The sequence below is a fragment of the Ochotona curzoniae genome, unplaced genomic scaffold (assembly GCF_017591425.1).
Source record: "Ochotona curzoniae isolate NIBS_2020 unplaced genomic scaffold, NIBS_Ocur_1.0 scaffold_3890, whole genome shotgun sequence".
Lineage (NCBI taxonomy): Eukaryota > Metazoa > Chordata > Mammalia > Lagomorpha > Ochotonidae > Ochotona > Ochotona curzoniae.
The window spans coordinates 18072453-18144541 of record NW_024467115.1 but is presented as its reverse complement, the minus strand read 5'-3'; the positions used below and the strand labels follow the sequence as shown (position 1 = coordinate 18144541).

Sequence of the window (72089 nt, the reverse complement as noted above, 5' to 3'; positions counted from 1 at the left end):
TGTCCCAGGTAAATTGGCAGAACTCTAGATCAGATGTAGAGGTGGGACTTGATCCCTGGCCCTCTGACATGGAACGTGACCTCCCAAAGTCACAACTTAACCCCTTCCCCAAGGGGAGCTGCCAGCATGTCAGTTGACCTCAGTCAATGCTGCTGGTGAGACAAGTCAAATGCAGTGGGGTGGTGGCAGTTTGCCTGACCACTGAATCTATCAAGAAGTGGCATTAATGTGTTGCTTTGCTGTAGTAGTGAGATCTTCCTTGCTGTTGAAATGTGAACTTTTGTCTATATTCTCCTCGTTTTTCTCCATGCAAGTAGTCAGCTATTAACTTATTATGTCCATCCTCGTTTAATTCTACCTTGTTAATGCCAGCTTTCCCCAGCACTACAACTTGGATCAGGTCCCAGTTGCCTCAGAACAAGATGGCCAAGTACTCTTCTAAGCTGTCCTTTGGTTTGCTCCAACAGCAACCCATCTGAATTAATTATCCTGGCAAAAAGCTTTGCTCAGCCTTCTCCCAGACCCTGGGGCTTTTATCAAAGAAATACTAACAGGGGTTTCTAGTGCATGGACACATTCTCCTGATGTACAACCCACCTCTTATGGGCTCATGATCAGCCGTGTTCTGCCTAGTCTTAACACAGCAGAATGACACCAAGAAGTCCCTCTAGTGATCATGATTTGATGAACTGAGTCTCTCCTTATCTAAAAAGAAGTGTGGTGTATTGTAAATGGCCAACACTGACTAAACTGGGCGAAGAACTGACATGTTTCCATAAAATTCCAACTAACACACCTACCAGATGTTTGCTTTAAAAGCAAAAAAGAAAAATCTGATTGTCCCAATTACTGCCGAGGATCCCAAACAACTTGAATGCTCTTTTACCACTGGTAAGGAAGCACACAGCCCAGCTACATTGAAAAGTAACTGAATCACTTCTTGCTGTGTTCAACAAATACTTAACACATTATCTAGAATCTCCCTCATAGGTGTTTATCCCAGAGAAATTAAACCTGTGTCCACACAGAGAAGTCTATATAAGCAAATGTTTATATAGCAGGCTTATTCACAATCACCCAAAGCCAGAAACAGTCCAAATAATCATCACAAATGGCAAACAGATAAAGAAGCAGATTGTTGTATGTCCAAATGCAGAATCCTACTCTGAAATAGGCCCAACGCAGTGGCCTAGCAGCTAAAGTCCTCACCTCGAATGTCCCATATGGGCGCCGGTTCTAATCCCAGCAGCTCCACTTCCCATCCAGCTCCCTGCTTGTGGCCTGGGAAAGCAATCGAGGATGGCCCAAAGCCTTGGGACTCTGCACCCATGTGGGAGACCTGGAAGAAGTTCCTGGATCCTGGCTTCGGATCGGCACAGCACCGGCCATTGCGGTCACTTGGGGAGTGAATCATCAGATGGAAGATCTTCCTCTCTGTCTCTTCTCTTCTCTGTATATCTGACTTTGCAATAAAAATAAATAAATCTTTAAAAAAATACACCATACTCTAGACACATGCATACAACCCCAGAAGAGAATTGAAAGCAGCCAAATATAGAAAGCAACCGACTGCGTGGCTCCATTTTTATGGCATTCAGGAAAACATCAGACTGTACAGACAGGAAGCAAATCAGAATTTTTCAGGGCTGGTAGTGAATGGATGATGTGAATAAAAGGCAACTAAAGGAATTTTGGACAATGATGGAAGCTTTATTACAACCTGATTGTGGCAGTAGTTATATGGCTGGGCATGTCAACATCATATACTGGTGTACCTCAAAGTGACACATTCTATTGTCTATATATTATACCTCAATAAATCTGATTTTAAAAGAAAATTCAAGAAGACAAGTGCTTTATTACTATATTCTACTACCAGCATCTAGGACACTAACTGTGCTTAACAGTTATTTACAGAAAGGAAGAAAGAGAAAAAAGGTAAAAAGGCAGGAAAGACAGGAGGAGAGGGTAAAGGAGAGAGAAGAGCGAAAAAAGCATAGAAGTATGGGAAGGAAAATGGAATCATGATTTTGGTCTGAGCATTCCTTACATTAATTACTATATAAACTTGGAAATGATATGTAACCCATCCTACTTAGTATTCCCCAAATGTATTCTTTAATAGAAGTTGGCTTATACTCTATTTTATAGTCTGGGGCAAAGAGTAAAGGTTTAAGTCATATTTTGTGAACCATATAGCCCTATTTCCAATGTCTACAACACAAAGATTATTAAGACCACACGTGTACACATATATTCCTGGTTATGATAATACACATGTGAAACAGAAGGAAAAACACACCACAAAACAGTTATTAGTAGTAGTAGCAGTAGTAATCATAGTAGTACACAAGAATATTGCGTAAATATTCCCTTCCCCAATGGATTTCTATCCAAACTGCTTAAACTGAAAATTTGTGGGATCAGTTTTGTAGTACATAGGATAAGGTTTCCACCTATAATGCCTGTGCCCAGATGGGCATGGACTCAAGTTCTAGCTGTTCCACTTCTGATTCAGCTCCCTGCTAATGGTCCGGAAAAGGCAGCAGAAACTGTCTCAAGCCCTTGGTGCCTGTCACCTACGCAGTAAATCCAGAAGAAGTTCCCAGCTCCTGGTTTACCTGGTCCAGCCCCAGCCATTTTGACTAGCTGGAGAGCGAATCAGCAGAATAACAATTTCCCTCTCTTTCCTTCTCTCTCCCTTTCTTTCTGTAGCTCTGACTTTCAAATAAAGCAACCTTTTAAAAAATAAAGTAATTCTTAAATCTGTAAAAAGCTCAAGACCAGTCATTCAATGGTAGATTTTTTTTCAACACAAAATCACAAAAGCAAACATCAGACAGTAACAAAAAACAAAAAACAAAATTGCTTTTAATTAGTATGCCATAAGCCACAGTTCTGCTATATTAAGTTAAAATGCAAAAGCAGGTTCTGGACAATACTGTGGAGAGATGCAGCCAAGACACATCAATCAGCTGCAAGCTCAAGGGACGACAGCAGCCAAGCACAACTGAGATGATGAGAAAGAGTGCACCAGTGGACACCAGTAGCTGAATACTCTACCAATAAAAAAAGGTCAGAACTGGAGTCTTCCCACATCTGAGAGATATGATGTTATAATTAAATCTCTGGAATCCCCTTTCTTGATTCACTTGTCTTCCAATTGCTTGGGCTCTTGAAATACTCAGTCTTAGAATCCCCTGTGTGTGTCTTATTGTCACTAGGAAGTCTAGCCACACTCCCTCCCCTGACAATTACTCAAGTGTCTCCTAGCCAGACTTTTCCCCTCCATCTCTGGGCAGAAACAACAACCCCACACTTCTGAAAAGAGGGTATATGAACCAATATAAATACATAATGGCTAAGGAATTTTGCAGTGGGACAAAGGCAATCAATTGATTTTCATGACAGGAAAAAATACAAGAGAGCAAATAAATGTGTGGAAGTACTGCACCTCTGTGGAAGGTGAAATAGTTTAAATAGAATGCCTTTAGGGACATAAGAATCAGTACTAGGAAGGATGCCACAAAAAAGAACACTTTCAAATATTGTTGTTAGGTGTACAATCTGGCATGATATTTTCAACAAAATCATCTTAAATGGTTACTTATTCTACTTGAAAGGCAGAATGTTGGCAAGAGAGAGAGAGAGAGAGAGACATCTTGCACACACTAGCTTACTTTTCAAAGGCTCACAACAATCAAGAATGGGCCAGGGTGAAGCCAGGAGTCTAGAATTCCAAGCAGGTCTTCCACATGGGTGAGGGCTACCCTGTGCTGGTTCCCAGGATGCATAAGCAGGAACCTGATCAGAAGCAGCGTAGCCAGAACTCAAACCAGTGTTCCAATAGGGGACGTGCACATCCCAAGCATCAACTTAACCAGCTGAACCACAACACTCACCCCTGAAAATATTCTTGCAAATATTTTTCAAGCACACCTATCGTATACATATACTTGGAAAAGTAATCTTAACTCTAAAGTGCTACCTCATAAACAATCAGAAGAGTAGGAACATGCTAACTACGCATATTAAAATGTCAACCTCTGCATTATTCATCTAACAAGGAGTTGGTAGTATTCTAAATATTCCCTCTAATGGGGATGGTTAAGTTCATGACAACCCATTTGTAGAGTTATATAGATAACTTTACAATGATGTTTATGAAGTCCTCAGTGAAAAGAAAAATGCTGAAGTATCCTATCATTTTTTTTTTAGATTTATTTACTTCTATTGGAATGGCAAATCAAGCTTACACAGAGAAGGAGATACAGGGAGAAAAATCTCCAACCCACTGGTTCACTGCTCAAATGGCTGCAAAGGCCAGTACTGAGCCAATCTGAAGCCAGGAGTTAGGAGTTTCCTCCAGGTCTCCTACACAGATAGATGCAGGGTCCCAAGACATTGGGACATCCTCTAATGTTTTCCCAGGCCATGAGCAGGGAGCAGGATGGGAAGTGGAGCAACCAGGACACAAACTGACACTCATATGAGATTCTCATGCTTGCAAGGTGAGGATTTAGCCATTGAGCCATGACATTGGGCCCTGAAGTACACTATTAAGACAAACAGAAGATATTCAGTGTTGAATACCAAGCATATCTTAGCTGCATAGATGCTTTGAACATTTCATACAAAAAAGATTGAAAACATAAAGCAAAAACAACAGAAAAAAACTGTTCTGCACAGATAAAGAAATAACGCTTGATTTCTGTTTTTTTATACTTCTTTATTCATTCTAGGATTTTGTTCTTGCATGTTTGGTGCTGGTGTAAAAATAACTGTGGTTAGTTGTTGGTAAAAAAAAAAAAAAAGGAGGTCTGATGAGGTCTGTGTTGTAGCATAGATGCAAAGCCACTGCCTGTAACACCAGGATTTCCATATAGATGCAGACTCAAGTTCCAGTTGCTCCACTTCCAATCCAGCTCCTACTAATGGCCTGGGAAAAGCAGCAAAAGAAGACTCAAGTGTATGAGTCCATGCCACCCACTAGAGAGACCAGGAAGAAACCTCTGGCTCCTGGCTTTGACCTGAAGTAGGCCTGGCCATGGCAACCATCTTGAAGAGTGAACCGGCAGATGGATGGTCTTCCTCTCTCACATTCGTTTTTCTCTGTAACTCTGACTTCAATATAAACAAATAAATAAATCTAGAAAAGAAAATTAAAAATGAGAGGAAAGGAAAGAGATCTGTTTACATCAGTATTCTGGAAGTTCGTGAGCCTACTGCCAGCATCTGCTGGTTCTGGGGCACCATGATGGCTGAAGTGGGCAGCTATGAAGTAGAGGAAGTCAGTAGTCTTGCCAGTGTTACTTAGAACAATCACTATTTTTGGGAACCAGTCCAGTCCTGTGAGACTTGATCCACTCCCACAGGACAGCATTAACCCATTCATGACTGTGGAGGCCCCCATGCCTCATTCCCTCCCACTCACGCCTGCCACCTCCACACCACCTCACTGGGGCCCATACTTCCAGCCCATGAGCCTGTGGGAAACGAATTATACTCTAGTCTTAGCAGCTTTCTACCTGACAATGAATTGGAAACAACATCAAAAAACATTTTTAATAATTACCTATTAAAGAGAAAATCTGGAAAAAGAAGAGTATATGTCATTTGATTCTGTTTCAATAAGGTCCCCAACAGGCCAAATCAAGTCTCTGTTACTAGAAGCAAGGATGAGGCTCTGCTTGAGTTACAGGGTAGTGAATGACAGGGTACAAGAGGGAGTTTGGGGGTAGGGCTACTTACTGAAGTGCTTTCAACTTTTGGCAATGACTACATTCACTTAGCATATGTGCACTTTTCTGTGAATCTGTTATAAATCATTAAAAATTAAGAAGTATTATAGTTCTCTTCCCAGAAAGAGATGAAATTGGATGTTTTAAACTGGGCCCAAAGCAATATCCAATGAACCTGTTGTCTTGGTAGGCAACTTAATTTCACTAGACCAAGTAACTGAATGTTTTAAAAGAATTAATAAATAAAATAAAATAAAATAAGGGCCCAATGTGGTAGCCTATTGGCTAAAGTCCTCTCTTTGCATGCACCAGGATCCCATATGGGCACTGGTTCTAATCCCAATGCCCCCACTTCCCATCCAGCTCCCTGCATGTGGCCTGGGAAAGCAACTGTGGATGGCCTAAAGCCTTCGGACCCTGCATTAGCATGGCAGATAAAGAAGAGGCTCCTGGCTCCTGGGTCCTGGTTCCTGGTTCCTGGCTCCTGGCTCCTGGTTCCTGGCTCCTGGCTTTGGATTGGCTCAGCTCTGGCCATTGCAACCGGTTGGGGAGTGAATTAATGGATGGAAGATCTTCTTCTCTGTATATCTGACTTTCCGATAAAATTTTAAAAAAGAAAGAAAGAAGATACGATACTAACGAGTTTTCCAGATGTTCTCAGGTAATACTAAATATTTGTAAAAGCATTGAAGGCTATAACAAAATGTTTGCTCAACTTGCAGAAGTTAATTAGGCTCTAGATATGATTCAAGACTCAAGTATTCATCCTCCCCCCCCCCTTTTTTTTTTACTTGAAAGACAGAGTTAGAGGAGAGAAAGAGATTTGCATCTGCTGGTTCAATCCCCAAATACCCATAAAAGCTGGAGCAGGGCTGGTCTAAATCTAGGTGCCAGAAATTTCTTCTGAGTCTCCTACATTGGTGTGGGGAGCCAAGTTTGGTTCATCCTCCACTGCTTTTCCAAGAGCATCAGCAGGAACTGGATCTGAAGTGGATCAATTGGGAGTTAGCCACATTGGATGCCAGTGTTGCAGGCATTAGCTTTGCCTGCTATGCCACAACAGTGGTCCCATATAGGTAATTGTTTTAAGATCAATTTACTTCCTTGAAAGGCAGAGTTACATGGAGAAGGAGAGGCAAAGAGAAAGATCTTTCATCTGCTTGTTCACTCCCCAAATGGCCACAACATCTGGGGTTGAGCCTGTCTGAAACCAGAAGCAGAAGTTCCTTCCAGGTCTCCCATGTGGATGCTAGAGGCCCAAGCAGTTGGGCCATCTTCCACTGCTTTCTCTAGCTGCATTAGCAGGGAGCTGAATTGGAAGTGAAACAGCCAGGACTTGAATCAGTGCCCATATGGGATGCCAGGAACACAAGTGGCAGCTTTACCTGGTACACCAAAGTGCAGACCATACACCTACATATTTCTAATGATGAGAAAGCACAGTGTCATTTTCTTTGTGGAAGAATGTAAGGATACCATCTATATTTCTTTCTTCTAAATAGACAGAAAGCAAGAGAATATAAGACCAGTCAGACAAAAAAAAGGAAGAGTGATCAACTTCAGTAGGATTTGTCCAGTGGTATCCACTCATAAATGCAAGTAGGAAAGGATTCTGGAAAATTCTGAAGCACTGCTATCAGCTACTTATACAGAGGCAATCGACACAGCAACACGGAAAAATGAAAATAATTCACACCAACAGGTATTTTTCACAAAAGGTTATTAAAATGTATAAGAAGCATGGCAAATGGAAAATGAAATGGAAGAACTCACATTAAAAGGGAGAACGCCAACAACATTGTTCTGATCCTTTCATAGATGTAGTAACAGAGAGGCAGGTCAACCGGCCAACTACTTGATATCCCAAGTCATCATATGATTTGGTTGACTCATCCTGTAGCTAGATACAAACTGGGAATCTCCTTTATTTCTTTTCCCCAGACACCTGTTTGCACCATCAAGAAAAACTGCTTCTCCTCGAAAGTCTCCCAAATAGAAATCTCTGTTTCCTTGCTGTTACGGCGATGACTCATCTACTTGGCCACTTCCCTCTTTCCACAGCTCAATGACTTTGATGAACAACTTAAAAGGTAAATGTTCCTTCAGGAGTCAAAGCTAAGGGGTTTTTCTTCAACAAACACACTGGCAGGAAGTGTGCAAGGGTGAAGAATGTTGGATACACCTGGTCCAGGACCAACTGAGTCACATGACTTGAGAGATGAAGTGGAAAAGCAACAGAGAACAGTCCAAAGCCTTGGGACACTGCATTCATGTGGGAGACCTAGAAAAAGCTCCTGGCTCTCAGCTTCAGACCAGCCCAACTCTGGCCATTGCGATCATTTGGGAAGTGAAGTAGCAAATAGAAGATCTTTATCTCCATCTCTCCTAACCTCTTTCCTGTAACTCTTTTCACTAACACAAATAAATCTTTTTAAACTAATGTAAATGGAGGGGAGGACATTTATCCCAGAGGTGAAGACACCACTTAGGATGCCTGCGTCCCATTTCTGAATGTCTGAGATCAAGTCCCCATTCTGTTCCTGACTCCAGCTTCCTGCTAAAAATAAACCCTGGGAGGCAGCAGCTCATCAGCTGCTGCCAAATACTTGGGTTCCTGTTACCCTAGTGGAAGATCTGGATTAAAATCCTGGCTCCTGTCTTTGGCCTGGCTCAGCTCTAGCTTTTGCTGGAATGTAAGAAGTGAGTCAGAAAGTGGGACTGTCCTGTCTTTTTCTTTCTCTATCCCTCTGTTTATGGAAAATGCTATTACAAATTTCCATTTCTTTTCACCAAAATAGCTGTGCTTTCATTCATTTTCCATGAACATGTTGAAGGCCTGTTGTATGAAACACAGTTCCTAGACTAGCGCTCCAGGTTGCACACCTCCAATTTGGGACCAATCTGTAACAGATGGCAATCCCTGTGTGTAGCTAAAACTGATTGGCAGGAGTGAGTGGAAGCTATACAGCAGGGTCTTAATATCCCAAGAGGCACCCCAATCTATTTCCAACAAATTCCATGTTTCTAAACTAAAATAATCTATTCTTTCAAAATCTCACAGTGATGCAAAGGAAGGCTAGGAGAAGATTCTGAAATCCAGCAAGATCATCTCCAGCACAGCAGGAGTGTTCTGCTTGAGGAAGATTCCACCAGTGAGAACCACAGCAGGTGAGAGTGTCCAGGTGTGGTGTCAGACAGCAAGCAGGTGTGAAGACCAAGCAAAAGAGCCATGGTGACCACAGGGAGAGAAATGGGTGGATGTGAAAGATGTCATTTTCTAGTCCAGCATATTTCAATGCCAGTTCCATGCATTACTTTAAATAGTCTCTTATCCATATTAACTATGTATATAAAAACTGAGAGCCAAAATTAATTTTGCTTATGTATTTCATTTATTTAGCTCAGTATGTCCAGAATACAATTTTTCAACTTGTGAACAATATTTTAAAATGTTTGTGGATGTTTTATGCTATTCCGTAGCAGGTCTTTCAGGTCCAGGATATATTTCACACTTGAAGACCATGTCTATTAAGACTGAAACATTACGGGTGCTCAGAGACCACATACAACCAGTAGCTGCCATCTTAAACAGTGTGAAATTTCTACTGTTAAAGCATTTTTACGGATGAATATTTGGCTTATTGATAAAGCTGCAGTCCATATTGGAGTTTCCAAGTCCTGATTCTGACTTCCTGTTAGTGCATACCCTGGGAGCTAACAGGTGACAGCTCAAACAGTTATGTCTCAACAGTTCACTTGGGAGACCTGCACTGAGTCACTAGCTCCTGGATTCAGCATGGCCCAGTCCTGGCCATTGTGGATTTTTCAGGACTGAATCATGGGAAAGAAATACTCACTCTCACTCTTTAATATCTCTGAAATAACTAAATTTAAAAACCAAAAATGTGGGCCCAGAGCAGTAGCATGCAGCTTCAGTTCTCCCCTTGCACACACCAGAATCCAATATGAGCACCGATTCTAATCTCGGCATCCCTGCTTCCCATCCAACTCCCTACTTGTCATCTGGAAAAGCAGTTGAGGATGACCTAAAACCTTGGGACCCTGCACCCACATGGGAGACCCAGAAGAGACTCCTGGCTCCTGGTTTCAGAACAGCACAGCTCCTGCTGTTATGGTCACTTGGAGAGTGAATCAATGGACAGAAGATCTTCTTCTCTGTCTCCCCTCCTCTCTGTGTATCTGACTTTTCAATAAAAATAAATAAATCTTTTTAAAAAAAGATGTCTTTAAATCTTTTACTCTTCTAATGCCCTAATCTTTATACTAGATTGCCGGAGACCAGCTCCAGCTGACTTGAAAGCTTGCAAAGGATGCGTGGATTGGCGAGACGATAGGAAGAAGAGATAAGACATGGACCACTAAGGCATGATGCTCATAATGGACAACTCAAAGAAGTTGCCTTCTTTATTTATACACAAATCATCACAAGCTTTTGCACAATATCCAATTGTTTCATTTTTACTTCATAGTTAAGAGAATACAAAAAACAATCCTAAGGAAAACATTTTCAACTAACCATTACTCATTGAAACCTGTAGTCACCCAGCTGAAGCCAGGAACTCCACGGTTGGCAATACATGCAGTTATATAGTGACAAGTGGTTTACTTATACACAAAATCAGTTTTTTACTAAACACAAACAAACTAATATTGCTTAAAATATTAAAAGTACAGAATTAAAAGATCATAAATGAAAAGATTTTATAAAAGCATATAACATAGATTCTTTGCTAAATCTCATAATCAAATCATGCATTAATTACCGTCACCTTCACCTAGTGCTGATTCAATTGTTTTTTGTTCTTTTGTGAAAGGGATCAAGGCAACTCAGCCAATCTACAGAGAGGACCTTTACAAAAAAACTTTCTTTTATCTTTATAAACTGTTTTCTTCCCCTAAATGTAAATGTCAGTATAAGATTGAGATTTTAAGCCATTTTGAGGGGGTTCACATTTGTTTCCCTTTAGAAGTTGCCCCATATACTTTTGCTTGCTGTGGTGAGAAACTAAAATGCGTCATATCATGTGTTGTAACAGTTCGAGGCACATGGTAAACAAACTCCTTGTGCCTCCATGATTGCCATCTGTTCCAAGATACTATCAAGCCATTTCTTAAGGAAATCATTACTTATACTAGGGCAAACTTCAGGACAAAAGTGGGCACATAACAGGATGTTTGGAAACATTGTGGGCTTGATTATACTATTGTATACTTTTAGCTGTGTGTCATAGCCTTACATCATTAAAGATGTTTTTATCATAACATGATTGATCAATTTGAGGTGTCATACCAGTTACAGGAATCACTTCACATTAGCAGAAAAACAACAATACCCTCAGGAGAATCCTATGAAGCATTGGAGAGGTGATTGAGTGTCCATCCAATGGGGTGAGGCAGCAATGAGGTGATCAGAGACATTCTGCCTGGCCTTGCCTCACAGCCAAAAACTCCTCGTAGCCTTGCTAACCCAGGAGTGGTGCTCATCACACACCCATGCCATCAGACCCAACTGCATGGCTCCCCACACTAGATTAGATGTATTGATTCTTTTAATCCAAATCTTATCCATTCAAAGACAGATTCACCCTTAAATTTTTATGGTTCATTTTTTAACCCTAAATCTTTAGCTTAATGAAAAAAAAATCGTCTATTGAATATGAACTATAGTAATGACAATGACAATTTTTTCTACCAAAAATTACAATTATATCCAAACTCCCTAACTCATTAACTCTCACATCTCAGACTGCAGCTAATAAAAACACATTTTTTAGACTAACAGTGAAATAATGATCTGCCAAAGGGGAAACTCATGACTAGTGTTAGCTCAACTCTTTTGACAAGAAAATGATGCTGATCTCTACTATCAAAAGATTAGTATTTCTATAGTCTCACCCTCTTTTCTAGAAGAACATGATAAAGTAAGATGACACAGAACATTCCTCATGAGTTTGAGAAGCCAACAACAGGCTTCAGCTTTAGGGACTGTGTCTTCAGCCTCACCCAAGCAGGAATGATGCTCACATCCAAACAAGGCAAGATTAGAGCTCAATTCACCTGCCTTCTCCAATTTCTTCATGATCCCATTTCTCTTCTGTCTCCAACTTCCAAACTTCCTAAAGTGTCTTGCCCAGAATACATATGAGAACTGAGTTGCACATCAGGGCTCTTTCCTGAAGCAGGTCCTCATTCATTGACTCCCTTCTGGATGCTTTGCCTTCTGGAGGCGGTTGGGAACAAGTTCAATGGTTTGACTAAATAGTTCAGAGAAGTCTTATGAGAATAAGAGAAGTCTTATGCCACCAGCTTTACTCCTAGGAGCTTGGTCCTGTGCCACTCCTGTTTACTTCCTCAGTTCACTCAGAGACAAATGCCCTAAGACTGCAAGAAGAAGATAGAGCAGAAGCAATTCATCCAACAGAAAACTTGAGACTTGAGCTGCAGCATCTGTGGGTCTCCAGCATGCAAGCCACTTTCCACAGCTGGAACTTACCAGACTCCATAAACACATGGACCAACAGCTTAAAATAAGTCTCTTCATATATACTCCCTCTTGGTTCTGTTTCTCGAAATAAGCCTGACTTACTACTTTTACCATCTCACTGATTGTGTTGGTGATTTACTGGTCTTTGCTGCCAGTATTTCTGACCATGCCTAGGTGAGTTTTGGATCCCCTCTGAACATTCTGGTTGGCTCTTGCACTGATCATCCCAGACCCACCCCTTACCCTCTGCTGTATAGCTTTCATGGGGTTTGAGGAGATTGGATCCCCACCCTTCACTCTAGGCAAGACCACACTGGTCATTCAGAACTAAAACACTATACTGCTCACTACTCCCTGTCAACAGAAGCTGGTCATCAAGACTAGATTTAAAATTAGTGGAAAACTTGCTCTCTCTCCATCTAAGTGAGAAGAGGGTGTCACAAGTCTTCGTTACTTCTGCAATCACTTGTGACAAGGAGGAAGTCATTGTTAAGAAAAGGAAGAGACAAAAGAAGCACAGGAAAAGTAGGACAATGTGAATTGGGACTAAAGTTGTCCCACTTTAAGTATGTTTATCCGTGTGAGCCACTTAATCCTCACTACTTACATGAGATTGCATGGTGGTCCCGTCTACTAGTTCTAAGCCCCATTCCTCCTGGCCAGTGTGTCTAAATAGAAACTCACCTATGTGTTTCCCTTTTTGTACTATCCTAGAATTGCCATGCTTGTAGAGTTCCAGTCTTCCAGAAGGTTCCAGAGTGAACACATTCTCCTGTCTATTGGAGTTCATTTGCAGTGTTGTTTCTCATCAGAACAGGAGTGTTACACCAACTGTTCGGGAGAGGTTTTGTAAGTCTACCTTTTTCTCTTCTTGTCTCTCTCTCTCTCTCTCTCCCTCTCTCTCTCTCTCTCTCTCACACACACACACACACACACAACCATAGTAAGCAAAAATAATGAATCCCTCCACTCACCATCACCACTACTCCATACTATAGTGTCACCTTTTACCTGACACTATGTCACATGACAATTTCTAAAATACTCATGGTGCTACTTGATTGGAAATTATTTTCACACATTCTGAAAATTTTCTTATCTCTCAAATTCTTTACAACCCATTTTCCTAGTCTTACCCTTAACATTTGAGCTTTTCTAATGGAAGATTCAGTTTCTTCTATTAACTCCATTAAGTCTGGAAGTTGCTTGACCCTAAGAAACCACATGTAGCTGTTTCCCTTGAGAAGAGGATAAGGGTGGCCTAAAGGGGAAGGACAGATACAAATGGTCAAGGTCCTACACCAGCAAGAAAGCATCTCCACCAGCTCCATTCCCTGAAACCTGGCAAGGGTGTGTTTCCACAAATCAAATCACTTGGGAGTCTGAAAAATAGTGTTCATTTGTTGCAGTGTTACCTTAAATTGGTTTTTTTTTTTTTTCGTTTTTTTTTTCAAGGAAATGTTTCACTGTTTTAATATAATGACCTTTTTCCCCACATCGCCTTTTTAATTTTTTTTCACATTTTATTATTATTATCATTTTATGTTACAGTTCCATATTCCCTTATCCCCTCCCCAATTCCCTGCCCCCTCCCCCACCCAGTTCCTCTATATCATTACTAAAGTATAGTTCTTCATACAGTCGTATGTCCATCATTGTGGGCATGGACAATGACAGAGAGTCCAGCATCCTATTGTCAAGATATAGTAAACAGTTTCATTGTAAGTCCATCTTTGTCTGGAAACAGAAATGCATACTACACAGCATCCTCACATCTGGATGTTAGTCTCCATTTCACAGCTATTGTACATCCCCTTCAATGAAAAGTCATAATACAAAATCAACAATAGAAAGAAAAATAGAAATTTACAATGCCTTGAAGTTAAATAACATGCTGCTAGATATGACAGCCTCCATTACACAGCTATTATACATCCCCTTAAATGAAAAGCCACAAAACAAAATCAACATCAGGGAGAAAAAAGAAGTTAACAACACCATGAAGTTAAATAGCATGCTATTAAATGACTACCATGTAGCTGAAGAAATGAAAATCAAGAACCTTCTTGAGGAAAATGATGCCACTGCATGATCTATGAGTCATTGAATGATTTAATCAGAAGAAAGTGTTTTGAAGAGATGAAACCAACAGAAAACAACAGAACCCATGCAATATAGTTTATGCTAATCTTTGTTGGTGAAGTGTGTCTCCTCCCGACAATAAACATATGGGTTTTGTTTTTTAATCCAGTCTACTAATCTATGATGTTTGATTGAGCTTAAGCCATTTAGAACAGCCCAGTAAAATGACAACAGAAGACTAAACCAATGAGTAACCCATTCCTAAAATGACAGGACCAAAGTACCACCCATACATATTAGACTCTGAATGTAAATGGCTTAAGCAATGTTACTTAAATCACAATGTTACTATGCTGTGAAGAAACACTAAAATATATATAGAGAAAGGAGGTTATGAGTCTATGAGTGATGCAAGCCTTCACAAATGTTCCAAGGCACTGACACTTGGGATGGGAATGAAGGCAGGGCCAGTGAGTAGTCAAGCTCAGCTGCACATTTTACCAAAACCACTGGCCCTCACTAACGATCCATTGCTGCTGCAGAGCCTGGCTCTCCTTACTGGACTTCAAGCACATGGCATCTTTCTCTCAGGTGCCAACTTCTGCTCCCTAGACTTCCTCATATCAGTTTCTACATGGCTATCTCGATAACAAACAGGATTCAGGCTCATTTCAATAGACACCATGTGCCATTTAAATCAGAGGGTGTCATTCAGCATCTGCTGAAGACTCCTGTCCATTTCATGACAGGAAATTCCCTGATTATCTGTAACTGTCACTGGGGTTTCTGTGTTCCAGCAGTTGATTGTGCTAAATGCCACCAGTCAATCTCAACCTCGGTCCCATGAAATAACCAAAGGTCAAGTCAGATGTGTGCATGCAGTGGGCTTATGTATAGAGTGCCACGACTGGCAGCCAGAGGAAAGAAGATGAAACTATGACCAGATTATGACCAAACTATGTAAAGAGAAATGCCAGCTGTAATTATTCATTATTTTCTCTGTCCCAATATAGCATACCTGTTACGAGTAGTCACGGGATTCCTGCAGCTACGCTATTGAGGTGTGTACTGCTACAACCTCCGTAGAGAGGAGACCCATGAGGCAGAAAAGGATATAATCACTATCCAAGAGTCACCAAATTAAGATGATGTAGTTGGGATCTGAAACCATCACTGAAATCTAAAGCAGTAAGCATGTTTTTAAAAAAATATAGCAATTCTTTTTTAATAAATCTACCATTACATTTTTTTCTGTGTTTTTTCCCCCCTCTGTCACCATTTAGTGGTTGCTAGGAGCCCAAGGTGAGCATACACAGGATTTCCAAGAATTGAGCCAAAGGTCTCCTGACCACTCCCCACCCCTTGGAGTAGAGCTGACACCTCCTAGCTATGTTCTTACCTGAGCTGCTACAAACTTCCATTACAAGATAAATGCACCTGTAATGCCCTTTTTCAGTTTACAAATAAACTATCTCTCTGTCTCTCCCTCGCCCTCTCTCCCTCTTTTCCATTCTCCCTCTGCCTCTCCTTCTCTCTTCTCTCCTCTCTCCCACCCTCCCTCCCCTCTACCTCTTTCTCTCCCTTGGTCGTCAGAAAATAAACTTTTTAAATCATTGGGAGCTGGAGGGAGGGAATGTAGTGAATAACAGCACATAGCAAATGTGTATCTCCTTGCCTTTCATGCATAGAACTAGGCATTTTTGAAAATTACGTTGTTGAACCTGCACTAGGATCTCACCGAGGATGGTCAATAAAGTTATCCTCTAGCTGATTTGGGAGAGTAAGAAATTTTTCTTTTGCAATTTTCTTTTATTTCTAGTCCCAGAAATCCTATTACAAATTCTTAGGTCACATAAACTTGATGTATTTTAATTCTCTTTCTCAAGAGACAAACGTTAACATATGAAAGTTTTTTATTAAAGCATTGATTATAATTCATTGTCAGACCAGACAGAGCACCTATAACAAAAGGCAAATTAAGAAGAGAAAAGCATGCAAATTAATTTAATTGAAGGTTTACATGACATTAGAATCTTCAAAAGGAAGTAAAGACCCAAAGAGACAGGGAGGCCACAATGCTTTTATTCTTAGATTAATGAAGAGTGAGATTACTGCAGAGATAAGAGTGGAGGACAAAGAGTGCAATTAAATGGTAGTGAACTTACAAGTGGGTGAGGGAGGCTGAGCAAGGCCTGTTTGTTGAGATCCTTCTCCCCTCTATGGACTAGAAAGGGCCCCTTCGAGATAGGAGTCTTTGGACCTGCTACAGAGGCAAGTCAGAAAGTTGTTTTGTATCTGGAATCAGGGGAGTTGCCAGAGGACAATTGTGCTTCGACTGTTTCCTCAAACACTCCCATGTCTTGTTTGGAGACAGTGGGGCCTGAAGGCCATGCTGGTAAATGCTTACCAGTGAGAACCAATAAATAACATGTAATGTAGTGAGTTAGCTGCTCCATTGTGGGCTTGTAGCCTTCAAGGAAATACACTGAGCTTCTGCATGGGTGGGTGCGGCTTTCTGGCCACCTGTAATCAAGAGAATCTGAGCTAAGAGAACAAGGCTGGCAGGAAGTTCATGAGTAAACAGCTGAGATCTGCAGAGAGACTGACCTTTCCCACACGTAGGTGGATTATCAGTGATAGGGTCTGTGCAGCACCATGGAGACAAGTGCTGGATATAAAGCCAGCGATTCTAGTCCTAACTTTGCAAGGGAAAAATTAATTGACATCCTGAAGATAAGCACTGAGGATACTTCTCTGTGTACTGAGGAAAAATTTGTTCCTTCCATGGAGGTAAAGATTGTGCTTTACAAAGAAAAAAAAACATTGCCTGTAAAGCAGAGACAGATGGAAATTCCTCATCTACTTGTTCACTCCCCAAATGTCTGCACCAAAACCAGAAAACCTGAACTCAATCTAGCTGGCTACAGGGACACAAATTCTTCAGCCACCACCTGCTGCAACCCAGGATGTTCATTAGCAGGAAGCTGATTAGAAATAAAGCCAAGCCTTGAACTAGGGCGCTCCAGTGTGGAATCCAGATATCCCCAGCAGTATTCTAATTGCTGTGCCAAGATCCCTCTTTATATCTCAGAATATACCTCTCTGTTCATCTATTCATGTTTATCTGTTTACCACACAGAGATAGTAGATGCATCTAGGAGGCTATCCTTGCCTGCAGTAGACCCTAGGATGTGTCAGATGACACATATGGCTCTCATTGCATGGTCATCAGGACAAAGGAAAGTATAATCATCTGCTGTAAATAAATGATATTCTGTTCTGCTCCAGAAACCTAATGGAATTCATGAGATTAGTAGAGTATACAGATAGCAAAACCCTGAGAGAAATGCATGCATACCTTGCTTGGAACCAACAAAGTTAATTCACTGTGCATACTTGAAAAATATACTCTTGGGCCTGGTCAATAGCTCAATGGCTAATTCCTTGCCTTGCAAGCACCATGACCCTATATTGGTGATAATTCGTACCCCAGCTACTCCACTTTCCATCCAACTCTCTGATTGTGGCCTGGGAAAGCAGTAGAGGAGAATGGCCCAGGACCTTGGACCCTATACCTGCATGGGACACCTGGAAAAACTCCTGGTTCATGGCTTTGGATTGGCTCAGCACTGGTTGTTGTGGCCATCTGGGGAATAAACCCATGGATGGAGAACCTTTCTCTCTCTCTCCTTCTCTCCATTACTTGGCCTGCCTTTATAATAAAAATAAATAAATTTTTTAATGCACTGTTATCCTCATGATTTGAAAGGTATCAAAAAATTCTTTGAGCAGTGAAGAATATCTTGTTGTCCACTTTTCTGTCAAGATCTCCAGTATCACTATTGAAGCTGGTATAATATTAGAATACTTGGGAGTGCCAGCTGCAAAAAGGTTATCAAATACTGCTATCTGCAAATTATTCACTTAAGGTTACCACTATGGTTTAACAAATTATTGTACTCTGTTTTCTCTTCAGATCATATAAATCTTTTGCCTTTTTAAACAAATTATTTACTTAGTGTTACTGCTATGGTTGGAAGGTGGCTTATCTTCACAAAAAGCCACCTTGAAGCTTAGGTCTCTAAATGCAAGATTGTGGGCAGGTGGTGGGATCTTTACATTTTATTATTTCTTAATATCTTTGTTATTTATTTGAAAATTACAGAGAAAGTGGGAGTCACAGAGACAGAAAGAAAATCTTCCATGTATTGGTTCACTCCGCAAATGGTCACATTGGCTGAAGTCAGAAGCCTGGAGCTTCTTCTGGTTTCCCACATGGATGCAGGGGCCAAGCGCTTGGGTCATTCTCTGCTACATTCCCAAGCGCATTAGCAGGGATTAAAAGTGGGGGAGCTGGAACTCAAACTGGTGTTAATATGGGATGCTGACATTGTAGGAAGTGGCTTAACCTTCTATACCACAATGTCAGCCACAGTGAGACCTTTAATAGATGATTAGGTCATGAGGTCACCACTCCTGAAATGAATTAATATTCACCCCATGGGAGTGGACTATTATCTCACAAGCAGGTTCTAAAACAAGAGCAGCCCAAGGTGTCTGCTCTCTTTCACATGTGCCACTCCTTCTCGTACATGTTATGTACATGTGATATCATTCAAACATCACAACGCAGCACGAGATGATCACCCAGTCCAAGAACCTCAAAACTGAAACAGGAAAACAGATTCCTCCTCTTTATAAATGACCCAAATTATTTTGTGATAACAAATGCACTGAGAAAATTGGGCAGTGCTGTATCTGAGAGCCGAAGTGTCTACATACACGCTGATAAAAGATGTGAATGGAGAAAAGCCTGAAACCTTGGTAATCAAGGCAATGCTAGGTTTTCTCAAGGTAGAAAAACCACAGATAATCTGTAAAGCAGCTAAAGAGATGTTCACTGAATGCAAGACAGTCAGCACGTAGACAGGCAGAGAAGACACATTAAAAGAGGAAGTAATGGGCCTTGAAGACAAAAAGCACACTGCTTTAGGCTGTCCAGTCTTTTTAACAACAAATATTGCCAGCCCAGCATTTTGGGGGATGTGGAGCAATACAGCTTCCCTTGATGAGACAAACCACAGACACGTGGATACAAATTATGTTCATGGGACTCTTTCAGTTGCAAAGAGCACTCAGACTCACAGTTATCAACTACAGTTGTTGACAAGCTGTGCCCTCATCTCTGCGAGGGTTTCTAATATAGCGCAGCAAAACTCATGTGGGAGCTTGCCTTCATGTTAACACTTTTGAGAGGTGAAATCCTGGTAGACACGTATGGGAAAGGCAAGAGAGGAAGACGTTGTCAATGAGCTGGTCCCCAGGGACTCTAGGGACCTCCCACCGCAAACAGGGAGGGAGCACTGTTGAGTGACAGGGCATTTCCAAGAGGCCTCTGTGTGGCTACAGTTGTACCCCTGGGACCCCAAGTTTCCCGTACAGTAAGGCTGTTTTTTGCATACTATTTTATGTTTCCACCTTCTGTTTTCAAGTGTATAGCATCTTCTATTCTCTTTTTCCTTTCACCAAGCCATCCTCTTCCCCTCATTCAGTTCATAACGCTCTGAGAGAGAATTTTCTAGGTTAGCCCAACTTGAAATCAGAAAAGTTTAAGCACAATTAACAGGCAACCAAACAGATGACATGTTAATCAATGAGGATTTTTTTCCCCATAGCAAAAGTGTCATTCTCACAGAGTTTCATACAGCTGCTCAATACTGACACTGCTGACTCCTGCTTGAAATCTTCCTATTCTTCCATTTCTTTTTTTTTTTAAGGATTTATTTTTATTATTTTTTATTGGAAAGGCGGATATACAGAGAGGAGAGACAGAGAGGAAGATCTTCCGTCCAATGATTCACTCCCCAAGTGAGCACAACGGATCGATGCTATGCTGATCCGAAGCCAGGAGCCTCTTCCGGGTCTCCCACGCGGGTGCAGGGTCCCAAAGCTTTGGGCAGTCCTTGACTGCTTTCCCGGGCCACAGGCAGGGAGCTGGAAGGGAAGCAGGGCTGCCAGGATTAGAACCGGCGCCCATGTGGGATCCCGGGCGTGCAAGGCGAGGACCTTAACCACTTGCACCACCGCGCCGGGCCCTATTCTTCCATTTCTAACTGTTGACTCTTCACCCTCAATCTTGTTGCCTCTTGGTAACAAAATGGCTGCTGCAGATTTAGGCATCAATATGTCACATTTAAGGAAAAAGATTGTAAGAGGGCCAAGGCCAGCAAGCTCTCTTGTTCTATCTGCCTCTTCCAAGAACATGAAAAAGAAGTTTTCCCACGGGACCCTCTTAAGTCTTCCTAATCTCTCTCTCTCTCTCTCTCTCTCTCTCTCTCTCTCTGTCTACCTCCCCTCTGTCTCTCACACACACATACACACATCCACACATCCACACACCTGCACAAAAACATACCCCATGTCTCATTGGCCAAAAGAAAAACACATGATTGCGCTTAGCTGCCTCAAAGGTTGTAAAACAAATGCTGAGCTTTTACTGCCCCTCCCTGTAGAGGGAATACAGGAGACAGAGGAGGTTGAGAAAAGTATTTTCAGTCAGCTAAGAATAGTGTCTGCCCAATCCCACACAGCATGGGGCAGAACTCAAAACTCATCCACCCAGGAAGCCTTTGTTGTATGTGGGGTGTCATAGTCAGCTGTGATCAGATGTCAAGACAAGGATGAAGTTGGTATGCAGGGACAGGTGCACAGGCTTTTGTTTAGTATTAGCACAATTCCTTTAGAAAAGTCTAACTTTTTACAACCGACCCAATTATATCTTACTCAAACATGAATTTCACTGTACACTTCAATACCACATTTCTTCTTTTGTACACTCATATATTTGTTCAGTAAATTTTAATGCAATGTTAGCTGCCTGTTTGAGTGAAGGGGATGTGACAATGAAGAAAATAAGGAGTTTATTATCCAAAGGAAGATGGATAAAATAATATCATAGATATCTGTGTTAATAATGATATTGCAGAGTTCATGGAAGTGGAATTAAAAGGTAAATTTATTTTTTATTTTTTTTACTTCTAGTATTATTTTATGATACAGTTCCATAGACCCTAGGGTTTTCCTTATCCCCTCCTCAACCCCCTTCCCCATCACTGAGTTCCCCTATATTATTACTATATTACAGTTCTTCTTACACAGTCATATGTCCATCATTGCAGGCATGGACAATGGCAGAGAGTCCAGCATCCTATTGTCAAGATATACTAAACAGTTTCATTTGGAGTCCATCTTCGGAAGTAGAAATGCATACTGCGTTGTATCCTCACATCTGAATATGATAGTCTGCATTACACAGTTACTATATATCCCATTAAATGAAAAGCCACAATACAAAATCAGCAACAGGAAGAAAAATAGAAATTTGCAATGCCATGAAGTTAAATAACATGCTGCTAGATATGAGAGTCTCTATTACACAGTTACTATATATCCCCCCAAAAGAAAACCCAAAACCAAATCAACAACAGGAAGGGAAAAAAAAAAAGAAATTAACAACACCATGAAGTTAAATAACATGGCGACTAATGACTAATGTGTCATTGAAGAAATGAAAAAGAAAATCAAGAACTTTCTTGAAGAAAATGATGCCACTGCATGATCTACGAGTCATTGAATGATTTAATCAGAAGAAAGTGTTTTGAAGAGATGAAGTTAACAACAACAAAAAACATCAAAATCTATGAGATATAGTTTCCACTGATCTTTGTTAGTAAAATGTGTCTTCTGTAGGCAAGAAATAGATGGGTTTTGTGTTTTAAATTCAGTCTACTTATCTATAACGTTTGATTGATGAGTTTAAGGCATTTACATTCAGTGTCAATACAAATAGGTGGTAATTTGGTTCTTTCATTTTAGGAATGGGTTGTACATTGATTTAGTCTTCTGTTGTTATTTTACTGGAATATCTTTCACATTTGCCTTTAGTTTTGGTGGGTGCTATTCCTCTTCTCTGTCATGAGAACATCTTTAAGAATCATTTGTAGGGCAGGTTTGGAAGAGGCAAATTCTTTTAACTTTTCTTTACTGTGGAAGATTTTATTTCATTTCCAAAGACAAAAGAAAGCTTTGCTGGGTATGTTATCCTGGACTGACAATGTTTTGCTTTTAGAATCTAGAATATGTCACTCCATTCTCTTCTGGCCTGTAGAGTTTCCTGTGAGAGATCTCCTGTGAGCTTAATTGGCATTCTTTTATATGTCAGTTGATTTTTTCACATGCACATTTAAGGATTTTTTCCTTATGTTCAATTGAAAAGAGCCTGATTATCATGTGTCTTGGTGAAGGTCACTTTTGGTCAAGTCTGTTGGGAGTTCTATGCCTCTCCTGGATCTTGTTTCCCAACTCTTTCTTTTTTCCCTTTTTATTCCATTGGATATGTTTATAAACCCAGCTTCTCTTTCTGCACAATATGGGACTCCCATAACTCTTATATTTGGCCTTTTAATAGTGTCTTTCAATTCTTGCTTTTTTTTTTTTTTGGCCTGATTCAGCTCTGCTTTCAACTTTTTGTTTGTTTCCCCATGATGACAGGAAACATTTTCCAATTCTGAGATTCTTTCTTCTGCCACTTTCCTTCTATTTTGGAGACTCTCCATTGTACTTTTCATTTGCTCCATTATATTCTTCATGTCTGATGCATCAGCTTTCATTTGATTCATTTCCAGTGTGACATTGTTGATAAGAAGTTTTATAGCAAGTGTTTTGAATTCTGTGTCCCCCATTTTCTCAAAATCTTCCTCAGTTAACTCTGAGGTTGGCAAAGGGTTTTGCTCCTTTGCAGGGGAGTCTTCAGTAATATTCATTGTGCCTCTGTCTCTTCTTTTGCTCTTGGTCATTGTAGTTCTGGTTAGCAGAGTCTTCTCCTTGAGACAGGTTTCTAAGCTCTGTCACCCACAGGTCTGCAGTTCAATTTTATTAACTGCAACTGGTACTCAGCTATTTGTTTTTTGTTTGCAGTCATTTGTGCCACTCCCTCCAGCAAGTTCCAGGTCTGGGTTCTTATGTTAGATTTCCACTATGGTCTCCATAGCCCTAGCTCCTAGTTCACCACTGTCTACCTCCTGTGATACTGTGCTGAGGCTGCACTGCTGTCTCTGCAATCTTTCTCCCACTTCCAGTTGGAGCAGGTCCCAGGATTAGGGAGACACCAGGTGTCCTATATAGCTAGGTTGTTGGTGGTGCTGATCTTGCCGGAACCTGTTGGCTGTTAGGTCTGTAGGCCATACAGATGTATTTTGACATGTACAATGCCATAGTCAATATTATTTTCCTGAGTTCTCACTAAGCTCAGTGCATGTGCAGTTCACTGTTGTCCCTGCAGACTTAAATTCTTTGCCACACTGTACATAATGGCACCTAATATGCCACTACTAGAGTTCTTGATCTGCTGGCCAGCAGGTGTGAGGGCTACCTGGACCTGTCTTGGGTAGAACCTGTAGGATGCCACGTTGTTGCAGTTCACTGAATCAGAAATGAGTTTACTCCCAGTTCAGTGCATGTGCAGTCCTGCCCCATATCCTTTACTTCCTTAAACAAAATGGTGCCCAATATATTCAGCTCTAGGGGGCGGATTGGGCTGTGAAACCCACCCTGTACCCACACTGCCCATCTGAGATCTGCTGTTCTGTCCCTGCTCCTAGTCAAATCAAACAGAGCAGCAGGAGGAGCAGTTCTTTGGGTTCACTTCCTGAACTCCCGGTGAACATCCCTTCCCACCTGGCTGCTGGTGGAGTTCTGGCTGCCTGTGTGATTCAGATTGCCACTCACTGAATGCCGCTGGGTTTTCAGTCACTGCAACACCACACCATTATGTCTGCTGCTTTCCTGTGTCTGTCAGTCTCCAGGTACCCCTCTACTGCTATTCTGTCCTCTCCTACTTCCTGGAATCAAAGGTAAATTTATTTTGATGCAAAAAAAATGAAAACCTTACGTAGCAAGAGTGTTTGAAAAGCTTATGAAAAACAAACATTATAAAAAACTATGCATGTATTGTAAATTATAGATATGAAGTGCACATGAAATATATATATTATGCATAGCTGAAATTCCCAACAAGCCTTTGTTCTCATTGTCTCAGATTTTAGTTTCTTATGCTGTTTCACTGCTTGGGAACTTTCTCCAGATCTATGTGGCTGTCAAAATGCAGCCTTACCCTGAGCAGATAGATATGCATTTGGATTTGAGATTATCTCTCACCCCATACTGGTTTTTCTGCTTTTAAAACTTCATCAGAGGCTAATATGGGGAGCCAATATATACTTGAACATTCCAGTTAGGAAGTCTTGGAAAATACTGATGAAAGGGTACTGTTCAATTGCTACATTGCATATATTGGACTCTATGATTTATATATTGGACTCTAAAATATATTTCATCACTCTTTTCTTATGATTACGTGATACACACACATCTTACAAATGTTGCTCTGATAATTTCCCCTTATGCTTTAGTCATAACATAGTGTCGCTTCCTTCAGAATTATACTGAAACTTAGACTCAGTTACATCCCCATGTAGGCCCACTTTCACTGTGTTGCTCTGTGTGGGAGCAATCCCCACAATTACAGTACTTATTTCCATAGTATCTCATATACTGCCTCTCTGTCTCAGGAGACTGTAAGCTCCCTGAGAGTAGGGACCATGTCTGTCTTACTCCAATATATGTCTCAGTGACTAGCAATGTCTGACACATCATTCAGTAGTAAGAAGTGAATTTACAGACGAATAGCCTTAAGAACAGGTGTTGTGGCAGGCATGACGATGGTGAAGGTTTGCAGATCCCCTTCAGGAACAGAAGATGGCATCCATGCCCTGCACAGAGCTGACTGCTACTAGTAGACGCCCCTCGTCTTCAGCCTTCTTCATGGATAGGGATATTCCAAATCCTGTCTCTTTCCAGTTTACATTCAGGGATTCATCAGTATGCCTCCTGCTAACTTAGGACACCTCCTCTAGTGGGTTGCAGGGCTCATTGCAAAGCTTCAGTGAGGCTGGCATCACCAACCTGTTTATCTGCTCATCTCCTTCCAACCACCCTCTTTCAACAGGGGCATATCCCATCAGCACTCTCTGACCCATGCCTTGCACATTGATTACTACTTCAAAATCTACTTCCTAGGTAACATAGTCTGTGGTGGGTCCTATAAAATTATTCACAAATGGAATGTTATCTCCTCATCCAAAATCTCCTAAGTAGCTAGCATCAGTTATATATCATTGACAGGACTAGAAGTTGTCTTTCACATAATGGATAGCAGAAACACACAAATTTTTTTTTCTTATTTGAACCAGCATTGTCCTGGCATGCTACATCGTCACCTGCGTGCTGCAGCATCCCATATGGGTGGCACTTAGAGTCTCTGCTGCTTTATTTCTGATCCGGCAACTTGCTGATGCACCTGGGTAAAACGGAGCAACATGGTCCAAGTACTTGGGTTCCTAAATCCATTTGGGAGATCAAGCTAAAGCTCATAGCTTCTGATTTCAGCCTAACTCAGACCTGGTTGTTGCTGCCATTTTGAGAATGAACCAGCAGATTCTCTCTCTGCAATTCTGCCTTTCAAATTGAAAGGTCATGTAGGCCCTGGCACAGTAGCCTAGTGGCTAAATCCTTACCTTGCATGCACCAGTATCCCATATGGACACCAGTTTGTGTCCCGTCTGCTTCACTTTCCATCCAGCTCCCTGCTTGTGGCCCAGGAAAGCAGTAGAGGAAGGCCCAAAGCCTTAAAACACTGCGCCTGCATGGAAGACCTACAGGAAGCTCCTGGCTTCTAAATGGTCGTTGTGGCCATTTGGGAAGTAAATCAGCAGATGGTGGAACTTTCTGTCTCTCCTTCTCTCTGTAAATCTGCCTTTTCCAATAAAAGCAAATCTTTTTTTAAAAAATTCATGTAGCTGATAATTCCAGCTTCTGCAGCATCTTCATAAGGTCTTCTCCTTAAAATTTTTCATAATGTTAATGTAATGGTGCATTCTCTATTGAGCTACTAATAGAATACCAAAGATTTCAGCCGTACATAATAAACGTTCTACAAGGGAAAGAGAATAGACATGAATATACATCGTTTGAATGGGCAGAAGGTAGAAAGTGTCACAGGTAGGGAAAAAAGGTCAGGGTGAGGAGGGAGGGCAGTTTGAAGTTAACCTCTGCACAAGAGAGAAGCAGAGAGCTGACTGAAGGTAATTAGCCATATGCATGTGTGAGCACAGCATCAGTTATATTTGGAAGGGCAAGGCCCCACCAGGGCTGGTGTGCAATGGTAGAGTCCCAGAATAATAAACCTGGTCAGAGAGTCAAGCATGCAGATCTCATTCAGAGCTACCTCAAGAATCGCTATTTGACATTTAATTGCTGAGAAGGAAGAATAAAGTAGTTCCTGGGACAAGTCCTTTTCATATAAGCTGTGATTCAAAAATGCATTCACTAGTGTTGTGGGCTAAGGAGTTGATTAGTGCTCGTTAGCCTGGGCAGGAACTGGAACTGGGCTTGTGGCTAGAAACACCTAGACTAATTGGACTCATCTGTATCCAATATCCTGCTAAATGAGAATGGGGGGGGAGTATATAAGGAGAGGTGAAGGGGCAATAGAGGGAGACCTCGCAGAGACTTCTGCCATCACTGGTCCCTTGTCGGTGCTTCATCCCCAGACTCTCTCCCTGTCCACGTTACTGGCTCTGCTGGCCAGAGCACACTAGCGAAGCCTCAGCTTCCTGAAGGAAAAAGAAAAAAAAAGTGGGGATAAATGGCCTTGGAGGACTGTTCCTGTTCTGAAGTCTGTCTCCAGGGCGCTGGGACGTGTTGAACATTCAAAAGGGCACTTCTCTCCTGGCTTCCCCGCCCACGCCCGGCCTCCCGGTGCTGGGCCCGTCCGCCCCCATGTAGTTCCGCCTCCCCTTCAAGTTCGGTTCCCCGGTCGCGGAAGTGACGCGCAGTCCCAGGTCCTAGGGCCGCGCCACGGGACTCCGGCATTTCGCTCCGGGCAACCCAGGCGTCCGTCCTTATCCTGAATGGCTCTCCTGGGCCTCCTATTCCTGGTCTTGGCGGCCGGGAGCAGCGCTGAGCGGAACACCTCGCTTCCGGAGCCGTCCTCAGGTACTGTCGCTCGCGGCCGGGTGGAGACAGGAGGGGAGCGTGGGAGCCGCGCCCCAGCCGGGGAGCCCCGCCTTGCGCCGGGGCGGCCGCCGGGGTCCCGACGCTGACACCTCTGGCCTGTGTGCGCCGTTGGCAGCCCAGCACCACACGGCCCTCAGGGCGATTTGTGCAAGGGCTTCAAAGTGCTGTGATTTCATCGTCCGCCTTTGGCCTTGGTGCGCCCCGCTCGTGCTGTGTATCGCCAGCCGGGGCGTGGGTCCGGAGTTATAAAGGAGGGTGGGCAGGGGTCGCTGGCGCTCTGGCCCGAGGTCTACCAGTGCTGCAGTGCCTGAGTTTACAGACTATTCTTCGGCTGCCTCCTTGGCGACGTGTCCTAGAAACGGAGGCCCCTGGTAACTTTTCCAAGGCTGGGAGTAAGGGTGTGGGAGAGAAATCAATGTCTGGCTTTGCACATGCACACTCCTTGTGTGTCAGCTCCCGTTTAGAAGCCACCAGCGAGGCCCAGTCTCCTTAGTCCTGGGCAAAATGTGGCCTGAAGCCTCAGTGTGGTGACTCTTTACGTTAGCTTTTGTTACGTGTATCCCATTCCTATCCAGCCCTTCCTTGGTTTGCAAAGTGCTGGGAAGAAGTCTGTTGTGATGACTAAGTGCCTACTTCCAAGAAGCCCAGCAGCTAAGAGCTGAAAGCACTAGTAGACCTTGTTGTCAGAGTCTGATTGTCACAACAGCCCTGTCAGCTCAGCACCTTACGTGTCTCTGTTTATGAGAGTTGGAGGCTCTGAGAAGTCTGGCCAACCAGCTGTTCGGTTGCAAGCCAGAAGTTTGACTCCAGAGTCCTAAGTTCTTAACCACTCTACTAATTGCCATGGTGTAGGGCAGGTTAGTCATCCACATGAGCAACTGCAATGCAATATGATAAGAGGTTGAACTTGGGCACTGGCTACTGGGATGCAGTGTGTGGGTGCTAGGATCTGTGGTGATTAGGGGCTGGATATCTGGGAAGACTTTAGCAAGAACATGACCTGCAACCTTGGTACTCTGATGCAGAGATCTGTGTGTGCAGTGTGTTGAATTAGTGGGGTATTTAAGCATTTTAGCATTGTGTGTGAGGGTTCAAGGAAAGCTAGGCTAGCTACAGAGGGAGACGAGAAGTACCTTGTGTACACCAGCGAGGTCAAGAGGCACAGCTCTTGCAAACTTAAGCAAAAAGTCAGATGTGTTAGTTCAGAGAACCCAAGCCTGTGTTAAACATCATATGGCTCTAATTAAACATAATAAGGCTCTGATTTACCCAGCTTGGTTCAGGTGCCAGCTCACAAGCACAACCCATTGTCACAGGGGCTGAGAGGAATGGTGTTCTGAAAGAAGACAGTTGCAGCCCTCTCCCCCATCCAACCAAAGGACTATGCCCATAGTGCCTTGTGCAAGTCATTAGGCAGCCGCTGGATCCTTTCACAAAAATGGACGATTTTATTGGAGGATGCGATATGCCATTTAGAAAGACCAGTCATCTTGTAGGCTGGTTAGAGGAAGGGGTTAGGTGCAAACAGAGGAGGCCGGGGAGGAGGCTGCTGCGGGAATCTGGGGAAGAAGGCACGGTGGCTGACATGCAGAAGAAGTCAGAAGGAGCATTTACCTGATAGACAGCTGGACTCTGACTGTGTGTGGGTTGAGAGAAGGGTGACTCAAGTTTCAAGTTAAGGCTGCTTGGGGGCAGAGAGTGATGACTCAGGCTTCTGGTTCCCTAAGCTGGCTCTCTTGCCTTGCCTTCAGACGTCAGGACCCTCCTGAGTCCCTCCCACCCTCTTTATAACCGTAGTTGGCATGTCCTTGAAACCTGCCCTGGGTGTGGGTTTGCCTACCTCCCTCCCGTGGGAAGGTCTGCGGAGGGCTTGCATACCTCACCATTCTATGAACAACAATCTCCATGAGTTCCCATCTGTTTTCTTTTTCAGTGAATTTTCAATATAACACAAGTGCAAAAAGTCTATGAGAAAATGGATATAAAAATCTGTTTATTTTGGTGCCCCAAAGTTTTGAAATCCATGTGTAGTTTGTGCATAATGCACATTTTGCATGAGGCTGGTGAGGACATTCATATACATTCCTCTGGATTTTTCACCATGTTTCCCTGACTTTGTTGTATTCCCTGTGCTTTTAGTGTTCATGGAAACTGCAAATTCTGGGGAACAGCAGAGAAAGACTCTTAAGTAACAACTTTGCTCTCTTGCTTAGCTTCCCAGTCTCCCATTTGGTCAGAACACCTCATGTCAACTCTGTTGCAGGAAGTTCATCTCAAGGCAAGGGGCCAGTAGTAATCAGGGAAACAGGAAGTAGAAGATGCAAGTGTTTGGGAATGTGTTGTGTTACATTTATAGGCCTTCATGAATATTTGTTAAATGAAGTCTACATATGACCTGTGATAGCATGTTTACATATGAAAGTAGTATGTATGTATTTAAGGGAACCTGAATCCCCTAGTGGCCGTGTCTTCCAGTTCAGATACACTGCAGCTGAGGAGCTGGGTGGGGCCTGCCTGCAGACATAGGGCACTTGACAGGCCGCTGTACTGTGTCAGCAGTACTTCTGTCCACTCTCTCAGTTTAGCAGAATCTCCCCTCTCCCCAGTTAGGGTGGAGTTTGCATCTGTTATTGTTTTCTTTGAATGCTGTTTTTAATATCAGAGATTCCAAGTTTCTTAAGTACTTTGCAGTACTTCAAGATAATGCATTTAGTCATATTTGATTCATCATTTCATTGCCTGGTAAAATACCAGGTATGTTTCCTTTTAAGGAGATTGTTGTAATCTATGTTCAGGTTTGCAGTGGCCATCACGGAATTCTGCAAATATATAAGGACCACGACATTCCTTGAAACAAATGCTTACAACAGCATCAGAAAGCAGGCGTTTCGGGATAGCCTTGTGGCACAGAGGTGGCTGCTGTTTGTAACACCCTCAGCCCACATCCAAGAGCACTTTCCAGTCACGGCTGCTCCACCTCTGATCCAGCTTCCTGCTAATGCCCCTGGGAATGCAGCAGGCTGTGGTCTGTGTGCATGGGCACCTGCCACCCACCGTGGGAACCTGGATGCAGTTCCTGGCTCCTGCCTCCCCACTGGCCCCGACTTGTTCGTTGAGGCCATTTGGAGAGTGAAGTAACAGGTGGAAGATCTTTCTGGCCTTGTCTCCATCTGTCCCTTCTTTAATGCATTGCCTTTCAAATACATGAATAGGTGTTTGTTTTTTAAAAAAAGAAGAAAAAGAGAAAAAGAGAGTCATTTCCACCTTATTTATGGAGGTTATTTACCTCATATTGAAAGATCACAAAGGGGTCTGGTGCAATAGTCTTGTTTCTAAATCCTTGGCTTGCATCTGCTGGGATCACATATGGATACAGGTTTGTATCCTAGCTGCTCCATTTCTCATCCAACTCTCTGCTTATTGCCTGGGAAAGAGGAAAATGACCCAAAGCCATGGAATACTGCACCTGCATGGGAGACCTGGGGAAGGCTTCTAACTCCTGGGTTCGGATCAACTTAGAATTGGTCACTGTGGCCACCTAGGGTTAAACCAGCAGACAGAAAATCTTTGTGTATCTCTTCTCGATAGATCTGTCTTTCCAATAAAGATAAAATAATTCTTTAAAAATAAATCACAAAAAGGGGCTGACATTTTGACCTCCCTGGTTAAGACACCAGTATCCCATAAAGGTGCTAGTTTGAGTCCCAGCTGCTCCACTTCCAATCCAGCTCCTTGTTAATGTCCTGGAAAAGTAATGAAAGATGGTATCGCTGCCACCTACATGGGCTACCCGGAGGATGCTGCAGGCTTCTAGCCTGGCCGCAGCCATTGCAGCCATGGAAGGAGTGAACCAGCAGACAGAAGACATCTTTCCTCTTTCTATGTAATTCTGACTTTCAAATAAATAGGTAAAAGTCTTCTTTTCATCACAAAGCCCATAAGCAGTATTTCCTATTTAAAAGAAATAAAACTTCACATATTGTTAAGGCTTTACATAACTTCTCTAAGTCTTGTTTTCTCAGTGGTGAAATATGTATAATAATACCTCAGATGATTTTCTGAAATAATTAAAAAGTTGAACACATGGCATGTTCTTTACTAAGTTTAAACATATGTCAGTGATTATTGTTTAATAATATGCACTATTCAATAAATGTATTTTTAAATGTCAAATTGATTTAGTTACATATGAGAAAGTGCTAGCTTTTAAAAAACTAAAACTATTTAGATATGTGTGAAATTTAAAATAGACTGAAAATGAATATAATCTAACGATTTATTCTATTTTTGTAAACTTCAAAGCTCTATTTTTTTGTTTTTCCAGTTCCTGAACAATTTCTCAATTTGGAATGAACTAGTCTAAAAGGTCTTGAGGGATACTTCTCTCAGGAACTAGTCTGGTCCAATCAGATTTTATGCCAACCTCAATGAAATTGGACCAATAGGAACAAGACTAAAATCCTGGGTTTCAGGTCACAAAAAGTGGCTGAGCACATTTGTATTTATTAGATCCGCCTCAACTTGGAGGTGGCTTGGCTTAAAGATTCTGCCAGCTGGGTAATTAGTTGAAAGTTTCGTTTAAGCCCACAGCATTCCCAGTTGTGAGAGAGCGTTCCATTCATATATGTCCCATTACTTCTGAGTTCTACCTTTTAAGGGGGAGAGGGGCACAAGGGAAGGGAGGACCTGAGGAGAGAAAGAATGCTAAACCAAGTTCAATCCTGAAGACTGTGGGGCCACTGGGGGTTCTTGACCCAGCTTTGGAACTTTGAGGAAGAAGAAGAAAGAGACCTCATTGAACCCTTGGCTTTGAGCGTACCGTAGCTCCACTCACTGTAGCTGTACGATCTTTGTATGTCAAAGGTGGCACAGTTATGGGGTGGAGCCTAGCTAACAGCCCTAATTGCAGCCACCCACGTAGAGCAAATTACCTCTGACCCCATATTGTAAACTGCAGGTGTCTGTAGATGGTCCCCTTCCACCTGACACCAGCAGCAGTTATGGCAAAGCTATCCTGGAGGGTGCTGTTTGGTCCTCTGTGACATCCTGGTGCCCCACCACCTGCTGTGCGTCAGCCATCTTGTCTGTCCTCTCCCTTGTTCTTTTTTCTACATATCCTTTTTCTCCTGGTTTATCAACATTCTGAGGAGACACTTGGCTCTCACCAAAACTCTACTTGTTGTCTTTAGAGTATTGGGAAAGGCTGATTCTGCTCTCCTCTGACTGGTTTTATTAAATACTTGGCTGGGAGATCTGAAGGTTTGTGAGTTAGGCTTTTGTTGTGCAGGTAAGATGCACCACGTAATTTTGAACCCATTTCCAGAAGCAATGGAGGTGCCTAGGACTCTGCAGCTGAGCATTTTCAATAGATTGGGAAACCTTTAAAATTATTTTATTTCACCCAATCATTCAAACAAGATCTTTGTGTAAATGTAGCTGATCATAATTTTTCTTTTGCTACTGCTGCATGTGTTAACTTACACAATGTAACTAATGATAAGGTTCTGGTAATTCTGAATTGTTTTCATCTGAATATGCAGCCATTGAAACTTCAAGTTACAAGATGCTGAAATTTCTAGGAAAATTACTCATGTCTCTTGAACATGTGATTTTGGCAAAGACAACCCAGATCAGGCAGACATCTAGTCACGGCATGGTCTTTCCTTCTCGTAACTTTAAAACCACAAGTTACATAAGTTACATCTTCTAGTGTAAATATTCAAAAGGTTTTCTCTTAATCCTGTAATCGCTATCTGCTGTCATCCACTGAAGTCTCTTTCCCCTACCCTGGTCATTCTGTTTTGTATCCAAAGTGTGTTTATTGGGAAGGTCTCCCACTCATCTTGATTCAGGGTGCCCCTAGTGCTGCTTCCTTTGGAAGGAACATCCTTCTGTAAGCTTCACTTTATCTCCCGTGGGCTGGTAGAGGACAGTGGAGCAGCCGACACACAAAACGACCATTTGTGCGTGGCTAAAAACCGTGGTGATTTTGTAGCATCCTGGGCACTTGACATTCATGAACTAGGAATTGGGGCTCTACACCAGGCGTTTCTTCTTGCGTTTCCTCTTCTCCTCCTCTGGAGAGGGTTGCAGGAGATCCTTGGGGAGAGGCATGTCCACGTGGGGAGGTCGTCACAGCAGGAAAGGCCCTGGTCATTCCTGATTGTCCCGAAAGCTGTGGTTTTTTTTTTTTTTTTTTTTTTTTGGTCCTTGCCCTAATCTAAGCATGGCTGACTTTGATTCAAATTATGGGAAACATGGATGGATTCCTATCAACAACCAGCTAAGTGCATCCAGCATCTAATCTAATCTTGTGGTTTTATAATATATGATTCAAGAACTGCCTCCAATTTACCAGTGTGTTTTTATCTGGTATTCTGGTGTGTTGATTGACTTTTGTCTGCCTTTCCTCAAACAAATTTAGTATTAATAGATACAGTTATAAAGTAATTTCTGATGAGAATAAGTTAAAAACGGGGCATGAGGAAAGTGACATGCTTTCTGTTGTTAAAAATGTTAAGAGGAATGGGTATGCTTGCCTTGTGATACAGTAGCAGAAAATGTAACACCACTTTTGCCTTCATTGGATCATTGTGTTACAGCATGCAAGAAGTGCCTGATGAGCCGCCAAGGGTCCAAGCTTCCTGTTAAAGGCTCTGCTTTCTTGCTTCCTGTCTAAAACATGAAACCCAGGCAGATGATTGGTGAGAAGGGTTGTCAAACAAAAAGAAACCAAGACCTGATAGTTTGAAAATTCCCAGCCTCTCCAGAGGCAGAGGATGGGAGAACTAAGGCATGGGTGCTGAGGCAAGTTCAGGTTCAGTTTGAGTTTTCTTATCAAGTATGACCCTTACTTAGTTTCAAACTTTTGAGCATTTATATGAGTGTTATGTGCTATTATTGTTGAATTGGGCTGTAGAATGGGAAGGAGCTTTTATTTCCACCTAAACTTTGAATTGTGGTATTTGGGAGGGGACAAGATTCTTTCAGGAAATTGAAGTGCAAACATACCACAGCAGGGATCAGGGGGGGTGTGTGTGGGGAGAGGAAATCTGAGGGAATCCTAGTATTCGCAGCTGTGTATGGCTGTGGGAAGTCTACTAAAATCAGAGAAGAAAGCCAGGGCTGTTGCAGCAGACCAGGCTTTGCAGCTCCCGTGTAGGGAAGCTAGTTAGAGCCAAAGGTAACAGGTGCCAGTGTTTCAGGAAACATCTATAGAAAAGTATAGGTGTCTGATTATTAACCATAGATAAGTCTCTTTGGTAAGGTTTAAAATATTTAAATCTAGGAGACATCTCCAAGTCCACCAAGCTTTATGATCTTAACCTTTGAATGTAAAGTATTCCCCAGCACTTTGATAACTACTATGGAATATAGATATTTTGACAATAACCAAATTGCAGTTGGAGGGCATGAGACATATAATATTGGTCTAAATTAGTGTTTCCTCCTAAAAAATATGTATACACACACACACACCTGAAAATTAGGAATATGCAAAGCTAGGTTTCTCAATCTTGGCACTCTTGCCATTGGAGACTCTTTGTTCTAGAATATTATTCTATCCATGATAGGCTAGTTAGCAGGAATCCCTGGCCTTTATACTGTTGATGTCAGTTCTGCCATCTATACATGCTGAAACCCAGAAACACCTGCAGGTATTGTCTAGGGTATCCTGGAGGACAGCATCACCCTTGAAGAATCTCTGCTATAAAGGAAAAAATTACCAGGAAAAAAATGGCGCTGGAAATCTTCCAAAATCAGAGCAGTTCTGATGTTCCCTCCATGGATATTCTTTGAAACAGTGTGTACTTGACTGTTGGAAATTTACTTTTTAGGAAAATGTAGTAATTTCCTTCAACAGGAAGCTGGCATCTTAAGTATTTGATGTTAATATAATCAGGAAAGTACCCATGCTGTTTAATGTCCAGCATAGGGAGGATTTTCCCAGTAAAGCATGTCTACTTGCCGTAAGCCTGTAATCTTTGTCATCTAAGATTTTGAAGGGAAAAGAACCATAGAATTCTGGTTCTCATAGCTTTTTGAGGATGGTGATAAGCTGTGTCGAAAACTGCTACACTTGGCTACATTTTCATTAATCTGTCTGTCTTGTACTTATTTATTTTTGTGTTAGTAAATTATGTTTGGTGAAGTTTTCCAGTTAGGCAGGATTGACTAAATTTGTGACTACCTGTCTATATTCTTTTTGTTCATTCATGAAGAAGCCAAGGGAAGGGGTGAGATGTGTGTGTGTTCAGTTTTGCAAAGAGTGATGCGTGAGCAGAGGAAAATGGCTACGTCTGATATAAGATTATGATTTTTTTTTCAAGTATCTGACTAGAAGGTATTAAAATGACTTCTGCCAGTTCCTTTGTGATTTTTTCCAAGTATAATTGAGAAACGTAATTCCAAAATAGCTTCAAAGAGCAAAGGCAAGAAGAGTGTTCTGTAAAAAGCTAAAACAAAAATTAAAAAAAAAAGTATAACACCTCAAACAGCAAAATGCTGATGTGACTGAAGTCAAACGCTCTTTCAGTTAGCTTTTAGGCATCTAGCCCTGTGTTATCAAAAACACATTCGGGATTATCAATACTGGATAGTGAGGTGAGAGCCTGTTGATATGTAAGAATGGCATTGGGTATTACTGGAATAGCCATTTTTTTTAAAGATTTATTTTATTTTTATTGGAAACGCGGATATACAGTGAGGAGAGACAGAGAGGAAGATCTTCTGTCTGATGATTCACTCCCCAAGTGAGCGCAATGGCCAATGCTATGCCGGTCCGAAGCCAGGATCCAGGAGCTTTTTCCGGGTCTCCCACGCAGGTGCAGGGTCCCAAAGCTTTGGGCCATCCTTGACTGCCTTCCCGGGCCACAGGCAGAGAGCTGGATGGGAAGCGGGGCTGCCGGGATTAGAACCGGCGCCCCTATGGGATCCCAGGCATGCAAGGCGAGGACCTTAACCACTGCACCATCATGCCAGGCCCCTGGGATAGCCATTTCTTTAGACATTGGGTAGAATTATGAATTCAAATATGAAGGAGTCTAGTGATTAGGTGAATTGAAAAGTATTACAGTAGTCATTGCATTTATTTATAAAAACTTCTAAAACATGGGAATTCATTGTATCATGCCAATACAGGGTAAGCCTTCTTATCTAGAAAAAAGGAATCTGAAATGCTCAGAAAACTACAACTTTTTTGAGGAAATGTTCAAAAAGATTCAGACTTTGAAAAATTTTAGATTTCATATTTTCAGATTGGGAGTATTCAACTATGCCCAAATATTCCAATTATCTGAAAAATTCCAAATTCTGAAGTACTTTTGGAAGTGAGCATTTCAAATGAAGGATATTCGATGTATTTGTTTCCCTTGGGTCACAAGGATATTTCCATAATCTAAAATGAATCAGAGCATCTCTGTACATTTTCAATGAAATAAATTTCTAGGAATCTACTCTTAATTTAAACAATCCAACATCTTTTTTTTTTAATTTGATGTTTCCGCAGACACATATTAGAGTAACGTAGCATCTTATAAGAAGGCTTTGTAGTGTTAATAATAATTTCTTAACTAATACCTATTTTATTTTTGAATCTCTTACAGTGCCTGTGCCAACCAATCTTATAATTAAGTCCTATAACCTGAACCCCGTCCTGCACTGGAGGTTCCAGAACACATCAGCAACACCTGTGTTTACTGTGCAAGTGAAAACCTACGAGTGAGTGCTGCGCTTTCATCCTTGTGTGTTACTGAGCCCTTGCACAGTGCTGCACTCCGGGCTGCCCTTTAATCAGTCTTCCTTCCCGTGTGATGGAACTTCCTGAACTGCTCGTGGAATTCCAGACTGCCCCTGACGCAATGAGTTCCTGCAAAACACATCCTGCCTCTCTCTGTGTCTTCCCATGTGTGTTAGAATCAAAGACGTGACAGCCGCAGCTGATGGTTACGATGTTGTATTCCTGTGTGTGTGTTTGTGTGTGTGTAGTTTTCTGACAGCTGTTAGGAGTCTCTGAAATGTGTTTGAATGTATAATTAAGTAATATCTATCTGAATGGATCTGAAGCTGTTTAAAAAGCAAATTCTAACAATTTAGATTTGGTTTGTGGAGGTTCTAAATTTTGAATGGAACATCTTCATTGTGAAGGGATTTGTATTTCAGTTGACCTTTGAACAACACAGGTTTCAGCTGCATAGGGCTGCCTCTACATTGATTTGTAAAAAAGATTTATTTATTTTTTATTAGAAAGGTGGATATACAGAGAGGAGGAGAGACAGAGAGGAAGATCCGTCCGATGATTCACTCCCCAAGCAGCCGCAACAGTTGTTGCTGAGCCAACCCAAAGCCAGGAGCCTCATCCAGGTCTCCCACATGGGTACAGGGTCCCAAAGCCTTGGGCCGTCCTCGACTGCTTTTCCAGGCCACAAGCAGGAAGGGAGCTGGATAGGAAGTGGAGCAGCCAGAATTAGAACCGCCCATATGGGATCCCAGGCGTGCAAGGTGAGCATTTTAACCACTACGCTATTGCACTGGACCCTACATGGGTTTTTTAAGGTAACTTTTTATTCATTTTTTTTTTTTTTTTGGAAAGGAAGATTTACAGAGAAGGAAAAACAGAAAGATCTTCCATCTACTGGTTCACTCCCCAAATGCCTACAAGAGCTGGAGCTGAGCCAGTCAGGAGCCAGGAGCCTGATCCAGGTGTCCAATGGGGATGCAGGGTCCCAGGGCTTTGGGTCATCTTCCTCAGCTTTCCCAGGCCACTAGCAGGGAGCTGAATGGGAAGTGGAGTAGCCAGGACACAAACCTGTGCTGTATGAGATCCCAACACTTACAGATGGAGAATTAGCCAATTGAGCCATCACACTGGCCCCTCATGGATTTTTTTTTATTATTATTATTAATTACGTGCATTATGTGACACAGTTTCATAGGCTCTGGGATTCCCCCAACCCCTCCTTATGCCTCTTCCCATGGTGGATTCCTCCACCTTGTTGCAGTAGTACAGTTCAAGTTCAGTCAAGATTCATTCTTTGCATACATATACCAAGCATAGAGTCCAGCATCTTATTGTCCAGATAAATTCAACGGTTTCTTGGAGAGACCATCTCTGGTCTGAAGGTAGAGCTGGCAGAATATCATCCCGATCAATTTAAAGCCACAACACAACATCAACAACAATTTACAGCATTATGGAATTAATTGAAATGGTATTGAGTAATCACTATGTTGAAAAAATGCTAGTTCTTGACCATATCCTGTGACTACTTCGTTGACATTTTAATTTTAGTTTGTACACAGGACCGGCTGCTATACACCTTAAAGTGGCTATAGGGTACTATTCAGCTATCTCGTGTCTATTTTCATTTTAGTATTTAGCAGTCCATAGCATTGAAGCATAATATTGCTGAACTTGGCAGACTTTAGGATAGTCTAAACTGGCTAATAACTCTAACAAGGCATTTGTCAACAGTTGAGATGCAGAACAGTTTTAGGAGGGGTGTGCAGAGAAATCTTCAATACTCTAGTGAGGGGTAACTAATTTTTGTGTCCTACCTCGTAAGGTATATGTGGATCCACATTGATCATTTTCTGTCTGATTCTAAGCTTTCCTTGTTGTTCTCTGTCTATCTATTCTAATTTTTGTTCGTTTGTCTGTTTGCTTTGGGTGGGGGAGCGACCCTGATGGTCATTGCAAGAGAGGGTGGGGAGCCAAAGTTGGAACTAAGTAAGGACCAGAGAAAGCTCCTCTCCTGATTCCTGAAGGAAGTGTACTGTTCTTCTGTTTCTACGGACCACTCAAGGCTCCTGGCTGGTTTTTTTATAATAATTTGAAAAATGTCCCATGTTGTCTAGAAAGGCATGTCATAAACACATAAAGTATAATATTTTATAATTTATTGTCATAAAATAGATGGATGTATTGCAAGCTATATGTGAAACGACTATCTGTGTTGGTAAGGTGTCCAGTCAGCAGGAGCCTGTTAGCACCTAAGTGTTGGGGGAATCTAAATGATACTCATACTTTCAACTGATGGAGGCTCGTGACCCTCACTTCAGTTTATTTAAGATGAGCTATCTTTCTAGCAGATGAGTAGGGCTTGCTAGTTATTCTTCTGAATCCTGTTCTTACTACCAGCTCTGTGCTATGAATGAGGAACAAAGCACCAACTGAGCTGTTCAGACTTATATGATAATAAAAGCTGCTTGTTTTATTTATCCCTCTTTATTTTAGGAGTGCTGTGTGGAAAGATGCATGCAATAATATCTCTCATCATCATTGTAATATTTTTTACCAAGTCGATGATCCATCATATCCTCTCTGGGCCAGAGTTAAAGCTAGGATTGGACAAGAGGAATCTGCATTTGTGGAGTCAAATGAATTTATTTTGTGTGAGCAAGGTGAGTAGAAGGTGAAGACATGTGAATTTGAAATTTGAAAGCATGTGTACATGACTTATGTATATATTTGCTTTTAATCACTGACACTAAAGATGGCCGGAACGCCGAAGCAGCATTTGGAGGAATTTAGACAGTCCATACCTTTGTTCATAGGATCTGGAGGCAGCTGTTGCTTTGCCCTAGACTTCTATAGAACTAGAAATTAAACTTGAAAAGTTTAAATGAGGGTATTTCATGCCTGAGATTTGTTAAAGTTTTCTTTAATAAGGTTGCTTGGAATAGCTTCTGAATCTTTGTGAAGTGGTTAAAGGGTGACTCTGCTTTGAAACAACAGAAGCAAACAAGCAAACAAAAAAAAAAGAGTAGTTTCATTTGTTCATTTTTTTTATAATAACATGAAATATACTGTGAAATTCCAAAAAGCAGCACTAATTAAAAAATCGCCCCCTCCCCCAGGAAAGATTGGACCACCTACACTGAACGTTACGAGGATAGAAGACAAAATCCTTACTAATATAACTCATCCTCTCGTTGTTCACAATGGAGAAGTGAAGGGACCCATATGTGATGAAGACGATACTTGTTACTCATTTGATTATTATATGTATATAAGAGTGAATGGGAGTAAGGTATGCAGTTCTCTTTCATCTTCCGTCAAAATGGAAATTAGTCTGTAGCTGGCTTGAGTTGTTTCTTTATGTAATATGATGAAAGTAGATTGCTTATGAATATTCAGGCAGTTCTTGTGGATCATTGATTTTGGCAAGGGAAAATATGTTGAAATGTCCTTAGAGAGAACCGGTGTGGAATTAGTTACTCGGAGACCAGCGGAATACATTTGAAGTTTTGTTGACCTCATTCAACAGTATGGCCCTAATCTAGCATTGTATTCTTTATATTTCCTTTTCTCTGCTGGTGAGTTAAGGTTGTTTGAATTTTCCTCTTCCTCTGGTAGTGATGGCAAATGATAAGAAGCTATAAGTTGAATCAGTTTCTTTTATGAGTTAATGCTATAACCATGGAAATATTATGTTATTCTGACACTAGTGTTGAGAGTCATTCTTTCTATTCCTTCCATTCTCCACGGTGTTGCCATACTATTGGCTTAATAGTATGCAAAGAAAAAAAAATGCAGGTAACTAGCAGAGACATCCCTGCTGCTCAAGGTTTTAAGTTCCAGAATTCCTCTAAGGAACATTTTAGTGGACACACATCCTCCTGTGTTGAAGCAGGACACTAACTTCTTGTCTGACAGCAAAGTTGTGCTCAAACGTGTCCAGTATTCATCACACCTATTTTCTGAACATGTTTGACGGGGATAAATATGATTTTTTTTTCGGATTGAAAGAAGGCATGCATTTTCATTGCCTTTTCCCCCCATACAGAGCACAGATAAAAAACCAGTGGGTGATGTTTGCGATTGCGATGAGTGCCGGTTAAGTATTCCAGTGTCCTCGCTGAATTCTGAGTATTGCATTTCAATTGAAGGTGTCTCTACTAGATGGCAAGTTACAACTGAGAGGTCAAAAGAAGTGTGTGTCACCATCACCAATAACAGTGTAAAAGGTAAATTCTTGCCATTTGTTTCTCTAGACCCAGAAAATGACCACTGAAAGGGAGCAATAGTAAAAGACAAGGATTTATTTGCAGTTTCAATAAAAATTTTAAAAAAAATATTCAGATGTCCCATTTTTCAACAGAAGTTCAACATTAAAAATAAAACAGTTTCTCGGGCATTAACAAACACAAACCAACCAAGATGGAAAGTCATTCAATAGCCTTGGACCCAGAAAAAGGAACAGTGTAATAAACACACAGAGAAGTGTGTGTAATGTCTGCATTGTAAGCCTGAATTCATTTTGTTACATCAAGATTGCAAAATGCTATCTTCATTAACACGAATTCTTTTGGATACTGGATTAGTGATAGCTTTTATAACATTTTAAAATCACTGCCTGTATCTTTTTTTGGAAGGATACATTTACTTTAGAGCTGGCATCCTCAAGTGGGTAATTAGATGTTCAATATAGACAATTTGAAATGTAAAAAAGCCAGAATAAAGCAAAATAATATGTATTTCCACCATCCAATAATGAAATGTCCATAACTCATTACCTAGTTTTGTGGGATTTTTGTTTGTTTGTTTTTTTATTTGAAAGATGGAGACAGAAAAATGGGCAATGAAAGAGAGAGCAAATCTTCCATCTTATCAGCTGGCTCACTCCCCAAATGCCTACACCACTGGGCTGCGCCAGGCATAATTCAAATAAGCACACTGCATTAATTTAAGTCAATTACTGCAACCTTTCACATAGTGGCTGACAGAATGCGTCTCTACAGCTGAATAAAAGTAGACCCCCAATGAAACTGCTAAATATATCTAGACAACAGAATATTACACCTTGTACCACTGCCTATGCCAAGAGTGTCTTAGCTGATAGAAAACCTGTAAATTATCTTAGAGGTCCAAAAGCAAGAACATATGCTGTTTGGAAAATAAAACCCTACGTGATGCACAACATTTCAAATAATACACATGCCTTAGCTTTTGTTCAGTGTATGAATCCCAAGGCAGGGCTGTGTCCTGGCCACTTGGTGGCACCAGCATGGCTAGCTAACGGTGCTCCTTGCCCGTCTCCCTGTGCTGTCTTAAATCTGTGAGACTTCCGTTTTCTCTTTTACTATTGTAATGAGTAAGTCTTTTTCCTGTATTGTAGTGAGCATTAATAAGCGTTCACTATGTAGAAATGTCCACAGCTTGTACCCGAAAGAAATAATTTTGGAATAGGCATTAGAGGCACTGCCGTACCACAATGGAGATAAAGGCCCTCGTAATGTATGGGTACTGCTCATTGAAAGGAAGGAACCAAGGCAAAGTCATACTGAAGACTGTGCTGTGAAATCCAAAGGAGCCTGAGAACGAATATTCAGTGGTAATTATAGAAGTCTGCACTCTGACGCAAGTCCTTCCCTATTTTACATGATTCTTACATTCTCACTTGCAGTCGAGGGGACTTTATTCCTGTACAGCATTCATCTGTGCATGTGTGTGTATGTATGCACACCTGTACATCTTTATAAGCATGTGTAATCTTGAAATAAATCAGCGTCACTGAAAATTCTGATGAATGGGGCAAAAGTGTTTTAATTCTAAATGTTGAATTTCATAAATTAAAAAATTTATGTATTTCTTTGAAAGGCAGAGATCAAGATAAAGAATGAAAATGAGAAATCTTTCATCCACTGGTTTAGGTCCTCTGAGCTTCCAAACCAAAGCCAGGAGCCAAGATGCATGCAGGACTCCCACGTGGACGGCAGGAGCCGGAGGCCTTGCTGCCTTCTGGGTACATTAGCAGGAAGCTACGGCACCAGCACAGAAGCCAAGAGTTCGAAGTAGCATCCCAGTGGATGGAATATGGGCATTTCAGGCAGCAGCCCAGCCCATAGCACCACAGTACCCACCCCTAGAGACAGAGATTTTAAAATTCTTTCACCTCTCTCTCTCTTTTTAAGATTTATCTTTTTTTTTATTTGAATTTTTTCTTTAGATTTTATGATACAGTTCCATAAGCTCTGGGATTTCCCCTCTTCTCTTTTCAAATCCCAACCCCCACCCTCCCCGCACTGATTTCCCCTTTATTATTTCAATAATATAGTCCTTCATAAATAGTCCTGAGTCCATCATTCTGCTATTTTAGTGTATCCTGGCATTGTAGATATCAACAATGGCAGAGTCTAGCATCCTATTGTAAAGCTATATTTAACAGTTTCACTGGGAGTCCATCTTTGATTTCAAAGTGGGAATGTATACTGCTTCCACTCTTCTCATCTGGACGTGATAGTCTATTACACCTATGTGTCACTAAAGAAATTAATAAGGAAAAAACTTTTTTGGAAAATGAAAATAAAAGTAAACATATCAAAACCCACAAGACGTAGCAAAAACAGTTTTAAAGGGGACATTTACAATATCCTCCATTGTCCCCTGTGTTTTATAGTAAAACAGTCTAACAGGTATAGTCTTGACTCTAACTCTCTGCTCGTTACATGGGTCATGACACTCTTGGCATAGGCGGTGGTACAAGGTGTAATATTCTGTTGTCTAGATATATTCAGCAGTTTTATTGGGGGTCTACTTTTATTCAGCTGTAGAGACGCATTCTGTCAGTTTTCCTTGATTCCTGGTACTCTCATCTCCATTGCATCCTTCATTTGTGAGATTACAAGTGTATGTTTTTGTTTGTTTAGATTTATTTATTTTTATTGGAAAGGCAGATAGAGAAGAGGAAGGACAGAGAGGAAGATTTTCCATCCATTGATTCACTCCCCAAGCAGCCACAATGGCTGGAGCTGAGCCAGTCTGAAGCCAGGAGCCCCTTCAGAGTCTCACATGCAAGTGCAGGGTCCCAAGGTCTTAGCCGTCCTCGACTGCATTGCTGGGCTACAAGCAGGGAGCTGGATGGGAAGAAGAGCTGCTGGGATTAGAACTGGTGCCCCTATGGGATCCCGGTACATTCAAGCCAAGGACTTTAACTGCTAGGCTATCATACCAGGCCCTTACCTTGGTTTTTGTTTTGCATTCTCAGTGGAGATTGACTTATATTAGAGTGAATATGTAATATTTGTCCTTTTGGGATTGGCTCATTTCACCTAGCATAATAGTCTCCAATTGACCATTTGGTTGCACATGGTAAAATTTCATTCTTTTTAATAGCTGAGTAGTATTCCATAGAGAAGATGTACCACTGTTTTTTTATCCAGTCCTCCTTCAATGGACATCTAGGTTGTTTCCATGTTTTTGCAATTGTTGATTTTATTGCAAATGAATAATTTAAATAGTGAATTCTTTTGTTTCTTTTTTTTTTAAGATTTATTTATTCTTACTGAAAAAGAAGATTGACAGAGAGAAGGAGAGACAAAAAGAAAAATATTTCATCTGCTGATTTACTCCCCAATGGCCACAGTCACTAGTGCTGAGCCTATGCAAAGCCAGGAACCAGGAGCTTCTTCCTGGTCTTGCACCTGGGTACAGCATCCCAAGGCTTTGGGCTGTCCTCGACTGCTTTCCTAGGCCACAAACAGGGAGCTGGATGGAAATGGAACAGCAAGGAGGAAATGAACCGGGAGGCTAATTTGAGGTCTTGGTGCTTGCAAGGGGAGGATTAGCCAATTGAGCCATCACGCTGGGTCCTCCTTTGCTTTCTTAAATGAAAGGAAAGCATAACTCTGGAAGCACTCTGTGTTTCTGACTCTAAGGAAATCCTTGTACAAAAGCTGTTGTAACTACTTTGGAATAGTCATGACAGCACAGTCCCAAGGCATTCTAGAAAAACAGAACTTGGAAGCCAAGAAGGTATTCTATTACAAATACCTGCTTTTCTTTCTTTCTTTCTTTCTTTCTTTCTTTCTTTCTTTCTTTCTTTCTTTCTTTCTTTCTTTCTTTCTTTCCTTCTCTCTCTCTCTCTTTCTTTCTTTCTCTCTCTTTCTTTCTTTCTTTCCTTCTTTCTTTCCCTTTCTTTTCTTTCTCTCTTTCTTTCTTTTCTTTCTTTTCTTCCCATTTTTCTTTATCTCTCTTCCCATTCAGATTACCTGTTGTCTGTTTCAGTGTTATTTAGCATTCCAACCATATTAGTTAAGTAACCTGCAAATGTGTTGTTAAGGCTAAAAGTTCTTGATAGAAATAATAGCAGCATTTTATCTTAAATCTCAATTGTGATTTTTTTTTTTCCTTTTTCAGATGTTATTTGGATTCCGGTTGTTGCTGCTGTCCTGCTCTTTGTTGTACTGATCCTGGTGTGTGTGTGCTGTCACATTAAGAAGATAAACCCATTTAAGAGGAAAAACATAACATTACCTAAGTCCTTGGTAAGGTGCTTCAATGTTTCTCTGTGGTTATGTGAGCACATTTTTAACTGTTAAGGTGAACCTTTAGGGGCAGGGTCTTACATTTTGTTTTTGAAATACAGCAATATCCAGCAACATTCCACCTGCCATAGATCAGTCTTGCACATATCCAAAGTGCATCGTTCTTACCGTGTGCCAGGCCCTTTCTTACTTCTTAGGGCAAAACCAGACAAGCCTGGTGAGGAGCTTAAAGTCTAATGGGAAGAAGTGATCAGTGTGCAGTGGAGGCAGAGTGCCTTGGGTGAAAGGCAGGCGTGGAGACTTGCTGCAGCCAGGCAGGACTTTGGGCATTGGGGGCTTGTGGGCATTCTTCCAGAAGCAGCATGCCAGCACAAGCTTGAGGGACAGCCTGGAGTTTCTTCAGGTGCTAAGGGACGGTGTGTGCTGAGGCTCAGCAAGAACTTTAGAAACAGAAATAATTCATAATGGTCATCCTAAAGAAGGAAAAAAATGGCCCAAGATGAGACTATCTAACCTTCTAAAGTCTTTCTGATAGAATGATAGCTATTTGAATCCACTAGGACCAGAATACTACCTACAAGGTTCAAAGGGCTCAGTGAAATTTGCCTTAAGAACACTATCTTTAAGTGGATAAGAACTGCCAACAGTTAATGAGCAACTCCGATATGAATTTTGCTCCTTAGCTTTACTAGTAAGCTTGCACAAAGCCACCTTGCCATCTGCGGTTCCACACTCACTAGAGAAGGAAAGGTGGCAGTGATTGTTGGCAGTGCCAGGAGGAGAGAAGGGAGCCCTGGAGAGATGAGAGTCCATGAGCACACAGCGTGATCGTGCTTTCTCCTCCTCGCTGTCCGGGAAATTCATTCTAGAAAAGGCGTTGTTCTGAAGGCATGTGCTATTCAGCATGGTCTGTAACTAGTAAAACTCAGAACACTGTGACATATGTTTAAAAAATCATCAGTGCAAAGAAACAAGATGAGCCGCAGGAGATTGTAATAATGATGGCAAATGAGAGAAAAATAAGTAATTGTGCTCCTGTTGCAAATATAACATGTATCTGTGGCAAATATTATAGGAAAAGCAATGCTTACTGGTGAGATCCTGGCTGACTTTTTAAAAATCCTAAAGATTTGTTTTTACTCTCAATAGAATACTTTTCATTAAAAAGAAGTAAAAAGGCAGCTACGTGCTTCAATGCTGTTATCCTAAATTTGCCTTCTAGTGATCCACCGAAGTTTAACCATTTCTTCCTCCCTCAGATCTCTGTGGTCAAAAATGCCTCCGGGGAGACCAAACCCGAATCCAAAAATGTGTCACTCATCACCTCCAGCCAGCCGTTGATCCCCGAAGGTGAAAAAGTCATCTGTGAAGAGCAGTTGTCTCCAGATGAGGATCCAGGCACACACAAGGCAGAGAGTCTGGCGCCAGCAGAGCACACAGAGGAACTTTCTGGAGTAACGGTTATTACCGAAGAAATTGCCTCTGACATGGTCCCTGCCAGGCCCCTGACTCCAACGCAGAGAAAGAGCTCTTTCCATTCAAGCAGCAACCTGTCGGAAATTTGCAGCACCACCTCCAACTCCTGCCCCTCCCAGAATGGTTCTGACAGTGGTGTAGTGGAGTCGGAGAGCCTATTCAACTCAGAATTCTCCCCCAACGATGCCACTGAAACAAAGCCACAAGCACAGGAGGCACCACTGCTGAGAAACACCCCCAGCTCCTTTGGCTATGATAAACCTCATGTGATGGTGGATCTGCTCGTGGGAGAGGACCCCAAGGAGTCCCTGATTGGCTACAGACTGACAACAGATTCCAAAGAGTTCTCCTAATACCAGCAAAGGTGCACCAGAGGGAGAAATTGGATCTTTCCTGGGTGGTGGTTTCTGCTTCGATTTCCTGAAGGAAAAAAAAATCATGTTCTCAGAAATCTTGTTTTAGCTGGTGTTACACAAATGGAGTGTTCGGATTTAGATGAAAATGTAAAAATGCTATTTTGCACTGTCAACAAATGGCCTGAAAACTACAAAGACTCCTTTAAAAAATACTACTATGGCTTGCAAAGCTTCCTGTGTAGACGGGTTTGCACTAACTATGAAAGCTCTCAGGCCCCTGTGTCCCAGGAGCGGGTGATAAGCCAGGGTCCTTTCTCACCTCTGGAGGAACAGTGGATGCTTCTCCTCTCTGTGCCTCCATGTGGGATTTGTTTATGTATATTTATGTATATAGGATTCAGACACCTAATTTCAGAAGACATGTCTAGAAGCTTTTCAAATTAGGTTTCAAATTCAAACTAATAGAAGATGTAAAAAAGTTGTATATATTTTTGTGAAGACTATCATCTAGAGATTTTTAAATAAAATATTTTAAAACCTATTTTTGTTTTTATGTATTTAAACCTTTAGAAAGTCTTTCATAGTTGACCAGAATAGTTTTTTCTCCAGTATTTGTTTTCAGAATGAGGTGCTGATTCATCCCGTTGCTGTCTGCAGAGTACCTGGTGTGCTCATTTGTTTTGAGATTTTTTTTGAGATACAAGGTGATAACACCAGGACATGTCACAACACATGCGAAATTTTCCTTTGGCAGAACAACCAAAAACACAAAAGAAGTGCATGAATTAGGGAAAAAAGGAGGCATGAAAATGACTAGAATACCAAGGCTGGAGTCATAGTTACTGTTAACCAAAAGGATGGCACCAGAGGTATCAGAACAGGTGAAAAAAGGACCTGCGTGTCTCCCCTAGCTAACCCTGACTAATACCAGACTTTAACCTACTAGTCTTACACAGAAATATTTTGAGGCTTTCATTTGCATTTCTTAATTCACTAGTAAAGCTGTGCCTATTTCCCGTATTAGATTATTACCTTTCTTCCAAGTCTGGACAGATCCTGCCCTTCATCATTTTGTGTTCTGCTTATGTCATTCTTCATGAACGTATCCTTTATATGCCACAGGTCACACACTAATTTTATAATATGTCAATGTTTAAGATGTTTATTAAATCTTATTTATCCATTTTCTTGCATTCTTTAAAAATATCCTACCTCAAGAAGATAATAATTTTCATACACTTTTGGAGAACAATGTTTCCTTTCACATTTAATTCTTTTCCTATCCAGATTTTGTCTCTTACAAAGAATGAGTTAGGAATTCAGCTATGTTATCTTTAGTTTCCTACAGCTTCCATGAATTTTTGACAAACTTCACAATAACTTCAAATAGCAGAAATGTATTTGACACCAATTCTTGGGCATGGCCAGATTTATCTGGAACAGCTTGTATCTGGCTCCTGGGGCTGGCTGCAAATCCTTGGCATTCCTTGATTCGTAGCTGGATCCTAGTCTCTGTGGTCATGTGCCTTTCTTTGAGTTTCTCTCTGTCCAAATCATGGGACGAATGCTGACTCTAATCCAGTACGCCCATGTCTTCTGGACGTGGTGGCCTGTGCTAAGACACTGCAATTAGCCAGCTGTCTCTGCAGGACATGTATGCTTGTACACCATAACCCCAGATTCAAGTAAGAATAAAATTACTTGAAAGCAAATTGCATCTGTACTGAACATGGCTGGACTATTTTTCTTGTGATTAATCCTTAATTCAATATAACAACTACTAACATTTAGCATTTACGTTGTATGAGGTACTACAAGTAATCTAGGGATGTATGTTAAGTCACGTGCCCACACTACCCCGTTTCATATAAGGGACTCGGGCACCCATGCACATTAGTATCTGAGATCCTGGAAACCATCCTTTGCAATACTAGAGATGATATTCCAAGTAAAATTGCATTTGCTGGCCCCAGGTGTTAGGACTTGGACATGCTTTAGGGGACACAAAGTAACATATTTTTCCCTTGACAAGTTAGCTATTCCAGCACTGTTATTAGATCTTCCAACTTTCCTGTGTGAATTCAAGTGTCACTTTTGCCAAGTTGCTAGTACTCCTGGGATAGTTCATGGTTCACCTTAATATATGGGTACATGTTTGTGGCTCTGCTAAGTATTTGCAGTGCTTACTGCTCAAATTTCTTAGCACTTAACTTTTTTCAAGTATACAATAACTATTTCGTTTCACTCCAAGTTGTAATATCCTTTTGGGATTTTTATTGGCAATGTACTGACCTGATACAGTGTTTAGGCATAACCAGTGCTTTTTCAAGTTGAATGTTCTGTAAGAGTGGGGAATTTTCTCTATTCAAGTTTTACATTCCTCATCAAGTTTATGGTTTGTGCCGATTTCTCATAAAGTTCCTTTTTTTTATTTTATGTTTTGTATTGGTGATAGGAATAAATACTGAGTTTCTAGCTGGTTATATGTGCAAAAAATTGTTCCATTTTCATTTAGACAGTTCAAAAGTCAAACTGAAAAAAACCAAAATGATATATAAAGATAAGGGTGGAGAAGTCTTAGTTCCCTCATGCCAACTACATGATTCCTCTCTTAGGCAACCACTTTTATATGTATTTATCTTTGTATGCAGCTAGCATTTTCTCATACAGATACAAGTAACACATGCCCATTCCCTATTATCTTCCACTAGAAAGGAAGCACACTATGACTTCAATCTTGCCCATTGGTGTTTTCGTTTACTATGCCCTAGATAAGGTTCTGAGACAGACCATGGGTTATTCAACATTCTTCATGTAAATGAAAGTATTGAGTTTTCTACTCTATTGCAAACTAGGCTGCAATGAATATTCTTATATAAGTGTTATTCCACATGTGCTGTGATTTGAATATTCACTCTCCAAAATGGAGGTGTTGCCAGTGTGACAGTATTAAATTGCAAAGCCTTCAAGAGGGTTAGCAGGCTGTGAAGACTCCTTCACCAATAATGGGATTAAGGCTGTTACAGAAAGGAGCTTCATGTATGGTTCAGCTAGCTTGCTCTCTGGCCCCTCTACTAGCAGATGCTCATGAGACACAGGATTCTGATGCCCAGATCTTAGACTTCCCAGCCTCCAAAAGCTGTGAGAAAATACAGTTCTTTGTAAAGTACCCAGTCTTGTATTCTGCTACAGCAGCACAAACAGACCTGTACTGTTGATATTCAGAAGTGACACTGCTACCTTCAATGGTAGACACGTAATTTTGAATTCTGCCAAATTCCCTGTGACAAGGAAATTTTCTTTGAATCCTACCAAATACTCATCACTTTTTCTCATGGTTTTTACTTTTTAGTGGATTGATTTTCACAGGATACAACTATATTATCTAACCTTCTCTCCTTTCATATAACACAGCTGTATTATCTACAGAGAAGGATGACCATGCCTTCTCATTGTCTTTTTTAAGAACTTATTTTTGAAGGCAGTGAGAGAGCAAGAGACATGTCTGATTTCACTGATCATCTTTGCCGATACCCATAGCAACCAAAAGCCAGTAATTCAATCTGTCTGGTTTTCCCACATGGAAGACAGAAACCCAAATCTCTAAGCCTACACCTGTTGCCTCCTCAGATGTGATTAACAGGAAGCTGGAATCAGGAATGCCTTTCAGGTCTCCGTGTTTCAACTATTAATAACTAACAAGGATATTTGCTTCTGATAATTCTATTTCTTCAACTTGATTTTTTTTACCATATTATTACTGGTTATCAGACATCAGACTTACCATGTCATTTTATGCCAAGTTAAACTGCCTAAATTTACTGCCCATGTAGGAACTGGTTCATACTCCCAGTAAGAGTATGAATAGAGGGGCATGCGTTGTGCTGCAGATACTTAAACTGCCACTTGGGATGTTTGCATCCCATATATAGAGTTCCACTTCAAGTCCCACTGCTCTGCTTCTGATCCAGCTTCCTGCTAGTGTACCTGGGAGGCAGCAGATGTTTGCTAAAGTTCTTGGATTGTTGTTACCTACATGGGAGACCTGGATGGAATTTCTGGCTCCCAAGTTCAGCCTGACCTATTTCAGGTACTTGGGGAGTAAAACAGCAGATGAAAGAGTCTCTTTCTGTCTCTGTCTCCCTGTCTGCCACTTTGCCTTTCAAATAGAGAAATAAGTTATTTGAAATATAAGTGAACGGCTTAGATAGTTGTCAACTTCCTTTGCATTGTCATTAGTTTAATTCATTAATATTACTTAATAATTCCTCTATGCCTCTGAATTCTGAATCTAGAACTCATCTCACCACTTTCTATGGGAGTTGCCCTCTGGGACAGAATTAATTAATTAATTAATCAATTGGCTGGCTCAGCAAGTTCAGCTCAGCAGCCTGGTTTGATTTTTCTCGTGCCTTGTAATAGAGAGAACTTAGGATGGACAATGTTTTCTCGGATGCTTGTGTTAAAGGCGATACAAGTGGAAACATTTTGGAAGTAGCTGAACACTAAGGGGAAGGATGAAAGAGGGAAGCAGAGAAGGAAAGACAGAGTTGGACACCTGATGACCATTTATGCCAATGAGGGGGAGAAAGGATTATGGAATTACATTGAGGACTTTTTGAAACGGAGATGCTTAAATTCCAAAGATGCTTTGACATTGTCTAAAAAGCTCTATAATATAGAATCAAGGAGAAGATAACAACCAGCATTTGCTGTGCTAATTGCCATGATGAGAGCTTTCCATTCGTCCCCTCACTGATGCCCTCCTCCCTCACAACCCCATGCTAAATGTTTTTGATAGAGTAGGAAGGAGACAGAGTAAAAGAGAGAAAGCTCTTCCACTCACTGGTTCACTTCCCAAATGTTCGAGACAGCTTGGACTCGACCAAGCCAAAGCTAGCATCTGCGAGCACAATCCAGGTTTCCCACATGGGTGGCAATTACCCCAATACATGATCTATCACCAGCTGTCTCTAAATATGCACACTAACAGGAAGCCAGACTCGGGAGCAGAGCAGGGACTTAAACTCAGGCACTTAGGTGATGCAAGCAGCTCAAGTGACATCTTGAATGCTAAGCAAAATGCCTACCCCAACCCATGCTTTTTCTTTTCTTTCCAACCAATCTTTATAAGTGAGGGAGCTAAAGCTTGGAAATGGAGAATAGTTTCTACCTTGTTACATGACAAGTCAGTGCAAAGCCATTTTTTTCCCAAACTAAGGAACATGATTAGGAGACTTCAAACTAGCAGTTCTAGAAAGGAGAGGGAATCTAGACTGAGTGGCAAGTTCACTTGCACTTGTCTCCTGCTGACAGGAGGCCAAGACCAGCATGATATAGATATAGGTAGAATGAATGTGAAACTTAATAACCCACCCTGGGCTGGGCACTAAAACCCCAACCTTCAAAGGTGGATCAATTTCAAATGATAATATGCCCCAAGACAATTTTCAGTGTGTACATATTTATTCAGTGTCTGCTGAATATGAGCCAAGCATGTCATAGTCGTCCCTGGTCCTGAACATGTATAGGGTAGTGGTTAATAAATAAGAGATCTAAAGTCAGACCATTCTGTTACTTTAACAAGTCACTTGAGTACGCTTCTGAAATCTCTTTGAGTTTACTATGAAGCAAGACTAGTGGGAATGTTCAGCCTACAGTGTGATTACAAGATCATTTTATGGCACCTGGCATATGACTAGTACCTTAACAACAATAAGCTGCCACAGATATGGAAAGGAAACAACAGCAGAAAGCATTGGATTCTCCATTACAAACCAACTGATAGGATTAGGAGAAGTGCCAGGCTCAGCCTGAACAGACCATGTGATGGGCAGATATGAACCTCCCAAAGACTGGGGTCATGTCAGCCCCCTGGGCAAAAGCGTTTTGACAGAAACTGAGTGATAGGTGCAGGCAGAGGGAGTTGGGAAGAAATTTCCAAATGAGTGGACAATAACTGCAGACTCCTGAGATGCACAATCTATGGTGTTAATGCAAATGAGCTTTTTAAATTTCTGAGAGAAAGACAACGAAGGAAAGAGGCAGAGAGTTCCAATTATCAGCTTCACTCCCTAGATGCATGTGATGGCTAGGGCTAACCAAGGCCAAATCTGCAAGCCAGGCACTCAATCCAAGTCCCCCATGTGTATGGCGGGAACTCAACTACTCCAGTCAGCACTACTGCCTCTCAGGGACTGTACTAACAGGGAGCTGAAGTCAAGTGTGGACGTGGGCATCAGTCAAGCCCAGTGGGTACTCTAACGTAGGACACCAATATGTTAATCAACTTACTTTATTTTATTTTATTTTATTTTATTTATTTTAAAGTGAGATAGAGAAACAGACAAAAAGATCTTGCATCTTCTAGTCACCCCTCAAATGCCTGTAATTTATGGGACTAAGCCAGTCCAAAAGCAGGAACACAATGAGAGGGGGAAGAAGGTGGGGGCCCTCTGAGTTGCTATAGTGCAGTCTCCATTTGGGAAAAGACCCCAGGAATCAAGTGAATTCAGTGAGTACTGTAGGTTTGTGGGAACATTTGAAGGGGATGACATGCATCATCCCACATACCTCTCCGTACAAGATGAGGACCCCTTTGCAAGGGACTGCTGATCAGACACTTGTATGGTGAGGGATTCAAATGTGGGCCACATCTTTCTCAAATAAGTCCATGTTTTTCCCATTGTGATCTAATGTGTCTGGTTTCCTCCCACATGTCTTTGAACAAAATGAAGGTGTGTCATACTTTATTTAACTTGGACAGTCCAACATTTACACCCAGAAGTGACCTTAAGCGCCACTGGAAACACAATCTAATAAGTTACTTATGTCTATAAGTTCCTCATTATATTATAGGAAGATGACAAAAAGGAAAAGTTTACTATTTTGATTGACAAAATTGGTTTACTCCCTGGTTCATGAGAATTTGAAAATGCTGTCTAGCAGGTCAGTGCCTCTTGTTGAATAATGGACACTACACAGTTATCTGTTGTTGTGCTCTTCTATCATTGTGCTTCAGTGACATTTCCCAGCCAAGCAAGTAAGAGGGGATTTCCAAAGTGAGCATGGTTCAAAAGTCTACATCTTTCTGTCTTGTCTTGTTTTGATTTGTTTCTCCTCCACAAATCATGAAAGAGCAATGGTTAAATTCAAATTAAGCAGCCTTTTCAAGTGGAAATCTGGCTTTTAATATTTTGCTTGAAAGACTAGAGTCCCCACAGAGAAATCTCCATTGCAGACCAGCTAAAGGAAAAAAAAAAATGGTAACAATATCATGTGAGAGTCCATGGTGGAACATCAATTCCTGGAGTAAAAATTCATATTAAATAAAAAGCTAAAATCTATAAGGTAAATATCAAACTCAAGGAATTCTTATTTTAAAAATAATTTGGTACCTTAATAGAAGGAAATTAGAAGGCAAAAATTTTTAAATTATTATTTTGATAATCTTTACTTAGTTGAATAGGGCACAAAAGGTCAGGAAAAGTGGTAGGACCATTGTTTCCACATTCATTCTCTCTCTCTCTCTCTCTCTCTCTCTCTCTCTCTCTCTCTCTCTCTCTTTCTCTCTCTCTCTCTCCCACCCATCCCAGGGTCCCAAATGTGGTGCATGCTCTGAGGGTTCTGCTCAAGTGGTTTTGATGTTCAACAGATTGTTGAACAATTGGCAACAATTGTTGCCAATCTTGAGAAGGCAAAATTTTAAAAGATAAAAACAGGAGATGAGCAAGTTAAAATATATAGAACTAATTCCAAATTCTGGTACCTTGAAAAAAAAAATTAAGGATTACTAACTAGCTAGTTGATTAAGAATAAAGTCAGAAGATAAGGAGAAAATATTATTACTGAAAATAGTAAATTCTAAAAGGGAAGCCATCATATCAGGAGAATGCACCAGCTGTGAGGGAACATCTGCTTGATTCTATGTAAATGGATGTAAAAGCACAAACAAAATGAATACTCTTCTAAACAAAGTGTAATTTACAGAAACTGATCCAAGGTGATACAGAATATCTATATGGAACAATTGCCTCTAAAGAATCAAAATTGGAAATTTACTAAACAAACCCCATGGCTGTGTGACCCTTACTAGCCACACCCCTAGGAAAGTTCTGCAAGGTTTTGACGAGGAAACCTTGACAGCCCTGAAGAAGTAGATCATTCCCAGACCCTGAATGTACTCGTCCAGTGGAAGAACGTTGGCTTTGTCACTACCCAATGTTGCAAAAACCAATGGTACTGATGAGTATCTGAGTGAACTATTAGGATCCTACAACTCCCCCTCCAGGTCATCAAAAGTAAAGAAGCATATCCTGTTCTTGAAGCTTGCTTCTTGTTATTCTGACCAACTGTGAATATCACATCCCTTCTCACTGTATGCTAAGTACTTCCTATGTGCCATATTGCTGTGTCCTCCCAAGAGCTGGGATGAAGCATCGAACAGAATACACCAAGTGCTTGATCTTCCAGAGCTTCTGCTCTAGTGAAGGAGAAACCAAAAGATGGACAAGTGACAGAAAGGTGATAGGGAAGAATTCAGCAGACGGGGAGAGAGGGCTGGTGGCGAAAAGCACTGCCGTTGGGTGCTCATGGAGGAACAAACACACTGAGAAGATGACATCTAAGCAGAGATGGAGAGATAGGCAGTCTAGATTCTCAGGAAGAGCTTTGCCATCCCACCCAGGGAGCTCTTCTAGGGCTGGGCATGTACTCCGGGAATGTTCCGAATCAGGATAAAGGCCATCCAGGATGAGGTACCATTATTTAGGAGAAGAGTTCTCAGAGAATTCAGAAGTGACAGATTATATAGGAGCACACAGGAGACTGTAAAAATTGTTCATTTTCCTTCTAAATGGCTATTGGAGGGACCTGGGTAAAAGACTAGGTAGACTTAGGGCGGTATTTGGTGCCGTTGTAAGATAGCACTTGGGACACCTACAATTCATGTGGTTGTGCCAGAGGTTGAGTCCTGCCTCTGCTTCCTGCTAAAATACATCCTAGGAGGCAACAATGGTGACTCGGAAGTAAACTCCACATGGGAGGCCTGGATGAGGTCCTCATCTCAACCCTGACTGTTGCTGCTATATGGGCAGTAAATCAGAGGATGGAAGAACTCTAGTTGGCTTCCAGTTTTCCCGTGAAGATCTTTCCTGTACACATGAATAAGCTCATTCATGGCACAACTGGTAACACTAGCAGGGGTTTCAATCTAGTCAGAGTCTTTGGTCAAGAGCAGGCAGAGGTAAATCAACAGCATCCTTTTTAACAGAAAATTTAAATAAATAGCATGAGAAGTTGATTAAATGAGTGAATGGAGATTTTTAAAAATATATTAGTGTTCAAAGCCCAAAGTATTAACGAAAGTTACTTCTGATCAGATTAATCACTGGGTCTGTGTTTAAATAACCAAGTTCCCTTTTTTTCTGAATTCAAGCCCACAAACTATTTTGAACTGCATGCAATTATTTTCAGAATGCGGAACAATTTAAAGGTCAACATACTTCCCAGTGAGGTTATTGAGGGACCAGCAAATAGAAAAGAGCATGCTGGGCCTGGCGTCATGGCTCAATGGCTGGATCCTCACCTTGAAATCACCAGGATCCCACATGAGCACCAGTTCATATCCCAGCTGCTCCACTTCCCATCCAGCTCCCTGCTTGTGGCCTGGCAAAGCAGTAGAAGATACGTCAAGGCCTTGGGACCCTGCATCTGCATAGGAGACCTGGAAGAAGCTCCAGGTTCCTGGCTTTGGATCAGCTCAGTCCCAGCTGTTGCAACCACTTGGGGAGTGAACTGGCAGCTGGAAGATTTTTCTGTCTCTCCTTCTCTCCATAAATGTAATAAGCATTTCCAATAAAAATTAAAAAATAAATCTTTTGATAATAAATTTGTTTCATTTTTAATGATGTTTACATAGTTAAGAGAAATGTATGCCCATGTAGACCACCAGCTAGGGTGGGAAGGGCCGACAAATGAGGAAAAGTGGAAGAGACAACTACCTCCAATCTCCTTTTTTCTTTCTGTATCTAGGGAAAGTGGGAAGGCAAGGGCAGAGGGCCACTTCCAGCAGCCCAAATGTATTAGGACTTGGAAAGTCCACCCGATGTCATCCCAGGATCCCTGATGTGAAGCATGCTCCATGGGTACTGCTTAAGTGGTTTCGATAGTCCTGAGATGCTGTTGATGCCATTGCTAAAAGGTTGAGGAAATCTTTTCAAGATCCATTAGATGACATAGTCTACCTGAGAGTCTCCATTAGCCCAGCTACTTGCTGTCAAGGTTTGGCCAGGAGAGCTGTCCAGTTTTTTTCTGCCCTCCATGGTACTAGAACTCCTCTGCAGGTCTCAACGAACTGGCTGTCATGTTCCCCATGTGCATCTGGCAAGCCGTCCACTGCACAGGCTTCAAAAACCATGAAGACCCAATTCTGACATATGCACTTCATGGTCAGACCAGAGGCTGTGATTTTCCTGTGGTTGGAGTTCTGAGTCCAGTGGATTCAGTTGGGGAGTCCCAAAAGAAACCTCACCAGAGGTAAATCCAGACCTGACTTCTGTATATGCCAGCCAGTGAGAGGTCCAACTCAGCCCATCACTCACATCAGCCTACACACACATCCTGGTGATTGCAGTTGTCTGGTCAGTTCTGTGCCCAGTCCCATCTCATACACAAACCAATGGATGTTGTGGTCCAGTCCATCCCTGTTCACCACACTCTCTGCTTTCACGCACACCAGTGGGGACTGCAGCCAAGTCAGAGCAACCCCTAGTAGCCCCCACCAGGCCTGCTACCAGCCCCAGTTCTGGCTCATGCCAGTGTACAACAGACTAGTCCAGTCCTTCCTGCCTTCCATTTGGCTCTAGTGCATATCAATGGGTACTAGAGCCTAGCTCAGCCTGATCAACCCTACTATCCAGCCCACGCTCATGCCAGTATGTGCTACTGCCTATACAGCCAGGCCTGCCTCCAGCCCTGATTTCCATAAAAATAAATAAATCTTAAAAAAAAAAAAGCAGTGGGTTGGGTGGGAAACCAAGTGTGGTAACCTAGTGTGGTAGCCTAGTGGCTAAAGTCCTCGCCTTGCATGTACCAGGATCCCATATGGGTTCCAGTTCTAATCCTGGTAGTCCCACTTCCCATCAAGCTCCCTACTTGTGGCCTGGGAAAACAGTCAAGAATGGCCCAAGGCCTTAGGACCCTGCACCCATGTGGGAGACAGAGAGGATGCTCTGGGCTCCTGGCTTCAGATAGGTTCAGCTCCTGCCATTGTGGCGCTTGGGGAGTGAATCAATGGACAGAAGATCTCTGTCTCTCCTCCTCTCTGTATATCTAGTTTTCTAATAAAAAATAAAATAAATCTTTGCAAAACAAGAACATGCTGTTTCCCAGGTACTGTTTCCCAGTATATTTTTGCTATACCATTACCTATATTATTGCTATAGGTATGTCTTAGGGAGAGATGGGTGGTGCTCAAGTTATCATTCATGATGAAATTTGGGGGAAAAACTGTTTAATGCACTTGACAAAGAGACACAGAAAGGGAACTCCCATACACAGGTGGATCTCTCAAATGCCTGCCAGGGCAAGGGCTGCTCCAGAGCTAAACTGGGAGCTCAGAACTCAATCCTGTTCTCTTGTGTGGGTGATAAGAACCCAACTGTTTGACCCATCACTGCTATCTCACAGGATCTACATTAGCAAGAAGCTGGAATCAGAAGGCAGAGTGAGGAATTAAACTCTGGGCTCTCTGATACCTGGCATCCTAACCAGTGCCCCACTGCTAGCTCCCCACACCACCCTGGGGTGAAGCTGTAGAAGATGCTCAGCTGCTCAGCAAACCATGGAATGGGGGGGGGGTTTGCCTGTTTCAGACTCCTCCCTCAGATAAACACCATTTCTCTGATGCTGAGTTGCAGACTGCAAACACATCTCTGAAGGAGAAGACAGGTTACTGGGCCTTTTGCTTCTGAGGGTCAGCTGAAGGAATGGACATCGACTCCCAGAGGACTGGCTCTGCTTGCTCACTCATCTCTCCACTAAGCATAGTACTGATGCTCAGAAGATGCCCAGGGAGCATTTGCTTGAGAACATAGTTAGAGGAGTGATCAGCCTAGTGTTCTTTGACATCATTCTGTCCCTTGATGAATCCTTTAAAGTGAAGGAGTCCGCATTATGGTGTTGGTAGTTGAAGTGGCCCCTTGTGACACCAGCATCCCATATCGGGGTGCCAGTTTGAATCAGCTCCCAACTAGTGAGTGCACCCGAGAAAGCAGCAGAAGATGGCCCAAGTGCTGGAATCATTGATACCCATGGAAGAGATCCAGACGGAGTTCTGGGTTCCTGGCTGCAGGCCAGACAAGCCCCAGCTAATGAAGGCCAAATATAAAATGGACCAGGGATAGAGGATTTTCTTTTCTCCCCTTTCTCTCCCTACTTTTTCTCTGTCACACTACCTTTCAGATGAATAAATCTTCTTTAAAAATAAGTCAAAGAGTGATGTGACTTTTATAATATCCCTCAGCCGCTGATGTCAGCCACAGATCAGATGCCACAGCTCACTTTGTCACCTCTGGCTAGAAATGTTTGGTCAAGCCCATGCCACAGTCTCTTCCTATTATCAGAGTAAGGACACCAAGCACTACTCATTGAAAAGGCTTGCCACAACAACACATGTAAAGAAATCAGGACATCATAATTGTTATTTCATATGAGTATTATTACTCCTAAAAAGGTGTTGTAATGATCAAAGAGTTTTTTTTTAAAGTGGCATCTTGTAGATCAAGCTTTCAAAACTTTTTTAAAATTTATTTTATTTAGTTGAAAGGCAGAGTTGGGGAGAGAGAGAGAGGAGAGAGATCTTACATCCACTGATTCGCTCCCCGAGTGGCTACAACGGCCAGGAGTGGGCCAAGCCAAAGCCACGAGCTTCTTCCGGGTCTCCCACATGAGTTCAGGATCCAAGGACTTGAACCATCCTCTGCTGTTTTCTTAGGTGTGTAACAGGAAATTGAGTTAGCAGTGGAATAGTCAAGACTCAAACAGGTACTCATATGGGATGTCAGTATTATACCATAATACCAATCCCAGAAAAACTTTTTATTTTTCTGTTTAAAAAAATGGGGAGACAGAGGATCACACACACACATGCACACACATACAAGAAATAAAGAGAGCATTTTTGAGCGTGAGAGTACCTGTCCACAGCCGACTCTCCAAATGCCCAACAACCCAGGAGGAGCAGGATCGCCCACAGCTGGCAGGGATTCGAGGACTTGAACCATCACCTGCTGCTTCCCAGGATGAGCACTAGCAGGAAGCTGGCACTGGAAGCAGGGCTGAGACTCAAAGCCAGACACTCTGACACAAAATGTAGGCGTCCCAGGCAGGTCTTTCCCACTGCACCCAAAGCATGCGTCCAGATAAAGCTTTCAACATCCTTTATGATGAAAAATTAAATATATGCAATTGGCCTTCAGGTAACCAATTCCTGTTTCAACAATTGTCAGCTGTGGCCACTTACCCGCTTCTCGAACTGCTGGTGGTTTTTAAGCACATCCCAGGCATTATACCACTTCGTCTGTACTTCTGCAATATGTATGAAAACCATAAAAATCAAAACAAAACTCCCAAATTATACCTAAAAATGGTAACTGCTTACTTAGATAACTTCTTGGTTGGCTGGAGCCAAATCTGCCTGGGGTTTAGTCTGGTGATGAGCTGACCAACCCATTGGAGGCATCCGCTGTCGGGAGGTGAACTCAGGGTTGAGGGCAGGAGGATTGGGGAGGGTAGAAGAGAATGAGGCTGAGGCCAGCGGTACATGACTGGATTATGACAGAATCCTTCATCAACTGTAATTTTCTTTTTCCGAGCCACATGGCAATTCATTAGAGATAGTTATGTGCAAATACCTCCACTTCCAAATTAGTGGTAAAATAAAATTCTGTCTTAGGTTTTCATTTGCCTCAAGGCATTTTTAGAGGTGCTGCTTTTACATGGGTCATGCTATTACACAATTAAAGAGCTCACTGCATGGTGTCAGGACTAGTGAGGTTTCTGAAATTTAAAATCACGTAAAACTGACACCTTTGTAGTGTTCAACCTTTAAATATTGGATACTCTTCTTTCTCCCCAATTTCATATGATTTGTTCTAATACACTAGTAACCCAGCAGAAATCTCAAGTTTACTTTCTGAAATTTCTAAATAATTATTTTCTGAAATGTTCTACAAAATTATAAATCGTTTTTATTTTAAAGATTTGTTTTCTTTTTATTGGAAAGGCAGATATACAGAGAAGAGGCGAGACAGAGAGGAAGATCTTCTGTCCAATGATTCACTCCCCAAGTGACTACAATGGCTGGAGCTATGCCAATCCGAAGCCAGGAGCCAGGAGCTTCTTCCAGGTCTCCCACATGGGTGCAGGATTCCAAGGCTTTGGGCCGGCCTCAGCTGCTTTCCCAGGTCACAAGCAGGGAGCTGGATGGGAAGCGGGGATGCTGGGATTAGAACTGACGCTCATATGAGATCCTGGCATGTTCAAGGTGAGGACTTTAGCCACTAGGCCACCGCTCCAGGCCCTAAATCGTTTTTTTTTTTTTTAAAGAAACAGTTTACCAGCACAGTACTGTAATGGTTTAAGCTGCCCACTAGCAACACCAGCATCCAGTTGGGCACCAGTTTATATCCTGGCTATTCAACTTCCAATCCAATTCTCTGCTAATGGCATGGGAAAGCTAGTGGAGGATGATTCAAGTAGTTGGGCCCTTGCCTCCTACATGGGAGGCCATTAAGGAGCCTGGCTCCAGCCTGGCCCAGTGCTGGCCATTGTAGCCATCTGAGGAGCGAGCAGTTGGGAGATTTCTCTCTGTTCTTCTCTGTAACTCTTTCAAATAAATGAATAAATATTTTTTTAAAATGTGAAAAAGATGGACAGGTTACAATAGTGCCATGGCACTTTATCTACTTGTCCTCTTAGAAGTAAGTTCCAGAAAGGCAGAAGAAATGTCTGTCTGTCCTGCTGCTAAGTCTCTGCCACTGAGACCAACATCTGGTTTATGGTAAGGGTGACAAATGTTTGTTAAATGGTATTGGATGGATGGACAGATGGATAGGCGAAATCAGCAGCCACTGCGCTTTCTCACTGAAGGGATTTTCCCACCTAGAACCTGGAATAGGCTATACAAGAAAAAAAACTGGGGTCAGAAAGCACTTCTTATTCTGACCTAAATGTCTCTTTTAACAACATATATTTACTTATTTATTTATTTACTTATTTACTTATTTTCTCATGTTTTAAAGTATGATTTGGCTGTTCCTAAAACTATAAGGCTACAACAATAACCCCCCCCCCCAAAAAAAAGATACAAATAAAATCCAGGCCAAGAAGAGATGGCCTGATTCAATTGAGAAAATATCTCCCACAGCCTCGATTCAATGATTCTCTCTCTCATTTCTGCTTCTAAACCATTGTTTCACTTGACAGGCTCAAAACTCGATTGCTAGAAAGAGGTAGTGGGAATGAAGAAGGAAGAAGCATCAGATGGAACCCAAGGCACCGTGGAGAGGGGAGTTCTATGCAGAGTCAGGGGATACCAGAGGGTAGGAGATACTGCTGGGGGTGTTCATTGAAGAGCTCCCAAAAATGCTGGGAAGGAAGGTGAAGCAAGAAGCTCCACATGCTTTGAACTGCTGCCAGGTGTTCTTAAAACTGGAGCTGCCAAGCATGCCACTCGAAATCACCCTGTCTTAATCACCTGCAGCCTCTCCGCCTACTGGGCCAAATTCCCCTAAAGTTTCCTGAGTTGTTTCATTCACTCACCTGCTTGCAACTTGCACAGTCATTTTGTTTTCCCACAGCTAACACAGCCCAGGCGATAACAAGCTTCTGTGTAACAGGGACTGTCGCAAACACTTTGGGGAGCGGTTCTTATACTTTTGTAATACTCTTAAAATATGGATCTTCAAAATTTCTGTAAACTATGAAAAAAACTATACTTGAGTTCCTTTTTCTTTCTTTTTGTTCTTATGTTTATTTTTGTTTTGGGAAAGGCACAGTAACAGAGAGATAGGGAGAGACAGAGGCAGAAACAAATCTATCCTCTGGTTCACTCCTTAAAGTGTGCAGTATCCAGGTCTGGGTCAGGCTGACGTCAGGAGCCTGGAACTCCATCTGAGTCTCCCATGTGGGTGGCAGAGACCCAGGCACTTGGACCACCTTCTGCTGCCTTCCCAGGCAAATTAATAAGGAGCTGGATCAGAAGCAGAGCATCTGGGATTGAATCAACTTCCCAATTTCCAATAACAATGTGCCAGCATCACAGTGAGTGGCCTAACTCATAGTGCCACAGTAACCACAAACTAAAAAATTAGTTTGTTGTCATTGTTTTATTTAAAAACATTTTTTTTGCATCTGAATGAATATCTTTTACTCTGTTTTCCATGAAGTTCCTTCTTTGAATGAAGTAATAAATTTGCTTCAAGGAACCGCTTAACCAAAGGCGAAGAACCCAGGAGAGGGCTGTGGATTTTTCAGTTTCCTCTTCTGAACCATCTTCAGTTTGAAGAAAATCTTGACTTCCAGACTAGACAGTCACACTTGGAACCATGATGCCTAAGCACTGCTCCCTGGGTGTCCTCATCCACTTGTTCCTGACTGGTGTAGCAGGTAAGTGCTGCATTACTTTGTAATGACACTCGTCATTTGTGTAAGGCAAGGGACTGTTCTAAGTGAATCTGGTGCTTTTCTGGGATTGCTAAAATCTTCAAGTTTCTTTGGTCTCTAAAGGATCAGTGCAGTCATGGGGTCAGTTTCTATCTGCAGCCTGCATAGCTCTGTATCCTCTTAATGAGAGCCTCCTAGAAAGGAGATACTTCTATGAGTGTGAGAATCTTCATGAGGGCTGGGCAGATGTGCACCCACTACTCTCTGTAGCATTCTGTTTGCCTTTAAGGGACACTTTAACATCATGCTCACTGGTACTTAAATACAAACCAGGCTGTCAGAGTCTGCATTTCAATTATGCCACTTATTGTCTAGGAAATCTGGACAATTTTCTTTACACTTTCATGTCTCCACTTACTAGTCTATAGACTTGGGATTATGGGTCATTGTGAAGAGGAGTTAATAGAAGTCCAGGGATTAGAGCAATGCATCACACAATACAGGGACGAAAACGAACATAAAAGAATTTGTTCCTGATATCCTGGGAGAACTTTTCAATCATGTAGAGCTTGTTTTAGCAACAACACACCTCTAAGCAGGCTGTCACAGTCCCAAGTTAAAGATGGATGCCTCTCAGGCTAAAGGCTCCCTGTGGCTTCCCGGGACTCTACAGATGCCCAGCAAATGTCAGGCTTCCAACCTGCAGCAACATGTGGATTCAGATAGACCATGCCTTTGGTCCTGTGTGTCCACAAAGATGCACTGAGCAGAACATGACAGGAATTCTAAACTCTGACTCTGCATCTTGCCATGCCTGCAATCTTAGGCAAGATATACAACTTCCGTAATTTCCAGTTGCCTCATCTGTCAAATGCAGTAGTAAACAGTTACCTTATTTGGTGGTTTGGGATTTATATCAGTTGTAAAGCTTTGAGCATAGTGTCTGTCATATTGCTATTCATATTTGATCAGTATTCAATGACCATCAACTAAAGAAGGTTAACAGGAGGAGGAGAAAAGAAATTCTCAATCACCTTGCTCCGTATCTCCCATTAGCTCCTCTCTCCAGGGTCTGCATTTGGTCACACATGATAGTTAAGAACTACGTTCTGCAATCTGACAGCCTAGATTCAAAGTCATTTTCATCATTTTCTCCAACATCTCTCCAAGTCTTAGACTTTTAGTCTTTCAGAAGAAAACCACAATGCCTCTTTCTCATAGGAGAGCTGAATAAATTCAATAAGATAATGCAGAGCAAACCCCCAGTACCTGCTGCAGAGTGAGTTGCCATTACTGTGGGTGGAGGTAGCAACGATATTACACAAAAGAAAGAAGGAGTCCATAGACAGAAGAGATAAAGGGTGTCTGCTCTGGGAATTGTGCCTGTCGTATCCTGAGCTTCTGGAATTTTAGTGTACTATCTATGATTGATTGAATGGTGCTACTGGTGAATAAAATTCACATAAACAATAGAACTCTCTCATTTGATGGATAACCCTTGGATGCCCTGAAGGAAGTCCAAAAATGCAAAAAATAACAAACCAAACCCATATAGAAATATTTATACTATTTTGGAGGTAAGAATGGTAATAACTTGTGGAAATGGGACCCAATCATTAGAAAATAACAAATCTTGATATTTCAGAGCTAAGATCAAGGGCATAGGAGTATTTTCTTCCATGTTGACAAAGATGATAACAGAGTAAAGACTTAATAGAAGGGGAGAAAGGAGCTATGTGAAAACCCAGGGAAGCCTACTCCACGCAAAGGGAAGGTCAATGCAGAGCTCCTAGGAAGGCGTTCTTCCTGGCATGGAGGAGCAAGAAAGCAGACCAACTCTGGAGCCAAAATAAAGCAGGGCACGACAGATAATGATGATGGGGTCATGGGAGAAAACAGAATTTGTTTCCTGGTTTCTACCTCTGCCCAATTTCTCATCCCTTGTCAGTAAACCTTGGACTTGAGAAGAAAATGTTGCCTTAGGTCTCTTACCTCCATGAGATTCATGAATCCCTAAGAGTCAATTCTTATGTGCTACATGATTCAAGGAAGAAAGTGCAAGCCAGACATGACAGGGTCGGTTCTTTCCTCTCCTGCCTTGACTGCTCTCAGAAACACACTGTGAATCAATTCATCTGCACTGGTACGCTTGAGTACTTGGAGCTGGGAGCCAGGCAGGTAAGAACAGCCATTCAGGAGTGGGACAGCAAAGGTGGCTTCGTTCTGGAGGCAAGTTAGAGAGACTGAGCAGAAACCCAAAAAGGGGTATCTCAAAGTTGGGTAGAGCTCCTAGAGTTCACACTATTTCCAGGCAAGTTTTAACTCATTGTGGTGGTTATGTGATGGCGCCTAGGCAGATAGGTAAGCTGAAGGCCTGTCACCTAAATGATTATAGCCCATCAGTGTCCAGGAAGAAGCTAGAACAATTTTTTTTCCACTGAAATTTAATTCCTTTGCAATTTGGGGAATAATGGTAAGAGGATGTCACATCTGTTTTTATTTTTTATTAACTTATCTTATTTGAGAGGGAGGCTTGGATGGATGGAGAGCACTCTCATCTGCAGGTTCACTTCCCAGTCCTTGGAAGCCAGGAACTCCACCTGCTACCTCTCATGGTGGGCCTTAGCAGAGTATACAGTTTTTTTTTTTTTAATAACCTGGTACATGTTGTTCTGAAACTTTACCATGCACCAAAGTCATTTCATGAAACATTCAAATGTTGAATTGGAGACTCCACCACCACTACCTGTGCTGAGAACAATTGCTACAACAAAAACTCTTATTGACAACAGTGGTGCCCACAGCAATGTTCCATGTCTTCCCTTCTCTTCTTATTTTAGAATCTCAGCCAGTCCACAAACCTCAGAAGCCTCGGAATGTCCAGTTTCAGTCCCAAAATTTCCACAACATTCTGCACTGGCAGCCTGGGAGCGCGTGTCCTGACAACAGCAGTGTCTACTTTGTGCAGTACAAAATGTACGTAAGCTGAGCATCTTTCCCCAGCAGAGAAAGCCATGGAGTTGACATGTTCTAATGTGCAAGAGGACAAGGATATGAGCACTTTTCTATTTCAGAGGTGCTGAAAACAAGCAGAAGCAGGAATAGAAGTGACCCGTCTTGCCTGAAAACTTCCCAGGGATTCCAAATGCAAGCCTGTTTGCACTCAGTGGGGCAGGTACCCACTTCCTGCCTAAGGGTCATCCACTGAACTTTCACACATCCAACTTTGGCTCTACAATAGTGCCTAGCATATGGTGGGCCCTCAACATAGCAGCTTGCCCTTACCAGTGGTCTAAACATGTTCAGTAGAAATTTCCAAAAATAAGCAATTCCTAAATTTGAAATTACATGCTGTTCTGAGTAGCATGATGAAACACATGGTTCTGTTCCTACCTGCCCAGGATGTAAATCACCCCTCTGTTCTGAATAGTTTACGCTGTGTGAGTTGCTACTTGTCCCTCACTGAGCAACCGTCTTGTTATCAACTGCACTGCTGCAATACAGCAGCACTTGTATGCAAGTAACTCTTCCACAGTCTCCCAACACTGAGTCACCACAGCTACATCTCATTTCATCACATCTTATTCAGATATTCCCATTGCACATACAATGTCACAGGCACAAAGAACAGTGAGCAAAATATGATTTTGAGAGAGCAAGAAAACACATTGACAAGACATTTATCATAGTATATTGTTATGATTGTGCTATTATGTTATCAGTTATTGCCTAACTTACAAAGTCTCTTAGGTATGTATACTTAGGAAAAATGTAGCATTAGATGCTAACCCAGGTTTCATGCATCTACAGAAGATCTTGGAAAGTATTCCCCGTAGATAAGAGGGCACCACTGAATTTTGCTGAATAAATGTTGGAAACAACTTGTTTGGCCCAGAGCCATTCCCAGCTAAGAAAGAACTATTGATGATGTAACACAATGTAGTGGCAAATACAGAAGTGAGTGTGCACAGCACGCTTTTCATTGAAGTTATTGTTTGGAGTAGGTTTACTATTTGAAAATATTTCTCAGGATTGGACAAGTTTGGACCAAACAAACATGCCACTGTTCTCTCCTTGCTTGTGATCTGCAGGCTACTTACTGCTGCTGGACAGTTGCCAAAATAGATAGAATTGATGACTTTTCTGGATTAATGCCTGGAAATAGGCACTCCTGATTTAAAATGATAACATTTTTTCATACTCAGAGGTTTTTTTTTTTAAATACATATGCAACATGAGATACCTTTTATGCCTTTTATTTAGATTTTGAAAACATCAGATGAAGATGTGTGCTAAACTAGCAATTTTAAAAATGCATGTATGTCTTCAATTATATTCTTTTCTAAGTTATTTGTCTCCATATTGTACTCAGTTTTTAAAAATTTATTTGTTTTTATTGGAAAGGCAGATTTACAGAAAGAAGGAGAGAAAGAAAGAAAGATCTTCCAACCACTGGTTCGTTCCCCAAGTGGGCCGCCATCCCAGAGTTCAGCTGATCAGAAGCCAGGAGCCAGGCGCTTCTTCCAGGTCTCCTGTGTGGGTGCAGGGTCCCAAGGCTTTGGGCTGTCCTCTCCAACTTTCCCAGCCCATAAGCAGGGAGCTGGATGGAAAATGGAGCAGCCGAAGCATGAACCAGTACTGATTTGGGATCCAGCGCATGCAAGGGAAGGATTTAGCCACTGAGTCATTGTACCAGACCCAATTGCATTCTTTTCTATATTATTTGTTTTCATATTCTATTCAGTTTTTGATACAAAGGAACTGCAGTAATCACATAGGTTACATAACACAGGTATCATCAGCATTCCCATTATATGGCTAGAAAGTGAGATTTCCAATTTTTCCACATGAAGATTTGGGGAAATTTTCCAATTTGGCTTCTAGTTCCTCCTGTGTCCAAACCATCGTCTGACTGTATATACTGTGATTAGCAATTGCATGTGCTCTGATTGGCAGACTAGTGAGGAAGTGAAGCCATTAATTTACCTTTGAGCTGTTACACCATCTCCTGACCACAGGCTGAGTCAACCTGCCGTGCCTCTTCAGCTCGCCATCCTTCCTCTCTCCCAACCTGTATCTACAGTGCCTCCAGTTGACTCTTCACTACAACTTCTGCTCAGTTTGCAATGACAGGACCAAACCTGTGTGTTGGGAAAGCAAAGCAGTAGCAACCTCTCAGAATCAGCCCTGTTACTCAACACCAAACCCATGAGGAGTAGGGAAAAACCACAAGGAGATGAACCCGCAAAAGCACTAAGGACTTGGAAAATGAGTGCTAACCAATGGAGGTCACAGGCAGTAAAGTATAAAAATTCTTACGTGAGGGATGCAGAAGATGTCAGGATTGAGTTCTTTGTAAAGCAAGATAGTGCTTGGGTTAACAGGAAGGAGTGCATTTAAAGATAGTTAAGAGTAGCCTGGACTTCCCCAGTAGTACTGATATGAGATTCAGAAAGTAGGCTTCAACCCAACTAAGACAAAATGAAAAAGAAAAAAACCCAATAGCCTGGAGGAATGAAAGTCAGATCTTTGGCTTTTCCCTTCTACAGATATGGACGATATGGATGGAAAAACAAGGAGGATTGTTGGGGCATCCAAGAACTCTCCTGTGACCTGACCAATGAAACCTCGGACCTACAGGAGCTTTATTACGGGAGGGTGAGCACAGCCTGGTCCGGAAAGTTGTCAGATTGGAGCATTTCGCCACGCTTCATGCCCTTGTGGGAAAGTGAGTGCCACAGATTTATCTTGCCTCTGCTCTTCTTACCCATGACAGCTCCTCCACAGTGTGGCTGGTCACCAGGCTCTGTGCTGGCTGAGGTCCACCCAACATCTCATTTGCTTCCCACAACTGCTCTAAGGAGTTTGCTTCTATTGTTATCCTCTGCTGGCCAGCATTACCTGGATTAGGATTCAAATCTGACTGCATCTTCTTGCAGGGCCTTCCCTCAACCAAGCATTTTCAGACAGCCGAAAAGAGGCTACAATACTTAATCCCTTTTCAAACAGGGGAATGAAGTTCCCCCAAGAAACCCACGCTAAAAAGAATGTTATACTGAGGGAATTAAGACTTCTAATAGGTTCCTCCAAAGGGAGACCAAACGTGCTTTCTCTATGTCAATTTTTGAATGTTTATTCATATTCTAGCTTAGTCAGAATTGTAGAAAAATATCATGTAAAATATGAATGATAAGATTGACCATGGCCAATAAGTCTTGTATAAAATAATAGAGAAAAATAAAGTATAAATGTAAGGATGTACAGAATAGACTAGGGAAGAAAGATACGTATTTATCACAGTCTTCATCATTGCCACTATCATGAAGCCGTGGTAAGTTATCTGACACTTCTTCCCACATTACATAGCATTCACTCTCCTTTCGGCCAGTCCTCGAGTTCCTCATCCACAAGGAATTTGAGTCCTTTTGGCTTTCTCTGTGTTATTTTGATATAATCTGATACCAATTTTGGTGACTGAGTGCAGAAGTTGCAGAAAGTATACCAGAGGACACAAAGCATGTTTCTAGTTGATCCTTGTTGTAGTTGCAACAATTTTATTTCCCTGGAATAGTCAGAAACCATCACTACAACTTTATTTTCCCCTCAATGGTTCAACGGATTGAAGAGCTCCAAATGGTCAGGAGGCATCTTCAACTTCCAATGTTTTGAAATAACTTTTTTTTTTTAGTCAGAAGCATTTAAGTTTAAGCACTGAGAAAACAAAATATCCCTTGAGTTATTCACTGGATTTGATAGTGAGAATTTCTTACCCTCACTTTCAGTTCTTGCATCCTACACCAATGAGTTCTGTCAATGCAAGAAACAGCAACATGTATTGTTCATAGTCTTAGAACACATTTCTATTCACATACCACCTCCACAATGTGTTGCCTGTCAAATTGAGTTTCCAATTATCCATTTTATTTTCAAATAAAGCCACAAGTTTCTCAGGGATGAGACATTTGAAAAGTCTGAACATTCCTATAAAAATCATACCTTGCTTCATTTCTACTGGATTACCTTACTTTATTTGATATAAGTAGTATGGCATGGGGTACCATGTTATCTGGATATGTGTACTTGAAGGTCATCTTCTAACGAAAGCATTGAAGCAATGATTGAACATCTGTGATATGATGAGTGTCTACTCCAGTGATTTTTTTCCCTCACTTTCCTATTGGAAAGGAACAACAACAAAAATCTAATTATAACTAAGTGGCTGATGAGAGCCCCTGGAGGATGATACTGTAGTAGTGGGGGTTAAGTGCTGACCTCTGTTACTGGGAAGCAGTGGCAGTCTAAGCATGGTGAGGGTAAAAGCAATTTCGTATTGTTGAGGCTCTATACAGATTCCAGCTCTTCCACATGTTGATTTTGCTGATACGTCCATAGAATAAGTAGGGGCATTGAGGACACAAGCTTTTACACACCTTAAAATTCACCCATATCTGCACAATTCAGTGGTTTCAGTATATTCACAGATATGTATACATTATCATCAGAGTTAATTTTGAAACATTTTTTGTCACCTCAAAGAGAAACCCTTCAACTAGTGCTTTTCTATTACTTCAGCACCTCAGCTCCCTAGACCAATAAACCATTACTCTACTTTCTATCACTATAAAGTTCCCTATTCTGGACATTTCACATGAACAGAATTATAAAATATATGACCCTTTCATTGTTTTCACTTAGTGCCATTTTAAAAATTAACACATGTTACAGAGTAAAGTAACACTTCGTTACCTTTTATGGTTAAATAATATTCCATTATACTAACACAGCAAATTTTATTTATCCATTCCTTAGTTGATGGATATTTTTGTCAATTCTATTTTTGGATTATTATGAACAATTTTAATA

At 41.6% G+C, this 72089-nt stretch overlaps 3 protein-coding genes across 3 annotated transcripts in view; 2 read left to right on the top strand and 1 right to left on the bottom strand.

The window, feature by feature from the left end:
- Positions 1–27274: 27274 nt before the first annotated feature.
- Positions 27275–48102, top strand: IFNGR1 (interferon gamma receptor 1). Its single transcript, XM_040965229.1, has 7 exons — positions 27275–27441; positions 37068–37182; positions 39698–39864; positions 40321–40493; positions 41250–41430; positions 45602–45729; positions 46989–48102. Exons 1-7 carry the CDS (start codon positions 27357–27359, stop codon positions 47556–47558), a joined length of 1419 nt encoding a protein of 472 aa, XP_040821163.1. The 5' UTR covers positions 27275–27356; the 3' UTR covers positions 47559–48102.
- Positions 33267–33526, bottom strand: LOC121146008 (40S ribosomal protein S27-like). Its single transcript, XM_040965230.1, has one exon. The coding sequence runs from the start codon at positions 33478–33480 to the stop codon at positions 33322–33324; it is 159 nt and encodes a 52-aa protein (XP_040821164.1). The 5' UTR covers positions 33481–33526; the 3' UTR covers positions 33267–33321.
- Positions 48103–63942: 15840 nt separating the features above from the next.
- The window catches only part of IL22RA2 (interleukin 22 receptor subunit alpha 2), a 17146-nt gene continuing 8999 nt past the window's right edge, over positions 63943–72089 (top strand). Inside the window, exons 1-3 of the mRNA XM_040965659.1 lie at positions 63943–64229; positions 67067–67202; positions 69776–69954. Of these exons, the coding sequence (XP_040821593.1) occupies positions 64169–64229; positions 67067–67202; positions 69776–69954 (376 nt within the window). The 5' untranslated portion in view covers positions 63943–64168. The remainder of the gene's footprint in view (positions 64230–67066; positions 67203–69775; positions 69955–72089) is intronic.

Bases quoted from the DNA above. Each gene is read 5' to 3' on its own strand.
- IFNGR1 (XM_040965229.1), top strand. From the start codon at position 27,357: ATGGCTCTCCTGGGCCTCCTATTCCTGGTCTTGGCGGCCGGGAGCAGC. The intron at 27,442-37,067 runs GTACTGTCGCTC...AATCTCTTACAG, and splicing joins GCTTCCGGAGCCGTCCTCAG to TGCCTGTGCCAACCAATCTT. The intron at 45,730-46,988 runs GTAAGGTGCTTC...TTCCTCCCTCAG, and splicing joins TAACATTACCTAAGTCCTTG to ATCTCTGTGGTCAAAAATGC.
- LOC121146008 (XM_040965230.1), bottom strand. From the start codon at position 33,480: ATGAATGTCAAGTGCCCAGGATGCTACAAAATCACCACGGTTTTTAGC.